Source organism: Chamaea fasciata, unplaced genomic scaffold (genome assembly GCF_029207755.1).
Source record: "Chamaea fasciata isolate MVZ Bird 193981 ecotype frontalis unplaced genomic scaffold, bChaFas1.0.hap1 SCAF_2, whole genome shotgun sequence".
NCBI classification, from domain to species: Eukaryota; Metazoa; Chordata; class Aves; order Passeriformes; family Sylviidae; genus Chamaea; species Chamaea fasciata.
Window position 1 is genome coordinate 5,055,206 of NW_027094087.1, and position 70,269 is coordinate 5,125,474.

The following is a 70,269-nucleotide window of genomic DNA, read 5'->3' on the forward strand; positions in this document are numbered from 1 at the left end:
AGACCCTGTAAGACATTTCCTCAGAACTATATGAAGCCTTCAGGCTAGGAGTTAGAAAAAAGGTGAACACTAAAAATGCAAGGTGCACTTAAACACATCAGTGTCCCTGTTCTAGATCCTACAGCTGTCCCCAAAATGGGATTGTAATGGCACATCTGGAATTCTCATTTTTCACCTCCCCTATTCATCTTCTCTTTGCCCCCTCAGACTTTCCGCAGAATCTTTTTGGGTCTCTCATTCTTTTCCTCCATAACAACAGCAGGCTTCTTCTTTTTTTTTTTTTTTTTTTTTTGAGTGGGGAATATTTCTGGGCTTACCCCAGTTCTCAGTCCCCAAGTATGAGTCTGTCACCTGTCACTGGCCAGTAAATAGCAATGCTCTGCATCAGGGGCATTCAAAGCAGGGGAGGCAAGTGCCACATGGGATCTGGATCTCTGTGGTGAGCGTGGGCAGAGTCCTGGCAGGGCAGTGGTGTGTGACCCTACCAGCCTGTGCAAGGGAGGCACTCCCTCTTTTTTGGTTTTAAATCTGTGTTAAAGATGCTTTCAGAAGCCATCTTTAACACAGACTTAAACAACATAAATGTAAAAAAATACAACAGAGTTTAACTGTTTCAAAAAACTATAATTCTTCAGGGCAGAAGATAAACAGGGTAATTGCCTTACCACAGAGAGAGGCACTGCAATGCCAGCTTGCGGCAACCAGAGAGGTCAGGGACACAGGGAGCATCTCCTGGACTGTGATCACCTTTCCTTTGTCCACATCTACAAAAGGGAACTGCAAACTCATCTTTACTGCCCCTTCATCAGGTTCATAACTGACATGTTGGTAAATGGGAGAGTGTGAGCAGGGCCCTCCTTAGTACACTCCAAATCCTGCTTTTGAGCCTGGGAACATCAGTGAAGCAATCCCAGACAGCTCTCGTGGAGCTGATACCTGGCTCCAGGGGTGGATGTGAAACTCCAGGGCTGACAGGCTGATTGCTCCTTGCTCTGAATCAGCTGACATTTTCATTTTGGATTGTGTGCTGGCACCGTGTTCCCCACTTGCCCGGTGGCAGTGTCTGAGGGCCTGTGTTGTTGTCCCTTCAGGTGCTTTGTTTGCCGGAGCTGCTGGCATTGAGTCCCTATCCTTTCAGAGAGCTTTCAGAGAGCGTCAGGGTGGAGGGGAGCCCATCAGAGGTGTGACAAGCCTGCAAGCAGAGAGGCCCATCAATCCTGCCTTACAACCACTCTCAACTCACCCTACAACACCAGCAGGCTAAACTTGGAGGTCCTTGGCACTTGCCAGTGAAAATTAACCCTAATGCAACGTGGTGCTTGGCGATGGGAGGGGAGGTGGTTTCATCATGCTGTAGGTTTTGAAACAGTCATGCTCTTCCTGCATTGTGCAAGCAGTGATGTTTGAAGTGTTAGATGTGCTTTCCTGCCTTGAGAGCAGGTTTCTCCTTTCTGTAGGAAAAGAGACAGTTTGAGGAAAATGAAGAACAGCTGCAGGAGAAGAAGCTCAGTCTTCTGGGACAGAAATCACAAGCCCTCCAATCCCAGCCAAAGCTCTGCTGAGGCTCCTGATTTTGCAAGGATAGAAGTAGTGTAAAAATAAGGATGAGAAAGGAACAAGGTTGGTGAGTAAGGGCTTCTCTTCCTTCTGCCAGCGAGTTGCAAGTGTGTTCAAGATGTCTGAGGAAATCATGAGCTGTGTACAGGCACAAGAGCTAAGCTTGAGGGAGGGAGAGTTGGAGGCAGTAGTTGAAGTTTAGGAAAGCAGGTGGATGGGAATGATACTCAGAAATTCTGATTAGCTTATTGGGGAGGGCTTATAGTACCAGGACCTGGCAGGCTGAAGGATGACTTTCCTCCACTTGAATGATTTAAACTGAGAGTAGGCAAAATTGCAGGTATGATAGGTTAGGAAAAGCCCTGTGGTTGCTTTGAGTTACTTGACTGGTTGGTTATATTGCACCACAGGGATTTCTTTAATGCTGGGTTGTGACCTGGGCCCTCTTTCTTGTCTTTCTCTTGTGGCTATTTCATCACCAGCTCCCTCTGTAATGCTCCTGTTCTTGGGAATGACTCCTGCTTTTGAACATATACCAAAAGAACAAAAGGGCATGAGAATTCATGAGAAAGGGCTTAGGAACAGCAGAAAGGACATTTGAAAAGTTACTTCTGCATTTAATTCTTCATGAATTGAACTTCAGAGAACTGGGAAGTGCTGGTTTGTGACGGAAGAGAAACATCTGAGCAACATCACTGAATGGTCTGTTTTGTCCACTGGTCTGACAAGGCTTAAAAATAACTGCCTATGTTTCCTTTCTCTATTTACGTGCTTTGTGTGATGCAATTCAGTGGTGACATTGTTTTGATGCATGGAAAAGTCCTCCTGGAAGGAGGAGCAAGGACACTGGCAGTGGCATCTGCTCTTCCAGCTTAACCCTCACCCTGTGCACATTCCCAAACCCGCAGGGCAATGAAGGCCTTAGAGGGGTCACCAAAGACACTGATGCTGTGACCAGTCCCCTGGTGTGTTCCCAGGATGAGCCTGGTCCAGCAGAAAGGACAGGCAAGCTCCTGACAGCAATCACTAGGCAAAGAAAGCTGCAAACTGTGAAACCTCTTGCTGTTAAAACTGAGACAGCACTTGAGGTCTAGGAGGATATGGCTGCTGATCTGCCAGGTATGTGCCTGCACAAAGCTGCAAGAGAGTGTAAGAAAATCTGGTCTGGGGAAAGAAAACTAAGCATATTTGATGTGGTGTCAGACCTCATGTTGTTGAAAGTTAAGAAAATAAGTCCAGGAGACAGAGAGAGGCACGGGAATAAGGATGCTGCCCTCCTTGTAGGTTTAGAATTGCTGTGATCTGTACCTCTCCGACGGCAGTGGCTCTGCACTGCCTCTGAGCAGTCACTTCTCCTTGGAGCAGAGGAGAAACTCACACTTGTGCTTTCATCCTGTATCAAAGACCCCATGCCTGTGCTCTACCCCAGCCCCACAGCAGCAGGAGCACAGGACAGCTCCTTGCTTGACATGGTTGTGACAAGAGCATAAGCCCAGGGCTCCGGCTTTGTGTCAGCCCAGACATTTGCTGGGTGTGGGGAATGTGTTGGTCTCCAGTCTGTCAGTCGCACTGGGGTAGCTGGGGAGCTGTAAGAGGCAGAGGAGTGTGAGATCTTTCTGCAGGCTGTTCATGCTGTTCAGTCACCCGCTTGCGCTGGGACCAGTGCTTGGGAAGTGAAATGTTGCTTATCCTGTCCTCAGTCCCCAGAGCCTTCTCGTTTTCTTCCACTGAGTATCCCTGACATGCCAGCGGCTTTGATGTAACCTGCTCATGCATGGCTCGAGTTGTTCTGGCTGTGATAGTGAAACCTGCGGGGCCACGCTTGGGCTGACATTGCTGTGTCCAGCCTTCAACGAGGCTGGGTGTGAGGAACCCCTCAGAGCCTTGGGCTGTGGCCAGGAGGAAGCAAACCAGAAGAGCTGCTTGCGCTCCTTGCTGAGAAGGGTGTGGGTGGTGGTAAGGGGAAATGAGGGGCAATATAACTGCCCCGTTCAGGAACTGGCATGGGAAAACACAGCCCAGCGGTGAGACTTTCTGCCAGTAGCAAAGGTCATTGCTATCATTAAGAAACTAAGGCTGGAGAGCTATGTAAGCTGGGATCCCCAAGCAGCCAACTAGCCTGACCTCAGTAAATGGGAAATGAGATCAAGTGCCAAATGAGTTTACCAAGGCTATCTCATGGCTGGCTATCTTAGTAGGTTTATTTTGATAAGATAATTGACTATGTAGACAGTGGACTTCAGTAAGGCAGCACTTACAGTGCTACAGGCAAAGCCATTAAGCTGGAGAACCAGGGGATTAATGTGAGCATTGTAAGGATTTACCTAAAGAAAGGATGTCAGGAGGTTGTGCCTCGAGGGAAGTGAGCTGGGTGGAAAGGGGTTATTAATGATGCTCCTCAAAGGGGTGATCTTGTTTATCCAGCAGGAAAACAAGCTGTAATCAGATTTGGTCAGATTTGAAGGGCTAAGTCACTGCAAAGATTTCTCAGGCTACAGGAAGAGAAGAGCGGATGGCACCAAGGACAGGAATAGGGGAAATAGGGTAAAAAGCAGCAGCTCAAAGTGCAAGCTTGCATATTTGCTCCCACCTTGTCCTCTGCCATTTGAAAAATACAGAGTAAGTGGAGGGTGAATTCTCACCATAGTGTAGCCAAGAAAAAGAGGAAGGTGAGCACATCTGCTGAAGGAGCCAAACATAGCACCTGTGCTGTGGCATTGCTTTGTCTCTCCTGGCAGATTTTCATTTGGATCTCGGGCCTCCCCTCAGTGTTTGCCCTAAGTGGAAGGCAAGATACATTGATGGAGGAGTTGTACTGTCCAGCCAGCATCACCTGAGACTCACAGATAGTGGACGTGGCCTCTGAAGAAAAGGAGATCCAAGTCAAAGGCACACATGCCCCAGCAGTCTGAGGGTTTCCATTTAAAAAATTGTTGTGCCCATTTAAAAGGGGAAACCCCATGGCTCAGACTTAGAGAAAATTACTCTCTTTATGTTCAGATGGAAAAGAAACAAAGCAAAGCTGGACACCGCATTTAGTTTTGAGATTCTGAATGTTTTCGGGCTTGGTTCTTGTTTTAGGTTTTGGGGGCTTTTGCTTTTGTTTGTTTTCTCCTGAACTCCCCCGCCCACCCTCAAATGTCAGGCTGGCAGGTTTCTGTAATTGAGTCCTCCTGAGCTTTGCTTCCTGAAAATCCTGAATTTGCACTTCCCATGTTGCTGTCCGATCTGTGTGTTCACTACAGTGAGCTATGTCTGCTGATGCTTCAGCAAGGGCAGATACATAACTGTCTCTAAGAAAACAAATCTGCCAAGAAATGCTGTGTTTGGCAGGAAAACTGCTCCAACACGAAGAGTGGCCAGTCTCTGGGCTGCCAGCACAACCTTGCTGCAGATGGAGGTTTTGGAGGTTTTCTGTACTGATCCCTCTCCTGAGCACATGCAAAATGAAACCAGATAATGTTTCCTAGCACACATATGGGCGTAATTTTTCAAAGGGTTGGAAAAAACAGGGGCCCTGACAATGCTCTTCTGACCATTGAATTTCTTCTTCCAAGACAGAAACAAACCAGAGCCCAATAAGGATATTACAATCCCAGCCTCAGCAAAAAGAAAAAAAAAATCCTTTATTTTCTTACTCTTTGTGATAGAAATACATGTTTCTTTTTTCTTTTTTTTTTTTTTTGGTGGATTTTTTAATAGATCTGTCTAAACCATATCTGATGTAAAAAAAAAAAAAATCACCCCAGCAGGTTAAATTTTTAAAATGAAGTCTAACCACAGCCAAAGCAGAGGACAACAATGCCTAGCAACACTGATTACATGTAGTGCTTTCAGCTCTGCTTTTAACAGAGTTTATAATTCTGCTTTTTGGGCATGATTTCCCTTGAAAACAGCATTGCATTTTATATACAAACCCGTGTCAGAATGGCATTCACACCTACAAATATGGTGCTTGTCCATATGGGAAAATTGCAGGTAGGAAGCTGAGCTGCAAGATAGCAGCATGCTCATTGGTTCTAATTAATTCCTTGATTACATGCTCCTGTGGGCACCAGGAGTGATTTACTTTACTTCACTCTTAAAGGCAGGAGAGGTTTGAACACAATGATTTGGGTAAAATTATATGTAACATTTGGAGCTGTTTTAATGCTAATTTTTTGTCAACAGCCCCTACTCTCTTTCTCAGTCCACCACGTTCTGTTGCTGATGCTGGTTCCAGTAAATCAATGCAACTCACAAATATGGCCAAGAAAAGCAAGTTTGTTTAATTTTTTTTTTTTTTTTCTTTGCAGGGTTAGCATGTTGAACCAGATTCCAGGGGGACACTGAGGGATAAATGTTCAGGGGTGAGATTTGTCTCTGCCTCTGATCAACCGTATGGAAGTAATTCTTGGGATTTTTGTAAACCAGCATCTTAGAAACCAAGCATCATGGGAATCAACTGTGGATTACTAAAATCAAAAACAACGTTCTGACAAGCAGACAAACTTAAGAGTTTGTCAGTCCTTAATCATATTAACAGATTCCTCAAGCTGGCAGGACAAATGCCCAGCAGACCTCATGGAGAAGGCAGATCCAAAGTGCTGCTTCTCCAACACGGTACTTCACACCTTGATTCTTTCCTTTTGCAGGTGCATTTTCATATCCACATGTCATCATCTTGGCACACAGGCTTGAGTATTTGCTTGCTTGTGTTTGCACTGTGTCAGTTTCTCATTGTCACTGTGGTCTCATGATTAGGACAGTGTGAATTTCCAGCGTGGATCCCTGCAAAACCTCTAGGACCTCAGGTCGTCAGATTTTGCCTCTCTGTGATCCACTCTGAAGCCAACTTGGCATGTTACTTTTTTCCTCAGTGAATGCAAGGGTAACACAGGGAAATACAGTCCTGGGTAGGAAACAGCCGGAAAATCACCTTCCCCTTGATGCAGTCACTTGTGCCAAAGAGCAAAATGCCTGATTAGGCAGGCTTTCCAGGGATCCGGCTGTCCTCAGCTGCACCCCGGCTCTGCTGGCGCCCGGAGCAGGGAGCGCAGGTGCCCTGCCTGCAGGGAGAGGCAGGGCTCCAGCAGCCCTCCGAGGTGGGGAACAGGGCAGGGAGTGTGCTCTGAATGTGCAATGCTTGTTTGCTCCTGGTTGCAGTTACATTTTTCCCATGTAATAGCACCAAAAAAAAAAAAAGGTAGTCAGGATAAAGCCATCTCAGCCACAGAGCTGCCATTCCGTGCCAGCCTAAACTGCTTGTGAAAACAGGACGAAGGCTCACAGCCCCTTGTGAGCCAGCAAAGCCTGCAATGCACCCAGCACAAACAGTAATTTAAGTCTCACCACAGCCAGACACAAAGTTTGAGCCGCCTGTGTGCTGAAATAGTTGGTGGGAATGTTAAAACCAATAAAAGTCAACCTGTGTCTTCTTCCCAGCCTCGTGCTGCCAAGGACTGTGACTCCCTGGCACAACCACTGCAGGCAGCCCATCCTGCTTTTGTGAGGGAAACCAATGTGTTTGCAGCTCTGTCATCACTCACAGGGGTGGAAACCTCAGGGGATTGCATCCTCATTTATGAATGCCTCTGCTACGAGGGAAGAGCTTGCGGGAGCTACCCTGGACGAAAGGTGTGGATGAGGGCAGCTGTGGGTGCCAGCCTGCTTGCACCGACCTGTCACTCTTTCCTGCATGGTGGTTGCATAAACAGGGATGCCTCACTACAGCAAAGGACAGCAATCCAGTGAGTTCCTTGCTGTGAAGTGATTGAGGAAGGTTAATCCAGATTATTAAGGAATTTCGTCAAGAAGCCCCGGTGCTTTGTGCAGTAAAAAACAAATATCCACCCATGCTGTAATTGAGTCAAAGTCACACTTGTCAAACAGTGTTGGTGCATTTTGCATTTGCATTGCTGGGATTAATTTCTCCCATTACCCTCCTCTCTGTTTCTGAATTCAGAAGATTTTTAAACTTTATTGGTCACTCCTGATTTACCATGACACACCACACGTTCCCTGTGCTTTCAAATTTACTATGTCACCAAAGCACACTATCTGTTCTTTCTTTCTTTCTTTCTTTCTTTCTTTCTTTCTTTCTTTCTTTCTTTCTTTCTTTCTTTCTTTCTTTCTTTCTTTCTTTCTTTCTTTCTTTCTTTCTTTCTTTCTTTCTTTCTTTCTTTCTTTCTTTCTTTCTTTCTTTCTTTCTTTCTTTCTTTCTTTCTTTCTTTCTTTCTTTCTTTCTTTCTTTCTTTCTTTCTTTCTTTCTTTCTTTCTTTCTTTCTTTCTTTCTTTCTTTCTTTTTCTTTTTCTTTCTTTTCTTTCTTTTCTTTCTTTTCTTTTTCTTTCTTTTCTTTCTTTTCTTTCTTTTCTTTCTTTCTTTCCTCCCTCCCTTTCCTCCTTTTCCTCCCTTTCTTTTTTTAATCTGTAAACAAGAGGATGCTTGTGCTCCAATCTGTGCCAAGACAAAGACTTCTTCAAATCTTGCCAGTTTTAGAGTCTGAAGGTTGGGGAGAACTAGGGGGGGAAACAAGAACAAGAAGTCTCTGGAGCTGTAGGAATTTTGGTATTGTTATTTTCCTTTGTAAGATGAAAGGGATTTACTGTAACCTGAAACCGCTGGATTTTCTTCTTACTTCACAAAGTTATTTTGTTATTGATATTGCATAGGAGACCATCAGTCTTTGTGAAAGGCCTAACTTCTGAGGATGCTGGGACCACTTTAGTAAGGTTGCTTTCTTTTCTTTTCTTGCAGGAAAAGAAAAAAAAAAGCTGTCATATAATTCCACTGAGAAACGGACGAGTATTACCAGCTGAATTCAGTTCATTGCTCCACATATCTTGTGTTCCATGTGCTGGTATTGGAACCAGCAAATGTTGACAGGACAAGAGGAAATGGCCTCAAGTGGTGCCAAGGGAGGTTTATTTTGAATATATGAAAAAAACCCCAAACTTCACCAAAAAGATTATCCAGCCCTGGAACAGGCTGCCCAGGGTATGAGTCTCCATCCCTGGAGGTATTTAAAAGACATGTAGACATGGTGCTTAAGGGCATAGTTTATTGGTGGACTAAACCCTGCAGTCCTGGTTTAACAGTTGGGCCACTTGATCTTAAAGGTCTTTTCCAACAAAAGTCTCTGATTTTATGAAAAAAATCCCTAAAAATGTTATTCTACTTTGCAATGGGATCATTTCTCTGACAAAGATGTTTTTGGGGCATTTGCACAACCATATTTTGGTGATGTACATCTCTGGAAACACATCTTGGGTACTTCCCATTCAACCTGGACGTTCTGGTATTTAAAAGCATGTGGATGTGCTTTTAGTTCAGATTAACACAGATTGGAATGGCAGGTCACCTTGAAAACAGTGAAAGGTATCCCAATGTGGTTATGAATCCTCAGTGGTGAGTAAGTGCTGTGTTTTGGTTTAGTGTTTACCCAGTTCTGACCTTTCTGATAGTTCTCTAAGGTGTCGATTGAGAAAGAGAGGGAGGCTGGGGTTCTTTTATGTGTTCTTGACAATCAATAAATGTTCAAAGTAGTGATGTTCAACTGCACTGGAAGTGCAGAGGTGGAAAAAGTTGGTGATGTCAGTGGGTTCTACAGGAGAACGCTAGCAGCAATGTATTTGAAAAGACTTCCCTTTGAGTGCAAAGGAATTCTACCACAAGTGCTGATTACTGAAATTAATTTCCCCTACACAGCACATATGCTGCAAAATTTCACTTGTCTTTTCTGCTTTTTCCCTAATGGTTTTCTGTGAAAGCAATGGAAAAATGTAGTTGTGTGATGTTCTCACATCTTCCTCTTTTCTGCAGTAAATATTTTTAGCAGAATTTAACCATCCATTCTTATTAAATCTTAGCTTCTCTTCTGCAGTACTTTTACCTATTTAAAGCTGTTTCTGGAGCACACAGGGATGAAATGCTGAAAGCCTAATCAAGTGCACAAGAAACCTTATTTCTGCGGGGATTTTGCTGTGAATTGGTGGGCTTATATTATTCTCTGCAGTGCTCAAAAAAGCTGTGTCTTCTGTACTGTGACTTCAGTATATAGGAGTCCTTCAACTTTGTTAACATCCTAAAGATGCATAACACCTCTTCCCTTGAACTGATGGATTTCATGAATCAAGGATATAACACGTGCTTAGGGAAGCTTTAAGTGATGGAAAAATTATGACTTCTGCCTCTGATCAAAGCAGAACAAAGCACTTGGCTGCTTCTCTCTCTCTGTTACTTCAGTCTCCTCGCAGTCAGGGAGATCTCTGGAGGAGAAGGTACCGAGAACTGTAATACCTAGGAAAAGAGAAGGAGCCCTGAGTGAGGATAATATCCTTGAGTTCACCTGTCTGCCTTAGCTGGTCCAGGTTCTTCTGTGTGTAATAAGGGGTTGTGTTACTCCCTTACTACAGTCTGGCAGCTGATGAGCTCGGTTACTTTCCCTGGGAATGCTCATCCAAGAGCAGGGTTAAGTCCTGAGGAAGAAATGCAGACACAAATGTAAAAGGCTGGAGTTTCCTTCTAGTTCTAACATGCTAATGGCAGAAATATCTATTTTTAAAAAAGCCTGAATTTGAAATGAAGGTGAGGTGATGAACTGTAGAGCTGTAAGAGGGTGGCCAGTAACTCTGTAATGATAAGGATTCATGATTAGACTAGCAGGAGAAAGTTTATTCCATCTGGCTCTCAGAGAGGCAGTCCCTGCCTGAGAGCTGGGGCTGTGACTTAGGGAAGCAGCGTATGGCTGGTTGTATTAATGATACTTTCTTCTTCTCTGAGCACCATGGAAACACTTCTACGTAAACACATGGTGCTACTGTCATCTGCATTTGCAAAACCATGCTGGTGGGAAATGCATGGATGGAGTACAAATGCAGAGGATTTAGATCGTAGCCCAAAACAGGAAACACAGGCACTCAAAACCCTGCAATGGAGAAAGTGCCAGTCTGAGTCAGTAACAGGCTCCTCTCAGCCATTTCATATACAATGATTTTCTCTCTACAGAAAGGTTATAACCTGTATTTGATTTCTCTACAGAATACCATCGTTTTAATTATGTCAAAATAAAATTCTGATTTGTAATTCAACCCAGTCCATCTAATCTATCTAATTCAAGGAGCCTGTACTGAAGAAAAACTGGAGCAATATAGCGGCAAATCGTTTCTGATAAAAAGGATGCATTTCATTTAAGTCAAAATAATTTAAACCAGCAAACCAGAAATCTGCATTTAAATAAATTATTTTACTTTTGATTTGTATTTGCACTTTTTTTCTCCTTGAAGAATACCAGGTTTTCGTTGCTGTGCAGCCCTCTTGCTGTGATTATTACAGTTAAATAAAATCTCTTACACTGTAACCCCTTACACTATACCAGGGTTTATTTTATTTTGCAGGAGGGTGTGTACAAATATTTTGCAGGAGATCTGTACAAGTCTATATAACTTAGCATGCATTTACTCCCTCAGGCTCTTATTTACTAAGTGATATGGGGGTTTTTGTCCAGGATTTGCTCCGGGCTGGCTGTGTTTGGCCCTGGCTTTGTTTGGCTGCTTGGGTTGGTGAGGGCTCTGTCCTTCCAGGCTTTAAAGCAGGGGTGGTCCATGCCTCCCCCCTGCCCCATCCAGAGCTTGGGCCTTGGGTGAGCAGTGGGTGCCTTCTGGGGAAGGCAGGACACAATGTTGGGGAGGCAAGTGCTCTCTCCACTTCCACAGGGCTGGTGGATGCTCTCTGGTGACACCATGACCATCCACATTTGGTCCTTCTGTCACATCCTACTCCCTGTCCCGGTGCTCAGCCATGCCACCCATCACGTGCAGCCTAAGCAATCCTTAAATTTTCTTTGGAAAATCCGTTTCTCGATGGATTGCATCCTGCTGGGCCTGAAACGGTGGTGCGGGCATTTTTTGTTTCGTTTCAAACATCGTTTTATCCAACCGTTCCCAAAGCAGCCATCAGGGCTTCACTTAGCTGCATGTCAACCTCCGAAGCCCCCAGCACTGCCTGACACACACATCCACGGGCAGGACACCCTCGTGGCTGAAGGAGCACCCGGAGCATCCCCGAGGGATGAAGGCAGCCCGGTGCCCGCGGGGGTGACGGGGGCGGCGGGCGCTGCGCCCTGACGCACGCCCTGCGAGGAAGCCGTGGGCGGTGTGAGGTGACTTATGAGGCTGAGCAGCCTCCCGGCACCGAGACTTCCCCCTGCACCCTGTCGGGGAGCGTTTCAGCAGCCTGTGGCAGCAGCCTGGCACCCATGGCCTGGCACTGAGCCCGCTGCCCCTTCCCTGCCTCAGGGGTGGCCTGGCTGCTGCTGGCCCAGGGAAGCGACAGGTACCAGGGGAGGGAAGCGGGGCAGGCTGGGCTTGTGCCCGGGGTTTTGGTGGTGGCAGCAGGGAGGAAGCAGAGAGACACGGTGGAGGGTGCTGTGAGTCCTCAGGCTCCGTTCCCCTAACCATATTCCCCTCTCCTCCCAGCCCAGGAGCGACAGGAAGATGATGTGCCTGCCTGCCTCCCCACCGGCGCTGCCCTTGAGGACGTGGCTGGGGCTCGGGCTCTTCGTGCTGCTCTGCCTCGGGATGGGTAAGCGGGAGCCAAAACGGGAGTGTGGGAAGGGGCTGGGCACCAACTGCAGCACCCATGTGATGGTCAGCAGGGGACGGTGGCCCTCAGGACACTGCTGGTGCCTTCTGCCAGGGCTGAGCCCAGGCCAGGGTTTGGGGTGGCACTTCGCTGAGGAGCCCGCAGCTCTCAGCTTCCCAGGCCCATTGCGCCAGGCTGCTGGCTCCCAGAGAGGCATGGTGATCTCCCATCCCAGCCAGGGTGAGAGAAATGAGGGTGTTTTTGGTCAGCTGATGTCTGTGGAGAGCACATGCCGCAGCCCCTCGCGCTTTGGCTTCGGTGGCGGGGTGGTTTCTGCAGCTTTTGGGTGGCTAAAAGTGGGTACATGGTAGAAAAGATAGGGAAAGGTGGCAGCTCAGAGTGCTCTGCAACTCCTGGGCAGCTCAGCACAGAGCAGAGTGAGCTCTTTCTCCAACAACACAAATCCTCGTCGAAATCGTGCTCGGGCTGTGCCCTGTCCTTTTCTGAGGACTCACCAGAAAGCTCACACAGATCTCTCCTCACCTCAACAGGTTTGGGATGAGTCTTCTCAGATGTGTGAAGTGTTAACCTGGAAACCACACAAAATTCTCTTCTGAGCTGGAGTTCATTGTGGCTGCAAAATAAGTTGTGCTTATTGTAAATTTTAGTGTTTCACTGCTGCTAACGATACTCTAGAGCAAACCTGGGCTGAACTGAGGCTTTAGTTAAAAATCAAGCGATGCTAAATTAGGAGCTTTTCATGCTGCTGTTGTGAAACTAGGAGATATTTGATGCTGGGTTTCATTTTGAGTTTCAGTCTCAGAATTTTAAGATAAAACTTGGAGAATTTAGCAGGGAATAAATCGCAGAGATCACTTGTAAAGAAAGCAACAACCTCAAATGTCGCTCTGAGATCTCTGCTCTTCCGTCTTCCGCTCACTCCTTCCCCTACATCTGTGCTCGCAAAGCATTTGTCAAGCACAAATATATTTTGCTTGTATTTTCATGAGGCAAACAATCTGCTGTGAGTGAAGCTGTTTCTCTCTCAGTACTTTTAGAGCTTGTGGTATGTTAATAATGTAATTATGACTGTATGGTAATTCGCCAGCCATGTAATTTTTCTGAAAATGGTTCTGGTGCCTTGGCTAAAGGATGTATAGTTGGATGCATAGTTTGATGCATGCTATTTTGCTCTACTAGAAATAGGAGTTTGATCATAGAAAACTAAGTGTTTGTTGTACTTTTGGAGCACAATTTTTAGATGCTTCTCAAGCAACAAGTCAGTGGAAGTCCTAGTGACTCAGGAGCAGGGGCTTGGCAGACCGATAAGAGCAGGACAGCTGATGGACTTATTTCTCTCTATATATACACTCACACACACTCTGGACCCTTTCTCTCCAAAGATCAGCATTCCTACATTAGTGCTCCTTGAAAATATGTGGTGCAGGACCCACAAAGGGCTGGGTTTTAAAAGCTTTACTGGTGCTTGTGGGTGATGCCTTCTCAGCACTGCCCACAGGGACCACAAGGACCGAGTTCTGACCTTGCTGTGGCGAAATAGTGGAGGCCTGGGTGTCTGCCATCACCCTGGCAGTGACTTCCCACGCAATATTGAGCAAGTCACCAGAGCCAGCACTTACAGGACTGACCCCACATTGCACTGCTCATGACCACAACAAGGCTAAGTCAGGCGTGGCTCCCAGAGCCCGTGTCCTTGGTTTGGCCCAGGTGCCCTGATGCTGGCACACCTCCCTGATGTAGCACTGCAAAAGGTCAGGTGGCATTCTAGGATGGAAACAGGTGCCCTCTGTAAAGCCCACCTGAGCAAAATAGTAACAGAGGGGATGCCAGGCTGAATTTTCACATTGTAGCAGTGGGAGGCATTAAGGGGGGGCTTAATTAAAAGGGGTTTGAAGGTTGTCTTTCATAGGAAAGGTTGAAGGTTGATTTGGAGGTTGTCTTTCATAGGAATTTCATGTGCAAGCTGTGTAGATCCATTTATTTTCCTTTGAATTGAATGTAGCTACTCTGACGTTCTCCTGAGGTGCCCCACTGAAATGCCAGAGTAATTTAGAGCTGATTCTGGAATGTCATCTGCTGCAGGAGACACTGATGTCCATGAACAACACCCCATTGCCTCGGCACAAAGTGGCAGAACAACCTTGGTTACAGCAGAATTTTTTTTATTTATGATCTGAATGCACTGCTGGTATCCCCACGGGCTTGATTTTGTCCTGCCATTGCACCTTCACACCTACCTACAAACTGTAGGATGTTCTCAGTCCCAGTTTGTTATCCTTGAAAAATATAGCTTGAAGTCCCTCAGTATGACCTTTCCCTGCTCTGTGTGCAAACAAAGCATAGGCACTGACTTCAGGGACCCAGCAAGTCCAGCTTTATGTCCACGGAGTATTTTTAAACTTCCCTGTAGTATTTTCTTCCAGCTGGGGACCATTTAGCTGTTGGTTTCTTCCCAGGGGTGAAATGTTTTGAGAATTTTTGAAGAAAATTCCCTACTGCTTTTCTAAGTTACGGGAGAGTTGGGAAGGGAGGGGGAATATCCACTTGTGTGAGCAAGCACTGGCTCATTCCGGGAATCCCCTTCCTTTGTGTTACTCCCAGTAAAGAGCTCAGAGTGGAGCTGGGTTTCAGAAAGGGACAATGAGGGCTGAGAAAGATTCCTTCTCTTGTGGCCACCCCTGAATATTGAAGTGTCTAGCAGTGAGCTTTAGGTGCTTGGTGTCTAATTTCTGTCCCAGCTCTGGTATGGGTTGTGCTGGGGCAGATTTCACGGTGGAGATGGCAGAAATTTTTCTTTACATACCGGATTTGCCCACTTGATCACTGGATGCAAATTGAGTTTCTGATTTATTCCTCTTCATGCCTTCAGCTGTTGTTTTAATTTCTTTTTTCGGATGAGTTTCTGTCTCCTGTTCCAGACATGCCAAAAAAAAAAAGTCTTTCAAAAACAAGGGCAGCGGATCTAAGGAACTCCTTTTTCTGTCTGTCAGTCTATCCAGAGCGAAACCTGCTGCAAGAGCTTGTCTGGAGAAACAGAAACCCAGCTCAGGCCTACTGCTTTTTGCTTATAGAGACTGTTTTCCTTCTTTTGTTGAGTGCTTGTTAAGGACTTCTTAAGAAAGAAGTCCTTAAAAAAAGAAATTCTTTAGAAAAAAAACCCACAGAAAATTAAACTTAGACAAGCTATGTTTTTACACACAAAATACAGTTAAAAACCTAAGTGCCAAGTTTGTAGGGCTATGGGTCAAATGTTCCTTTCACCCACATGATTGCCTTTTTCCAGTTAGATCGGAATGAACCCAGATAGCTCCAGTGACCTCATGTTGCTCTGACTGCAACAGTTTTTTTGCATTTCTTGGTTCACTGGGACATTTGTATCCTTTTTGGAGTGTGCATGTTGGACATTCCTGCATTTAAACATGCAAAGTTTGGAGTGGACACTTCTACCAATTGTGGTAAATTACCAGCAGAAGATGCCACCCGTACACCCTCACACCTTTCCTGCTCATCACTGCCTTGATTCTGAGTTCCAGGTGTGGTTTAATGGGGGTAATTAATCTGACATAAATGACTGATGTTATCCCTCTGCCTCTCTTGTGGTGAGTTAGTTTTTTCAGAGCCAGTTTGCTTTTACACCTATGCTGTGCACCCTGGAGGGGGATGGATGCAAACAGGAGTCACAGTTGAGTGGTACAAACAGGTCATTGCCACCAGAAGATGCAATCCTGCTCCTCTCTGGCTGTGTGATCCTCCTCTTCTTTGCATGTCTGATCCCTGGATGATCTACTTCACCTTCCAGCTTAGCAGAAAGTTTCCTTTTTTCTTTATATATATATATATTTCAAGACTAGTATACTGAACCAGACTCTGGAGAGCCCTGCAAGGATGAACACGTGGGATTGGAAGGGAAAGGGGAGCCAAATCCCCTCTGCTTGCATGGGGAAGGCATGACATCAGTGTGAGTTTGTTGTTTGGCTGCATCCCAAGGTCATGCCAGGCTGGGGGAGAATTTCCACACTCAGAAAAATTCACATAGAATTACAGAGTTTGTGTTGGAAGGGATCTTGAAGGTTAATTTGTTCTAATCTCCCTGCCACGGACACTTCCACTAGACCAGGTGCCTCAGAGTCCCACTCAAACTGGTCTTGAAGACTGTCAGAGCTGGGGCATCCACACCTTCCCTGGGCAACCTGAGCCAGCACCTCACCCCCCTCACAATAAATAATTTCTTCCTAATATCTGATCTAAACCTTCCCTCCTTCAGCTTCTCCCTTGTCCCATTGCCACATGCCCTTATGAAAAGTCCCTCTCCAGCCTTTTTTTAGGCTCCTTTTAAGCACTAAGGTCCCCCTGGAACCTTCTCTTCTTGAGGCTGAAGGCTTCTCCTTCCTTTTAAACATGTGTTTCCCAGTGTAAGTGCTGTGCACATGTGGATGTGGTATTTCCCATAGGGTGGCAAGGCAGGTGTGCTGGATGCAGTGAAGTCTGTTCACTTGGCAGAAGGAGGTCAGTTTTGTTTTTAAATGGATTAGCTTTATGTTTAATTGTAGCTGTTCTGTCCCCTTGGAGGGGCACCACCATTGGGAGTCTCAGGAGTTCATTTGAGAATATGTAAATCTTTCCCAACTCGGAAATGCCACAGGCTTTGCTTCTGCTTTTTCAGTGTTATTCTTTTAAAATATCATTGGTCCCTGGGGACTCCCTGGCTGAAAAGAAAGTGCTGACTGATGGCTAATGGTGGCATTTCTACCCTATCCTGAGCTCAAAGGACATCCACCTTTTGGCGAGCTCCATCTCCTCCCACATCACATAAAAAGTTGTTAGAGAAGACGATTTAAGGAAGTACCTTTGCTCACCGCTGCTCTCTCGCCTTAGCAGGCACCCTCTGGTGTCGTTTGCAATGCCCTGCAGGCAAGGATTTGATCCCTGTGCCGGGGGAAGTGATTCAGAGAGAACAGAGACAGACACCGGTCCCTAAAAGCCGAGAGAGCCCCTTCCCTGCCCTCTGTGCTCCCGGATGGTGCCTCCAGCAGCACCTGCCCAAACCTCTCATGCCACTCCCTCTGCAGGTTTTGCAGCTTACAGACCCCTCTGGGCTGCTCTGCTCTGGTTTCCTGAGTGTCCTCCAGTTAATTACCATTCTCCATGCCGAGCTCTTATCTAGGGCTGTGTAATCTCCCCTCGAGCTGCGGGGTGACTGTCGGGGCTGTCTGCAGAGCATCCGTGAGCTGGTGCCTGAGCACAGACCAGTTTTTCTAACAAGATAATGGCTGGCAGGCCTGCAGCGTTGTTAGCTGAAATGGTGAGTGTTGCTGTGGCTGTGGGCAAGTACTTTAGCGGGGGGGGAAAAAAAAAAAAAAAAAATATATATATATATATATATATATATATATATATATATATATATATATATATATATATATATATATATATATAAAAATTTGTAATTTTTCGACTTTGAAGTGGGCTTATGTGAGAGGTATCATACTTGATTTTCCTAGTTACTGGATACTTTCACCTTCTATCAGTTTCAAGAGAGGACTGGCTGCTTGGGGAGCATGTGAGACAGAGATTTAGTAAGCACTGAGGAAAACTATAGCCTTAAGCAGTGGGGAGGACCTCAATTTCAGAAACTGCTGTGAGGACAGCAGCATGCATGGCGGCGGTACTGGAGGAATTAGGAAAATTATCTGAGAACATCTTCAGCTGGGAGATAAATATAGAGGAAGTACAAAGTGATCCTGTCAGCAAGAGACAGAGACTGCAGGGGGAAAAATTAACAAATTTATTTTTGTCTGTCTTTGTGGCAAATCTCCCCCACCAGCCTGTCTTACACAAATGCCACATCTAGTTTCTGCTCCCAGTCTGGGAAATCGAAAGAGTGCTGAGCAAGATGTAGGAATTTGATCTCTAAAGGAACTAAAATATGCAAATCTTCTGAGGAACTCCAGATTCACGGGCCCTCCCTGCCCTTTTTTATTCTAGCAGGGTCACATTCCACGGGCTGGGAATGGAGAAAGGGAGAAGGTTCAGAAAGACTCTTCTTTTGCTCATTTCTCAAAGTCAAAGTCTTCTGTCCCCATGGCTGTGTGTCCCTGCTGGTTTGCAGGGGACAAAGCAAGGTCTCCATCCTCTCCTCCCTGAGCAGCACCCATGTGGTGCACTCGGCAGCACAGGAAAAGATCTAAGACATGATCTAGTCCCTTCTCCAAGTAATTCTGGTTCAATATCCATCTTCTTGCTTGGATCTGCCCTCCTGGCTGGTGCCAAGATGAGAAATCCGGTGATTTGCGCAGAGTTGCTGTTTTACTCATGTAACAAACACAGCAGGCTGGACATACCCGGGTAGCGGGCTTGTCCCAGGCTGACTCAGAAAGCAGGAGATTTTTATCTCCATAAGTACTGAAACCTGACCTGGAGCAAGAGGTGTCAGCTGGCTGGAGCTGCCCCAGCGCTGCAGCCAGCCCCCTCCACCAAAGTATTTCAGATTTCCTTTTGTCTTCCCAGATGCTAACTGCAGATCACCCTCTGGTTTTCACAGCCACTTCATGGCTTCAGGGATTTCCTCACTGAAGATGTGCAAACACACACAAAATAAAACATCATTACAACGGAATGAAGGCTGCTGATGGAGTGGGACACCTAAACACCCTGGGAGTGTTATAATAATTGCCAAATCAACAGTATAGAGCTGGGCAAACCAGGGTTACTTTTTTTGTTTAGGAGGAATGTAGCAGCATAAAGATGGGAAGTGCATAAAACCACGTATGGGGTACCCCGGGGTTCCAGCACAGAAGCAAGCAAGGATGAACTTTTAGAAAAACGTGTTCAGACCATTTCCCTACCTCAGACCTGCCATGCCATCATCATGCACTAGGATTAATCCTGTCACTTAACTGCTGCAGGCACCCTTGAGTAGTGTCAGCAGGTACAGGGAGCTGAGGGGATTCACTGCCAAACTAAGTCCATCGCTGGCTTTGTTTGGGACCAAATATTTGGGGTTTGTTCTTTTCTGCTCCCCTCTCTAACCACATTTGGGATGAGTAAGGGAACTTGACCTGAACAAAGCGTTTGGATTTGCAGCTGCTTTGCTTCACCAAAGCAGCCCAGAGCAGCGGCAGTCCCGTGGTTTGTGATGACAGGCTGGGCTCGGGGTTGCGCAAGGGGAAAGGGCCGCTCCTCCTTTTCATGTCTGCCAAGACCTCTCTTTGCATGCCTGAACTTGCTGGAGTGGAGTCTGTGAAGAAGGAGCCTCAGAGGCTTGTCAGGCACTCCTGCCTGGTTTAATCTGCAGTCACAGATTCCATACAGAGGACAGCCAGCAGGGCCTTATAGCACCCACTTTTCTCTGTTTCATCCTATCTTAGTGCACAGGGTCTTTACGGTGAAACACAGAGGAAGGCAATGTTTTTATGCACTTCTGAACCAGTGTCTCCACGTAGAGGTTATCTGGGCATCTAGCAGGGTCTTTCTGTCATCAGGGTGTTCACAGGAGTCACTGATTTAAACACAAAGCATTTCACATACTCCCATGTGGCACAGGACGTTTGCTGGCTTTTGGCTCCATGGAAAAGCCTGGGGAGAATCTCATTCCTCATTGGTGAAATCATCTGGGATAAAGGCAAGATCAAGGGGGAGTGTCTAGTCTTTCAAAGATTCAGCTTTTCAAAATGTCTTGATTTTTTTGACTCATTGTCTGTTTTGCTTGGAAATCCCTGCAAAATACTGCATTGCCCTCAAAGGATAAATCATGCAAGTTTGGGGTGAATGTGCTATCACAGAAAATGAGGGGTCTGAGCTGCAGAATTACCTGCAGAGTGGGAATCCCAGGTGCCTGGTCCTTGGCAAAGTCAGTGATGCCATTAATTTACGAGTAGAAATACCAACTGCTGTTGCAAAGATAGATAGGAAACCAGAAGGAAAAAAAAAAAGCAAAGCAAGGCTCAGAAGGGCAGAGGAATAGGGAATGCAGGGGAAGGAGAAAGGCTTGGGAGCTTCTGTTCACCAGGACTTATCTGGAGGTTTCCAACAGTTTAAGGAAACTGCTCTGCTTCTCCAGAGCATTGCTAAGTCTTTAGCTGCCTTTTACTGTCAAATGTCTCTGCAAGACTTCTGTGCCGGAGGAAATCTGCTCTCATGTGCTGTCTCACTGCTTGTGTGGTCAGGATAACAAAGCTTTCTGTGACTGGGAAATTTCTGAGTCACAGCTTGGGCAAAGTGTGCAGGAAGCAGGGATACTGGCTCAACAGCTCTCCTGACTCTCAGAACAAGAAGGAACAATTCTCCTCTATACTCCTTTCTGTTCCAGTTAGCCCTGCTGTATGGGGCATCTGCAGCACTGGCATAGTTTGAATGAAGCAAACTTTTCTGCCAGGGAAGAGAAAGTCAGCCCTTCCATCAGTTCAGCACTGCCACATGCCACGGGCTTCCAATGCTGGAGTGATGTGTGTGCACAGCAAGAGACTAGGTGGGCTTCAGAGGGGTGGGAAGAGGAGGGATCTTCTTCTAGAAAATCATTAAAAATCATTTCCATGGTGAATACCTTCCCCTCAGCCTGGCTGCAGAGAGCGTTCAGCACAGAAACGGCACAGAACTGGATTTTCATTTTTGCTTTGCAGTTCACCTCTAAAGTGAAAGGGGACTTTTGTAGGGCTGAATGACTCTTCATGGACTTTGGTTCCTTCAGGCTTGCAGCATTCAGGTTGCGGTTTCAAGGGTGCAGAGCCTTTTAAGGGTAGACATGACATCAGCAGGAGTTTCCAGCCCCTGCACATGTACTCCCGAGAAGGTTTTTGTTCTCCTTTTGGTTGCAAAGGAGACTCTGAGGGGCAAGGTTGGGAGAGCCTCATGCAACTCATGATGTGATATCACCCTGACATTTACTGTACACCTACTCTTCCCCTACTGCTGCAAAAGAAAACAGAAAATGGTCTTTATCAATCCCAAAGTTTCGCTGGATATTTGACTGGCCGCTCCTTCGAGTCTCTCCAATAATAGTAAGAGCTACACTGTGAAAACAAGCGAAGATGTGGTCAAAGAGGAAAACACACAAACACACACAGGTACAGGAGGAGGAACTGCAAAAATCACAGCCTGAAGTGGGCTGCTTTTAAGGTGAACAGAAGGAAATGCTTTCTCACACAGCATGTAATCAAACTGCAAAAGTCATTGCCAGAGGATGTTGTGAATGCCAAAAATGTATGTGCATTCCTGAAAGGGCATTCCTGAAAGGGCAAGAACTCTTCCTGCAGGGTAGGTCTAGCAGTAGCAATTTAAATGCTGATGTAAAGAAATCCTGAATTTCAGGCTGCAAAGGTTGGCAAGACAAGGCAGTTTTTCTCCTGTGTGGAAGAATTAGTTTTTCTCTCATTTTGCTACCAGTTGATGGCTGACAGAGGTCAGTGGGCTGAGCAGCTCCTGGTCTGCCCCAGCTTGGTTGCTCATCATCTGCAATGCATTAAAAGGGGAAGTACAGGAAGTAGGGGGGAAATATTGAAACTTCCCCTTTGGAAGACCAGTGGAGTGGCTGAGTAGAGGGAAACCATTTAAATAAGGAGTTGCTAATTTAATTACATATTCTATTTTATTTAACTAATATTAAAACATTCCATAGTGTCACCAGGACCTCCACAGTATTTTTTGGTGTGTTTCCTCCAGATTTAATGTCAAGGATGCAAGTAGGACAGGGGTGGGTGTGTGGCAGGGGAGGGGAGTGAAACTTATTTCACAGAATCACAGAATAATTTAGGTTGGAAAAGACCTTTAAGATCTTTGAGCCCAACCTTTAATTCAGCCCTGCCAAGTCCACCAACAAACCATGTCCCTTCGTGCCACATCTACATGCTGTTAAATGTTCTGTCCCAGGCTTTGTGTCTGGGCTTCATTCCAGCAAGCAGCCCCAAAATCCAGCTGTGCTAGGGCACTGGCTGAGCATCCGCTTGTCTCCCTCCAGCACTGGCAGCTGTAGGAATGTGAGGAAGTCACCGGGCTGTGCCACAGGGGGCTCTCGCTGTGACAGTGGTCCCAAGGTCTGTGAGTCACCCCAGGGTCTGTGAGTCAGTGCTAAGCAAATGAGGCCTGGCAGGCAACCAGCTCGTGGCAGCCTTGGACACCGGCTGAACGTGAACGCCGCAGCATCCCGGTCACAGCCTGAGTGCTGCACTCTGCCTCTGGACAGCGTGGCTGCAGTTAGGCTGGGACTATCAAGAGTGAGCCAGCATCAGCCAGACTTTGCTGGGGGGTGGCAGTTCTGAGGCTCAGTTTTGTGCATTGCTCATGTCATGGGTTTTGTAGCTCATGCGTCAGGCAGAGGCTTGGCACGTGGGCTCTTCCCCTCCACTGATGAGTGATGCTGCGTTGTCCCCATCAGCGACACATCGCCTGTCAGGACTTTTCCTGCTTCCTCTCTCAGGCATGTGTACTGAGATGTGTTCTGCAGGGAAGGAAGAGGGAATCTGAATCTTTTCTGTCCTGAAGACAGCTATGTCCTTATTTTTCTGCTCTCAGTCAGTGGAGTGTAACAGGTTGATATCCCACTTCCACCGCTGCAGATGAGTGCTAAGGCAGCGAGGCCGAGGCAAGCAGGAAAGAGACAAACCTGATCTTCTGGACTAACAAAGCCGGGTGCACATCATCCCCAGGCTTGCAGTAACTCAGGTGAAAGCCCAGCCATCTGCCCTGTGGTGCGGCACAGGGCTGTGTGTCCCTGCTGGGTCACCTTTCAGCAGCAGCAGGAACTCCCTGCTAGGCTGCTCCCTCGGAGGTCAGGCCCTGTGAACCTTTAACCTCTGGAAAGAGGAAGGAGAGGGAAAGCAAGGCGGAACATGGGAGCAGGGTGCTTAGGAGGGGAATTACTGCTCCCATGCTCAAAGTTGTACCTAATTTCACCCTGTAAGGGTCTCAACTTATTGTTGTCAGCCCATGGCTGTACTCCAGGGATGGCACTGGCAAAGTCACTGGCCGGGAGTTGGGGAACATCTGTGTTGGTTCCAAGTCATCCCATGAACTTTCACAAAGATAAATCTGCTCTAGCTGGACTAGGCAAAATTGTTCATTTGCTAATGCTGGAAGGCTGATGATAGTGTGGCTGCAGCCTTTGTGTATCGTAGGGTTGGTTCTTATTTCTGGGATCTTGAAAGTTTTGGGTTTTTTTTTTTCTTTTACAAAAAAATAACTACCAAAAATCCCCCAGCTCTCCTGAACAAATAGTCCACTGTGGCCCTGTTAGGCATGCAGAGGACCCAGTGGAGAGTGACACAGATTTTCCAGACACCAGACTCTGAAAAGGGAGAGCAGAGGAGATAGCACTTTGTTCATGTGTGTTTCTATCCCTGTTTCTAAAGGGGCCAGCAAAATTTCTGTTCAGGCAAGCAACTCTCCTTCCTTTGCCTGCAGCAATCCATGCAATCCTTGTGTGCCCACTGAGTCATGATCCTGAGTAGGAGTGGTGTCCAAGGCAATGCCCAAGGATGGCTCCCCTCAGTGCAGAGCTGAAGCTGTAAAACAGCTCGGTGGGTGACGAGGGATGTGAGCAGTCAGAGCCAAAAGGGCTGAGCTTTAGGCAACAGCTCCTGGCACAAGGCTGTACCACTGACTCACTTACTTTTCTTTGCCCCTCACATGCAGGCCAAGCACTGGAGAAGAAAGTAGTCAAGAGCAAAGTGGGGGAAAAGGTCAGCCTGCCTTGTTGTTATGAAATTCCCAGCTCGGAAAGCCTGCACAAGTACCGTGTCTACTGGCAGAAGAACATCACGGACGTGGTGCTGGCCTACTCGGAGGGGAATCTGATCCGCACGCACGAGCGGTACCGGAACCGGACGGAGATGGACCCCTGGAACCTCACCCTGTGGATCTCCCCCATGGAAATCCTGGACAATGACTCTTACCAGTGTGTGGTTCAGCGCAATTCCATCGTGGTGTGTGACGAGTCTGTCATCCTCTTTGTGACAGGTGGGTGGATTGCCTCCTGGCACCTGAGGCTCCCCAGTGCCAGGGGGGGAAGGATGTTCTCCCAAGCTTATTCATACTGTAGCAGCTAGACTTTCATCAGGAAGCCTGGGAGAGTGCTGGAAGGTGTGTTAACTTCTTCCATTCCAGCAGCCTCCCTTCTTACCTTTCTAAACTTACCTCCGGTACAGAAATTCTTTTCCCACCACCAACCCAACCTCCTCCCCTTGATGCCTTCCTCTTGTGAAAGGATCCTTCCCGGGGCCCTCCCCGGGTACCACTGGTGACAGGGGCCTGAGGCACCCCCTGCTGTCTTTGGGGCAAAGCAAGACCAGGCCCTTAGTGCCTGGCAAGCATTCAAGCTGAAAGAGAAATAGGGTGGCCAAGGCAGCATGCCAGCCCTGCATCCAAACCCCTGTGGAACTGGCTGCACTGCAGCTCCACGGCCGAAGGCTGAATTCATCATGGAGCTTTGAGGCTTTTTACATTAAAGAAACCGAGTTCCTTTGTTCAAAATGAATCTTAACTTCTCTTAGAGGCCACAAAAAGTTCCACTGACATTTTCCATTTCCACCAGCGTTTGTGTGGCAGTTGATCTCAACCAAAGACTGGTGATATATAAATACATACATGCCTTTTAATACCTTTAACAGCAGAGAGTTACATGAATCTCCCAGATAAGTCAGTGAAGGAGCATTCCTCATCTGGAAGGAGTTTTGGCAACAAAAAAAGACAAGCTCCCGAGGTTTGGCCATTTCCTGCTGGTCTGAGGGCATATGTGCAAGGGGACAAATTCAGTGATCTTTCTGGGAACTGGTATGAAAAAAGGGAAGTGTACTGCCAGCACCCTTTTTTTAACCATGAGGGTTGAGGAGTTAACTGCATAAAAAACGTAAAACTACGGATCTCTTTTCCTGTCCACAAATACTCCAGTTTCTTTCCAGCCAGAAATCCCCTTGCTGTCTTAACAAGCCAGCTGTAATAATTATGGTAGACTTCTGCTGCCTTTGGTGAAGTGAGATCAAATTATTGTGGGGATCAGGAAAGGGAAATGCTGGAATCAGGCTGGGGTGTCTGAGGGGATTTTGCAGGCTGGATGGCAGGGTCCCATTGCTCAACAGACAATGGGCCTGGAAGAAAAACTGTGTCTCCTTGCTTGCCACTGGTCAGCCACACAGTGCTGAGCAAGTTTCTTTCACTAGTGACTGGTTGCTTGGTATCCTAGACCATGGGCAGGAAAAACTCCCAATGGTGAATGCTCTGTGGGGGAGTGTTTGCTTTGACTGTGGGTTTTAGGGACTGCAAACCTCTCTGGCCTGACAGAATGGTAACCAAACCTCTCTCACTTCAGCTGACTTCAGCAAGCCCAACGTGACGGCAGAAGTGTCCGCTGACTCCTGCGAGTCGACTGAGATGGTGATTACATGTTCCTCTCACGGAGGTTTCCCCAAGCCCAAAATCTCTGGCGCCCTCAACAACGTGTCCGTGGAGTGGAATGCCAGCTGGGTGTCCGAGTCCCACCTCAGCCCGTACAATGTCACTGGAAAACTGGTGCTCAACGTGACCAAAGACGTCAACATCACTTGCTCCATTGAATACAGTGGCTTTGCCACATCTGCCAGTTTGCTTCTGAGTATGTTTTATTAATGTTTTCTGTCACAAAACCATTTTGTTGAATCTGCTGAGTTGCCTCTCTGAGAATGCAGTAGATTTTGTGTGAGTGTTCATGCAAAGATCACCCAGTGATCCTGTCTGTGAACTACACACCAAAATATTTTAAAGGCTGGAAGATAGCTGGGGTGGGAAGGGAGAGTCACAACACTGACTGACAAGCAGAGGCAGCTCTGCCTTCCTGCTGCTCTGCTGCAGCTGGGCTGAGAGCTGAACTGGATCCTGTTGTGAGCTGGTAATGTCACACTTGGTGGCTGCCACAGGCTGGGGCTGCCACCATCCTGTGCCCCATGGTCTGGCTGCCAGCTGTGTGACACAGACCTGGTATTTGAACAGGGGGACCAGAGACACATGTATGTTTTAAAAGCCACAGGCTGCACTTTAAAAGAATTTCCTCGTTTAATGAGCATGTTTGTCCCTGCTTCAGTGAATGAAACTGTCAGCTGGGGCCTAGACAAAATTCTGCTTTCAAATGTAACACAGGGTTAACTTGTACGAAAAGAATTCCATCACTGAGCACGGCTTAGAAGTGATGGCATAAAAGATAAGTCTGTGCTTTGAAAAGCTTGAGGCACAAGTGGAAACAGCATGAGGGAAGGCAGCACACTACATTCCAGATGTTTTGCAGTAGAAGGGGATTTGCAAGAAAATTCGTAAAACCAAAAGGATTTTTTTTAATGTTGTTACCAAAAGGTATTCTGAAATGTCTCTGGGTGTGATGTTTTTACTGTAGAGATAAGGGCACCTTCAAGGGAAGATAGAGAAACAGTATTTTTCCTAGGGAATTGTACCTTATTCATCAAGGTAGCTTATTCATCTATCTTACTAAAATCAAAGGGGCTTGTGGGGAGAGGTGCCATTCAGCTTCAGAACAAATACCAGGAACTAGTGCTTTATGAATATTGGCTATTGCTGGATGTAGAGCATAATGTCCCTAATGAAGGGAGAATAAGGTTATTAATAGCTCACTACACAGAAAAATAGAGCAACAACAACAAAAAAAGCAGTAATCAGAGGAGGGTGCAGTCAACAGTGACGCATCCACAAGTCACAAAGCCCCCAATTTTTGACTTTTAGGATGTGGAACAACTCCCATTTTGGTAAGGTGTAAATGGTCTTCCAACCAAACCTTTCAAGAACACGGAGTTACAGACAGAACAGAGCCTCTGGTAAATGTAGAAGGCAGTCCCTACAGCATGAGAGGGGGACTGAACAGCAGATCAGGCTAATTGATGTCTTAGGAGTGCAAGGATGCTTCCCTGTGTCAGATCATTCTTCTTCACCTGTGAATCCAAAGGGAAAAAAAAAATAAGGCATAAATCTGATGATAACAGTAAAGAAACCTGCAAAGGATCTTTGAAAACAGAAATTTTCTAGCTGTGAACTCAGACTTTTCCACCAAGCCTAGCTCATTTCCCTGAAACAGCTTATGTGTTTTTAAATATTTCCTGTCTCAGGACAAAGACCCAGCTTTTTACATTCTGTGGATGTGTTTCAGTCCATAGCAAATGTGGATAAATTGAAGAAATTTAGCTGCCAGCTTTGTTTGCTTGTTTATTGAGTAAGTCCATTTTCAGGCTGAATAGCTGACTTAGAATTTGGCCAGAACCCCTGAAATGCACATACTTGCTCTTAAATGAAAATGCCAATATCCTGTTGGGCCCTTTATTTATGTTTAATTTCTCCTGTCTCAGAAAAAACAAATGACTGTGTGGTTCCTCCTGTGCCTCCACCTTATAATGTCATTACTGCTTCAATTATCATCGTTATCACCTTCATTCTGGCTATCACCCTGGCAGCAAGATACCTCCCAAGGCATGGTAAGTGCAGCTTCTTTTTCAAGAAGGTGTCTCTTAGTGCTGATAGAATTTTTATGTAGGATACACATTTATAGAAACTTTAATGTCACACTAGGTATTTCTGTACCTTCTTCTAATTTTTCTCATTTCCTTTTTTTTTTTTTTTTCCCCTTCAGCATCCACTGTCACAAAATCTAAGTCTAGCTCATGATTTTGCTACATTTTGTGTGCAGGCAACACTTGAGTTCAGGTTTGAGAGTGAAGAGGTGACAGGGAGTTTTGACAGCAGATCAAAATATTTCCAAAATGAGGGATAATGAAGAGGTTCACAAAGGCTCATTTTTATGTATTAAGATGCTTTAAGATGCTTTAAAATGCCAAGAATCTTGGTGGTCATGATACGTAACAGCTGAGCACTGAGAGTTTCAAAACTGGATCTGTCTCCACACCCTATTTAATCCCTCAGGAAGTCACTAAGGGAAAGTAACAAAAATACCTAGTGTTAGGGCCACAGGAGAGACTTCAGCATAGCAATGTCCTACTTTTATGGGAACACCAACCAGGAGAGTTAGATTTGTATTCTTTGTATGGCAAAAAATGGCACAGGTAAAGTGTCTGGTCCCATCTTATGAAGTCTTCAGTAACTCCAAGGCAAGTCTCCAAGAGTTTTTCAATGGCAAAGGGGACATCAAATATCTCAGGGTTAGTGGACAGCGGAGTAATTTACTTTTTTCTCTTCAAAAAAATTTTTGCTGTTGCTCCTAATCATGTCTAAGCTGACCTTTCCAGAAAGTCCCTGAAGATATGGGCATTTAATAGATTTATAAAGGTAGGTAGAATTAAAAGTCAGCAGCAATAGGTGCCTTATCCACGCCCTGTGAGCAGCTTTGCAGAGCAGTCGTGGAGAATGACAGCAGGCCTTGCAACACACATATTAAGGATAAATAAACACCCAGCTGAGTTCTGTCAGGTCACTGGGGAAGCCACATCTGGGGACAAGAATCCCACACTGAGGGCTCTATGCTCAGGCCACTCACACCATCTGGCTGTGGTATTCCCCGCTGGAAAAGGCCATTTTCTGGGCAGCAAGGACTCAGTTTGCTTACAGGCACCTGTAAGTTTTCCGTGCTTGTGTCTTCTGATATCTCTACTTGAATTTCAGACAAGTCCACTCCCAAGTCACACACACAGAGTTCTCATTGTTATTTTTCTTTACCCCTCCTCTTCAGCCACATCCCTTCAAAAACCAAGGTGACCACTGAGTCAAGCTGAGCTAATTTCCTTTCAGAGTTTTATCACAAAAAAAAGGAAGCTTCTGGAAGGCAGTGACTCCTGGTCGCACCTGTGCACCTCCTCATTTTCCACCCCTGTGCCCTTATGACACCAGTGCCAGTTCTTCTTCCCTGCTGTTCCCTGGGGCTGTGTCAACAGGAAAGCAACAAGCAGGCTGAAACCAAGAAAATCACACTTGATCACAGCCTGCGCTGTTAGCTGCATGTGTAATGAACTTCTAATTATAGGAGAAAATGAACTGGAATCGGAAGATTTGGCTCTCAACAAATATAGGCTGGAAATTAAAAGGTTCCTTACCATTAAATTAGCAAGATCCTGGAGCACTCTGAGATAGCCTTTTATATAGGAACGGAATTGCTTTTAAAGCAGATGTAAAAAGCATACCCATGTGGTAGAATGCAATCACCTGCAAACAGCATGGCACATGGCTGCGTTAACAGGAATTTCCCTTTTAGTCCCACTTCCATAATGTGCACAGGGAGTAGATTTGCTGAGTCAGGTGGTGCTGATTTGGTTCAGCCACTTTCCAGACCAGGCACAGAAGAAACTGTAGGAAGGGTAAGAAACTGAAGCCAGTGCTTCCATCCAGCTTTCCAGTTTGTGTAGCTGTCCCATTTCAGTGCTGCTGTGCATGGCCATCTGTCTGGGAAGGGAAATATCTGCCCTGAGAGTTCTTCCTGTGGGTGCTGCTGCAGGTCACCTTTCAAGAGCTCTCCTGGGAGCCCAGAATAGGTCTGAGAGTACTTTCTGTTGTGCTGGGCTATGGAAAGCTGAGTCAGGAGTTGCTAAGAGTGGTTTCTGAGCTCCAAAAGCCAGGCTTCAAAGAGCTGAAGTGTGGGAGGGAAGAATAGAAAGGCAGAGCAAAACAAAACGGAAGTAAGAGTTCTCAGATGCGTGATTGTTGTGGTGGACAAAACAATCAGGTGCTTTGTTGAGGTTCACAACCGCCTACTCTGAGGAGCTCACAGCCTCGTTTGAAGTAATTTAAGAATGAAAACAGAAAGAACCAAGATTAGAGGGCACCTAAAGGATAGCTTAATACCCACAATTTGTACGAGCACAATTGCACAAGATTCAACTTGAACTACTAAAATTCAGTCATAGGTGGTGAAATATTAAGGGGATCTGCTTAATCGGGTATCCTCTTAAAGCTCTGGAATAGTTTGTTGGTTTTAACACCGGCATTCTTTCACTCGATAGGTAAACTGCAATTAGTGACATGTAACTTCCATTGTAATTTCCCTTCTGACCTTATCTCAGCATGGAGCAACCTGTTTTTGTGCCAGGCTGAGGTTCCAGCCCTGTGCTAACAAGAGCAGTTTTATCCATGTGACATATTTATTTATTTGTAACAGAGCTTTCTATCAGATCAAACTATGACCATATTCATCTACTAACAAGGCATCTTCTTTTTCAGTTTGTTCTCACTGTTGTAAGCGCCAGGATTCGGTGGAAGAGGGTGTGAAAGAATATACAAAGGCACCCATGAGCTCTAAAGGGACAGCTGAAACATCATCTGTATGACCAGATTGCATTTGCAGGTAGTTTTCTTCACTCTTCTCTTGCCAAAACAGTTTAAATTATTAAAACTATTGAATGCTTGTGCAATGTTAGCTCAAAACACCACGTGTCATCCAGCTGTCAGGATCTGCAGTGACATCCCCTTCCATTGCCCCTGTGCTCATTTATGGGTTTTCCAACTAAACACTGGGCAGTCTTTTAGTGCCTGTCTTGCTGGGATCATTTGTGAGTTCCTCATCCCTGCCTCAGGTGCCACATGTGGCTTCACCCCCTAGAGGTTCTGGCTGATTCCCTGTGAGCCATGTGCCTGATTTGATGCCTTAACATGGGAACATCACTGATGATAGAAACTGAGGATTGAGCAAATGGTGATGAGGAAAAGGGTACAAAAGAAAAATTCCAGCTTTCCTAGCGTGATCAGACATGCCAGTCCACTTCTGAGATATGTCCATTTCCTTCAGCAGCTGGAGGAATGGAGAAGGAAAAGTTTCATCCCTCAAACTTGCCCAGAAAACACTCATATTTTAAAAGGAGTTACTTTTGATAATGGCGTGTTACAAAAGATGGGCTGGGGAAGTCTGGCTTGCCAAGGCTTTATGATTACAAAGGATTGTATTTGTTTTGGCTTGAAAGCTCAGCAGTTTTCAGGGCTGTGTCCTCCAAAAAGACACTTAAGTGAAGAGACTTCAGGGAAGATTAGCAGCTAACTGTTCTTATTCACATCATTATCCAAGTGACTGCATTTCCTGCTCTCAGCGCAGCATGCGGAATTGCCAGGGTAATGCCTGTGGAATTGCCAGGGTAATGCCGTACAGCAACAGCCCTGGGGCCCTGGAAATCACGACTTTGTCAAACTGTGCACTGCAGAATCTAAAAGTTTAATACTTTTGAGATGGAAAGGAGGGGAAACTCTCATTCAGGCCACTTGTCTCATTTCCAAACCTGACCACCCACTCATGTTTTCCTCTGGGGAAGGCCCTGTCTGGAACAGATACTAGAGCCTTGGTTAGAATGAATTTTGGGGAGTTTTGTGATGGGAGTGGCAGGAGTTCACCTACAGAATAAACCCATTCTCTTTTGTTATAAAAGTTTGCCAAGATTTTCCTGTAGAGGGCTGGTGCTTCCCGACTCCTGGGACAGCGGCCGCCTGCGGACTGGGATGGAAGCTGTGCATCCTTAGAGGCTGACTGCCATCTCGTGATGCACTGAGCCATGTCCTACTGCTGCTCAAATAGGGAAGCACGTTCACTAGTCATCCTCCCTCCGTTCCCAAGGATTTTGCAGGAAGCGCCGGGCCAGGCTACAGCTCTACCCGCTCAGAACAGCGCCGAGTTTAGGGACCAGGAGCCCTCTTGTGGAGGGCTCTCGCAGGCGATAGAACCTGTTTATCGGCTCTGCAGCATTACTGGGCTACATTTAAGGTGTGAAGAACCAAAAAATCAGCGAAATCTTTTCCTCAGGTTCTTCACGCTGTGCATCCCACACTGCCGACTCCACTGTTCGTTGTACAGCATGGACCCTTTGGCTCTCGGCAAGGGGGAGGCAGCAGGAGAAAACTTTGCTCACCACGGCCGCCAACACAACCTCCTGTGAAGGAATGCCGTCCCCGCCGCAGCAGCTCCTTACAGCCATGTCGCCGGGATTCCAGCCGAGAGGACCCTCCGTGTTCCTGCAGCGGGGCAGAAGGATGTCATCAGTGGCACATCAGGTCAAGACTTCAGGAGCCTCTGGCTCGCTGCTGTCTCTGTGAGAATCAGCAGCCTGCAGAGCCCCAGCAGGGAGCCCATGCCCACCTGCCCCTTCAGTAACACGGAGCTGCCCTTTGGGAGACGCCAAATCGTGACTGCAATCTCGTCAGTTTATGCGTCCACGTTGCGAGTGGGAGCAGCTAAAACTTCTTTCATGTTCAGCCTCACACATCTATCTGTTCTTCCTGCTGGAGGACTTTGGATTTGGAACTCAACCATTACAGATACACATCCCTTCTCCCCTAAAGAGGCAATAGTGGACACATTTTTCATGAAAAAAAAAGACACCTTGGAAATGTCTGTGTGCCTCATGCTTATTTGCAGCGCTACGAGACTTTTTAGGGAATGATACACACTGACAGCACTCCTAAGAGCGAAATAATATTGCTTATTTACTGCAGTGGCACAAGTTCTCACAGCCTTTCTCTCCTGAAAGGACAGCCTTGCCAACCCGAGCACTGAGGTGCAGCTCCTCCATCCAGTTGCTGTGTGAGGGCACACAACCTGTGCACACACACAGCCAAGATTTCATGTGCATTCCTTCCCACCCACACCGGTAAAGCCCCACTGGAACTTGTGTGACAGCCCAGTGGTGATCTCGTGTGTAGCTACTGTAATCAAATGTAACTCGGGGCTTTGCTTCATAAACCTGGGTCTGCTTCTGTGTGTACATCTGCCATGGGATAATCGTTAGGGAAAGCTCTGCAGATTTTTTGGGAGTTTCTCACAGCAACATGAGGATATTGACTTTGCACTGAACGTTGCTGCTTTCTGCCAGTGTTCTCTCTACCCAGCCAGGACTAGAAGGAATTTCCCTGCAGGATGCCAACAATGGACAGGACTCATCTGATCCAGGTGACATTCTTGCCTACTGTGTAGGAAAAAATGGTTTCTCATTTTGAGGGGAAAGGAGGAAAATGCCCCAACCCCAATAAGCTTCCTAAGCAATTCTGCCTACTAACCTAACTCAACCCCGCCCTGAGTTTGACTAGAATGTTTTTCCCTTTTGCTCTGCAAGCTGTACCCATTCCCTCACTGTTCTATCCACGTTATCAGGGCAAACCAAAGTCTGAAAGCACAATGCCATCCTCTTTGTGGGATGTGTTATCACTTGAGCTGCTTATCTTCCTAGGACACAGCAAAAACGTAGTCCGTCCATTTCACTTTTTTTCTAGTTGGTACATATTGAGAAACTGCTGGAGAAAATAGGGGGATTAAATGTGGTTGATAGGATACTGAGCTCTGAGATTAGGTAAGAAATAAGACAATGCTCCCTTTGTACTCCTGCAGAGTCACGCTGTGCCATCACCTTTTTACTGCTTTCCCACTGTCCCAAGTGTAATGGGAACTTCAGAACATTCTTACAGAGTTTTTGACAGAGAAAAAGCAGTAAGCTGGGGGATAAGGAAGCAATTGCACTGGTGTGTTCTGGTTGCAAACAGAACACAAGTGACAGAAATCAGGCTGTTTCTAAAAGGCAGCCTGACTATTGCAGGACTCGGTGCATGAGTGACGTGTCTCACACTTTTCAGGTTTCCTGTTCTTTCAGCCTATGTTTGTTCCAGCACAAACCACCAGCTTCTTGAAGGCTGACCACCCTCTCTTGGCATTCCCTTCCATCTCTGCTGATTTCCAACACTGTCCTTCCCTATAACCACACTGCAATTGCACCTTGCCAGCCACACCACAGCTCTGCCAGTTGTACCAGCGTGTTTTCCCTCTCACTATCCCATGCTCTCTCTACTTCTGCTCCTGACCAGTGATTGCACAGCTCACCAGAAAAGGGTTTGTCCTTTGCACTGTACCAAACCTTTCTACATCACCAGACTCCAGTTACACTTTCAGTAACTCCTGAAAGAAACCAAAAATTTCACTGACAAATATGTCTAGCATCTGGTTATTTTTATATGCTTGATGGGCAGGTTATTTGGTTCATTCTTCATTAAGCACTAATGCTCTGGATCAGGTTTTCTATTGTTTTATGCTGTATTCAGTGAACTGCACACAAATTGTTTCTGTGAGACTTTCTCAGCTTCATATCTGTGTCATTGTAGCAAGTGAACTGCTCTGTCTACCATGGGTGTTTTGTACATAATGTTGTTTCCTGGGGTTCCTCCTTTAATTGTATTTAAAAAAAAAAAAAAAAGGTAAACTCAGTTTCCTTTCCTTAGTAATAAAAGATGTCTGTTTATGCACTGGGTAGAACCTCTGTTATTCATGTTAGCCACCATTTCACAGCATCCAGGTAGGTGATGCAGGTGTTGACAAAGCTGCACCAGGTACAGCTGGGATTAAGCCACAGCTCTGTCCAGTGTGCTGACAGCAGTGGCAAAATGGACACTCAGGTAACCCAACCTGTGACTTCCACACCCCTCACATCCGTCAGTTTGCCAGGGGTCAGCTGAGCAGTGTAGCTACAAAGCATCCTCCTCCCTCCAAACAGGAGGTTCTCTGCGAAAGCAAAACCCAGTGTAAGGTGTTCTCACTGTACCCCTGCTACTTGGGCTACCTACTCTGAAAGAGGAGGGTCAATGATTTCAGTGCTGTGCTTTTGCTGGGGGTGGAGGGAGTGGGGATGTGAAGAATCCCTTACAGGTAAAAAACAAACTCTGAACCAATTCTTCACTCCCCATTCGGCAGTCTACGAAATAAGGAAGCGTAGGGAACTAAATTCAGCTGGAAACTGAGAAACAAATGGCTGCTAATCTTGAGTGTAGCTGGAAGTCTCTGCCTCCCCTGGCTAACAAGCAGCATAAGAACATGTAGCAGCCCTCCCTTGCACAGAGAGAAAATCCACACAACTGCTACACCTTGGCTCTGCCTTCCCTCTTGAGGAAGAACATCCCTGCATCAATGGTCAGGCACAGGAAAATTAGTATTCTTTAGGCATTCCACCCAACAGGAATAGAGACAGAGCAATGACACAGCTAAATGTCATCAGAGCTGCTGTACAGATAAGAGTGTGGGATATTGGGTGGGGATGTAATAGCAAGAAGAAAGAAGATAAAAAAGAAGAAGATAAGATATCGCTGTGTAAGCACAACGGCAAAAATGTGACTTAGAAAGGCCTATTTTCTTTTTTGAGGGGGGCAAAGGACAACACCATTACTGTCACCAACACATGCAGAGCTTAAAACAGGAAGAGGGAAAGATAAATCCATACCTTTGCTTATGCAGATCCTTCACTTACACACAGAAAAGGAAAATCAGAGCTGGTTGATGACAACCCTGAAATACACCTGTTTCTTCAATGGAAAAATGAGCTACATTGGGGTGTTTAAAAAATTAAATGCTCACTTCAGGAGTCAGAAAACACAACACCTTCTTGAAAGCAAACTGTGCCAAAAATCTGCTTTGGGTGGGTGGAACACACTCTGTGGGACCGACTGTTCATATTTCAATCAACAGTAATTATCTGGAAAAGCACTCAACCAGAACAGATTCTTTTCTAATGAGAAGAGAAAATCCTGCCTGGATGTAACTCCTTTTAGTAGGAGAAACATTTCCAACAAAGAAAGGGGACAGGAATTCTGACCTCCTGCTTTGGGGGAACAGTGATGGGCCACCTCACCCTTCTGAGTACAGATCATTTTACAGTAACTCCAGCACCACCCACAGGTAACAGCTCATCTCTGGAACAAAATAATAGAGCTGGCACTCTCGTGGCTCTTGCCTCTGTTACTGCCTGGGTAGGGGAACGTCTGGTGGGATCTCAGAGCTCTTCTCAAGGAGTATCACTCAAGGATGCTTCTCCAGTACCAAAATTGTACTAGCATAAAGTACCCGCTGTACTGACATAAAGAACTTATGGACACGGTCTCCACTGCTGGATGGTTTTATTGAGTGTCCTGAACCACATTTCCCCCAAAGGTCATCCCCTAATTTCCAACTTGCAAAAGAAATTAGAGGCCTTCATATTGTTAAAAGTGTCCACAGTGCCAAGTCTTCCACCATCACCACCAGAAATAAGTCATGTTTCCTGTGGCCCCCTCAGGCTTCTATGGAGGAACCCAAAACATGCCTTTTTCAGGGCATTTCCATACAATTCCCAGCTCCTCCACCCTTCCTCCACACTGACTGCAAAATACCCCAAGTACTGTAGGAAACAAGCAAGAAACCACCCATCAGCAAGGTCTTCAGGCACTGTTTGAAGAGCAGCTTTCACCAGGGCATAATAAACTTTTGGAATCAGGGCACCTTTAAGCACACGAACCATCAATAGGCTCCTTTACACCTTGAGCATTTCTACATCACTGGTGGTCTGCACATTTTCAGCAGTGAAATGGGTTCCAGATGAGGCTCTGGAGTCTTCACTTCCTGCCAAAGCTAGATGACACTTCTTGGTCTGTAAAGTCTGTATTTCCACCTTCTCAGGTGAAACAGGTTTGACCCTTCCAAGCTCTTTGTGCAGTGATATCCATCCCCAAAAATGTTTTCAGCAAAACACTTTTTCACAGGATACAACTGCATTCACAGACAACTTCTATGATCTCTTGACTGAAGGCTTTTACAGGCAGGATCAAAATCCTATGTAGCTTCTTACAACAGAGATCTGACTGTTGTTGAAGGCTCAGAAGCTCTTCATTTCTCTTGCTGTCTCCATCTCTGGTCTTCCCTGGGCATTGTTTTCTGTTTGGCCTAAGATTTCAATCATATTGAGCCTGGATTGCCTAAGGAGAGAAGAGAGTGCAAAGCAATTTTATGCCTGTATCCTCCTGACAGTGACATGACTGCAGAATCCAAGCTCTTGAAAATTTCTTCTAGAACTAGTAAGTTTCAGTAATTCACATGACCAGCGTCATGACCTTTTTTCCCCCCAAGCCTCCAGCTATCCTCTTTCCTTCCTCTCTTTAATAGGGATGGGAAAAAAGCAGAAATGAAGGAGAGACTGGAACAGGCAGAAGTATTCCTCACCACTCTGACAGCTTCTGTTCGTACAGCTCCCTGCGCTCACGACTCCTCTTCTCCTGCAAGGTCTCACCAGCCAAGCCATACATTGCCATGAGGAGGCCTCCTGCAGGAACCCTGAAGGAGGAAGCAGAGAAGTCACCAGTCACCCAGGGGACACACAACAGCAATAAATTACTGCCATCAGCACAAGGAGCATGCAGGGGCCAGATGCTGCATGAGGGGAGAGTCACCTTCCCCAAAACTCACATCACACCACAGACTAAGGTACTCCTGTTCTACTGTCACCCACCAACCACAGCCTCTCTTCAGCTGTGAGCCCCTGGAGCCCCTGTGATAACATATTTTGAATTTACGCATTGACAGCCACATACAGGACAAAAGGGTGGAAGGATTTATGGTGCCCAATGAAGACCCCATGGAACACCTAAACTATCTTTCAGGCAGTGACACCCCTGCTCAGCTTCCATCCAGCTCTGGAACCACTTGTGTTTTCACTGGTAAAGCTCCCTAGGCTGCTTCCAGGCATCCTGATGGTGCCAAGCAGCACAAATAAAGCTCATCCTCTTCTTCAGGTAGGATCCCCAGATTCACTTGACAGGATATTTACAGGATTTGAGAAGAAATCCCAGTCCTGCTTGGAAAGTGAGAATTCTCCTGAGTTGGAGGTCATTGCCCAGAAGCACAGAGCCTCTGAGAGAGAACCATGGGTTCCTCCATGCCCCAGGGAACTTCAGGAGATTCATGACTGCAAGACACACACGAGGACAGGTGTCACTTTACAGTCCAGCCATGCAGCTGCTCCCTCAGTGTTTCCTAATGGCTGCTGCTTCACATTTTAGCTTTGGTGCAGCCAATGCTGTTCCCTCTAATAAGCAAATAGCAGCAAATAAGATGCTCTACTGAGAGCACTGAGCTCTCACTACTGAGAGAGCAGCAAAACACAAAACAAAAAACAAAGAAGAAAAGAAAAACAGTTTAAAGGTTGGAAGAAAAGTGATCATCATGAGGGCCCAAGACAGAGATACAGAAAATCCCTCAAGGCAAGAGAGGAAGGGAGGGAAGCTCCTTAGCCCCACCTGTGATTCCAGGCTCGGTGTGTGCAGCAGTCACAACTCACCCAAATGCTGTCCCAAACACGATGCCGCCCACCAGGCCCTGCAGGCCCAAGTGCATTCTGAACAGGGCTCCTGTGAAGGCTAAAAACAGAACAAACCCACTGAAACTAGAAACAGCCCCACCACAGACATCTCACACCAACATAGGGAGCTGCTTTGCTGCATTTCTCTTCTCCATGAGCTGAAATCTGCTTATAGCAGAACAGAAACCAAGTGCCATGGCCACTGGGACAGACCCTGACCACACAGTCACCATGGTCTCTGCACTTGAAACATTGTACAAAGTTCCTTCTGCTTCAGAAAAACTGCCAAAGTTTTTCCTGTATCACAGAAGTATCTATGACAGTAAAACTAAGCTCTCTCTAGGCTGGAGCATGATCTCCCTCACCCTTCTTTTTGTTCAACAACAGCGAATAATAGCAGCTGCCATGTAAGGCAGAAAGGATCAGTAATAAGTATAACCAACTGTAAGGGCAATAAAGCCTGTAAAACTGAACAAGCAGATCACTTACCCAGAGCCATGTTGCCAAAAGTGGGCATGCAAAACTTAGCATGAAAAAGGCAGCCTATAAAACAGTGTGCTGAATTGTTACCAAGAGTGAAAATAAAAAATGCTTTCCCTGTTAAATAGGTGCTTATGAGAACAGGTTATGCACCTTTACCCCACACAAGCATTTTTCACCCAAAATACTCCAGCAAGTATCTTGAAGATGAACAGATAACCACAAAACTCCCCAATGGTTTCAGCAGTGCATCAGTATCTCTGTTACAAATACAGGCACGCAGCAGGCAAACAACAGGGCAAAGTCAGTGGAACAAGAAGCAAAACCCAAGAGCACAGAGGCTGCTCAAGCCCAAGGCATGTGGATACTTGCTTATGCTTTTCTGCTAGGACCCTTGCTCACAAACAGAAGCACACAAGGTCAGAGCACTCTTACCTCCTGCTGCAGCAAAGTTACTGATGGTGGTTTTATCGCGGTACGCAGACAGGCCCGTGCTCACCACGCTGCAAAGGTAAGGCACAGAAGTCAGCAGCTGCACAAGGAATGAGAGAGGTAGCAAAACACAGCCTGAAATAAAGCTGGATTTCATTAAGGCAGCCCTCAGGTTGCCTCTAACTGCCTGGTTGCCCATCTGTTCAGAGCGCACACATGCCAGCCATGCTCCTCTGCCTTTACTGCAGGCAGCTGCACAGACACAGGCCAGGGAGTATCAGAGATCCTGAACTGGATCTGAGACACTCTTTCTTTTTTTCAATCAAAGATTTTTCTTTCCCATCAGATAGAATCATAGAATCAGAATGGTTTGGGTTGCAAGTGATGTTAAAGATCATCCAGTTCCAAGCCCTTACTGTGGGCAGGGGCACCTTCCACTGGACCAGGCTGCTCAGAGCTCCATTCAGCCTGGCCTTGAACATTTCCACGACTTCTCTGAACTACCTGTTCTAGGAACATATAATATAGTCAAGGATAAAAGAATTTGAGCAATGAAAAGGTCCTCTCAGTCAGTCAGTCCTGATGTAGGACATGTACCCCAGAAGCTGATCCACGTGTCAGTAAGATCCCGCCTTGTGAACAGTCCCCAGTACAACAGCCTAAGTCACACTCATGACATCAGCAGGGTCACCGACTCTTGTGGCGTCAGATTTCCCTCTGGGGTAGGTAAACCAACTCTTCCTAAAACATCAGCTAAGCTCCAAACCCTCTGTTCTCCGTTCAGCAGCCACATACTCCCCAGCCTCCTGCATGGCATTGACAAGCCAACAGCAATCCTCCTCTCCTTTCCAACACGAATAAACCCAAACAACTTGGTTTTTAATAGTGAAACTTTAAAGTTTTCACAACTGCAGGACGAAATTTTCAACTTGGGCTTCACAGACACAATGCTGAGCAGCAAACAGCGTAGCTCAGAACCTTTTCCAAAGGGCTGGTGAAAAAGGGGCTGATCTGAATGCAGGGGAGACACCTGGTGGAGGATGACGAGGTTACAATGTCAAATCCAAAGAAATCCAGGAAAACCCAAAGAAATCAAAAGCTCCAGGAGAGAAAGCCTACAAACAGATACTAAAGTAAAAGGAGCCACAGAAACCCAGAGACGGTGAGGAAGAAATTCAGAAAGGAACAAAAAAATAAGAGAGAAGAAAGAGAGACACAGAAATATAATGCCAGTCAATACTGTGGGATCTTAAAAGCAGAAGGTGAACTTAAAGAGAACATCCCTGCAGAGTCAATGCAGGTTTAAATTTACAAATTTACTAGGTTGAACAACAGGGAAGGAGATATTTCTAGTTTAAAAGGGCTTTGCTCAGAAGTCCATGCTTTGTTTGATGTTCTATTTCCAGAAATGCCCTGAAAACACCCAAGGAAAAACAATCAGGGAAGCAGAACACTCTCTGCATTGGTTTTGTGAGTGCAGGAAAAACGTGAAGGCCTAAACAGGTGCATAGAACTGGCAGGTCTGATACTCAGCAACTGCTCAAGAACAAGACAATCCCCTGCAAGTGTCTGAGGACAAGAACAAAGAATTGTGAGTAACACCAGTGTACGCAAAGTAGGAGTAGTGACAACTGTGAGTACCACCAGTGTATACAAACTAATCTAATGAGAGTAATGAGACATAGCAGAAAGGACAAAAATCAGTGTGGGTTAGAAAGCACTTCCAGAAACTGCCAACACACTTTAACACTCCCTCAGAGAAAAAGCACAAAAAGACATGAAGCAAAAGCAGAAAGCAGCTGTCAAGAAAGGGAAGAACAGCATTCAAGTCAGCAACAGGGGGATTAGATGTACAAACAGGGCTTTTCCACATTCAGGGTTTGTGTTGATTCAATGGAAGATGAGAATTCTGGGGCAACTCTAAAAGGTTAAGCCCTCTTCAGGCTCCTGCCTGATCAGCCAGGCTCATGTTAAGGCAACACCAGGAGCCTCAATCAATCACCAGGGCTGTGGGCACTGCAGGCAGGAGAGCTCCTGGCCACTGGTGCTGCAGGACAAGCACAGGGCAGCTCTGCTCCCTGTGCCACCAGGAAACACTCACTTGAATACGGTGGCGAAAGCCGTGACCCTCCAGCTCCAGCGCCAGCCGTAGCGGATGAAACTCCGGAGACCAGCACGGTGTGCAGAGTGCTGAGGGGACAGAGAGGACATGTCACAGGTCACAGGTCACAGCCACCTCCTCCTGCCAGCACCGCCAGCCCGCTGCAAGCCAGGGCGTGGGACTGATGTCCCTTGGCACTGCTAGCCCAACTCTGATCAAGTCAGCAACCTCGGGAGGAAAAGCTGCTCCCAGCCACCAACAGGAAAACCAAGAATCTATTCCAGTTTTTAATTCCAAACATTAAAAATGTTGCAGCTAACACCATGAAAGTAATTAAATTTCCTCTTCCAGTGCCTGTGGCGTAGGTGCTTAGCCTGGGTTCAGATATACCGGAGAGTTGCCAGAGTGAAGCCCAGCGGTGGTAATTTGCAGGTCACCACATCAGAGGCCAAATCTAATTCTGAGTGATGCAAAATTTACATCAAGCAGATTTTTAGGGCGTTTTCTTCCTCATAATCCAGGTAACCAACAGTTTAATTGAACAACAAACACCTAGAAGTTCAATACATCTGTAAAATGTCACAAATGTTCTTTGTTGTGCTGTTGTTCTAAAAGAATTTTAAATGGTCTGAAATGACTAATAAGACAAGAGTACAATCCCAGTTTGATACTGCTAAGTCTCCTGTCAGCACACTAAAATTTAAAAGCGGAAAGCCTTTTCGAGACGTATTAATCAGACAGCTAACAGAGCGGTACACCTTGCTACCAACTTTCTCTGTGAGGAAGGACACTTTTCTAAAGCTGACCGCCTGCAGTTTGGGTAACGGGGAACCGCCAATTCCCGCAGCAGCGGACCGGGCCGGCTGCTTAGTGCACTTTACGCACTCTCAGCGAACTCTCTGTACCAGAACCGGGCAAACACACGCGTCCCACAAACGCGAGGCCAGCCGGCCTCCTGCGGGCTCCGGTGTCACCCCAAACGGCGCCTCCAAGGGCACCTTCCGCGGCCGGCGCCTTCCCAAGGCCGAGGCCTCCCGGGGCGGTGCCCGGCGCTCCCCGCGCGTCCCCCGGGCCCGTACCACGGCCTCGGCGCGGTTCTGGAAGATGTCGCCGTGGCTGCTCTCGATGAAGGCCTTGCGGGCGCTGACGAAGGCAGGCAGCCCCCCGTAGAGCCAGCCCACCACGCCCGCCGTGAAGGCCGACTTGATGATGTTCACCGTCTCCTCCGGGTACTGCCGCTGCTCGCTGCAAAAGGGAAGGGGCAGCGATGGGCGCGGGCTCGGCACGGCGGGACCGCAGCGACCCAGCCCCGCAGAGCCCCAGCCGGCCCATCCCGTCCCACCCGAGCCCGGCCCGGCGCTCACTCTCGCCGCCAGAGCTCGCTGAGGCGCTCCCAGCCCGTCTGCGGCAGCGGCGCGGGGCGCTGGGAGCCGGCCGGGGCGCCGGCGAGCTCCGCCATGGCCGAGGCGGCGGCGGGCGGGAGCGGCAGCGCCCCCTGCGCCCCGGCGGGGCACGGCACGGAGCCCGTGTGAGGGACAGCGCTTTTACCGATTAATGACTCCAAACATTTCCCCTTTTGTGCAGGGCCAGGTTTGTTTCCCCCCCACCCCGAGAGAGGAGCTGAGTTTTGGGGGCTGCGATGCCCGGCTCGCATTAGACAGAGGGGTGCAGCCCCCGGCTTTGAGGCCGCTACCAGGCAAGTCCTGCGCGGCGAGATGGTGCCTCTCAGGGTGCTCATTGCCTTCCCTGGAACAACTCCCTGTCGTGAATTCCCCCTTCCCTCGGGCTCGACTGTGCTGACACGGATGCAGCGGTGTTATAAACCATCAAAGACCCCCGAAGTGCCCCCAGACTCGTTTGTGAGGCCTTTCACCAAAGGAGGGAAAGCTCCCCACCAGAGGCGGTGCCTGGGCTTTCCCACCGAGCCTGTATTTTAACGCACGGGACATGAATTCCCGGGATTCTTCCCCCACTCCTGACGAACCAACACTTCAGCCAAGGGCCACCTGAGGTGCAACAATCAAATTTCACCGCAAGATCTACAGGTGGAACAGCTGGGGCTCTGCAGACCTTTTATTACTCTTCTGATGAAGCAACATGCATCCAGCAAAACTTCATTTTTGTTTGTTTTATTCCAAAAAAGCACTTCATTACAAATAGTTTTAAAATATCATACAAAGCTGTTCAGTTTCTTGGAGTGCTCTCTCTCCATTGGCTAAAAATAGAAAACCAGAAAACCCTTTCCACTCTGGCACAGTCGTCCTGGGAAACCAGGTTCTTTTAATGCCCAGTTCTGTTTCCTTTGCTGGGTGGGATAATCCCAGCACTGGTCCCAAAACCAACACGCTGCCCCCAGCAACCAGCACTTGATCAATAGGGCCAGCTGCTGTGTCCCTGTACCAGGGCTGCAAGGCCTCTGTGAGGGCACACATGCACCTAAACGTTATTGTTCCATGCATTTTCCTTCTTCCCTGATCCACACTCACTGCAGACAGGTCTGAGAGCTGTTGCTATCATCCTCTTCTTTTATAATGTGCTGCTCTCTCAGCCATGAGGCTGCTTTACCATCAAGGGTGCTCCTCTAGGAGGCTCCTGTGTCCTTCCTGCCACCCCACACTCTCCTGTCTGGCTGCCAGAGAAGATGCTGCTCCCTCCCAGCTTCTCACTTTAGGGGGCACAGAGCATTTCAGGAGCTGCAGTCCTGGGCTGCGAGGCTGTGGTGGGCATAAACGCAGCAAAAACAAGCAGCCTGTGACTGAACTCAAAATGGGTAATGCGAGCAGTAGCAGCTACTGTGTGACTGAAGCCACTCCCTCAACCAAGCTGAAGGAGATGAGAAAAGAAGTGGCACAGCTGTGGGGAAAAAAAAGCAAGTACTGAAGTGAGCAGATGTAGTACCAATCCCAAAAATAAAACCCACAGAACCCCAAACAAAACAAAACAACAACAACAAAATCCCTAGAATAATCCTAGAAAAATTACAGAAGGGGAGAGCAGACTCTGCACTTTTGGAAAAAAGAAGAGCTACATCTACCTCTATGAATACTTCCTCTGGGTTCCTAAGGGTTCCAGGATGTCTGGCCAGGCAGCTGGTGAGAGATAATTAACAGGGGCTCATTTGTGCAGGGCTGTGCAGGCACCCAGCTCATCTGTTGGAGGATGAACCATCTCTGTCTCAGTTGCCAAGCACATCACTGATGATGGCCATCATCACCACCACCTCCCCTGTGAGGCAGGAAGGGTAACTCTGCAAGGATCAGTAATCCTTTCAAGGGCATGTCAAAACCCTACCATCAATCTATAAAACCCAACATAAACATAGTCTAAGCTATCCAGAAATGTTACCCCCAAATCCTAGTACCTGCTTCTGTGAGAGAACACCTAATACCCCAAGTGCTATCACCCAGCTGAGAAAACATTTGCCAAACAAAGGGGCAAGTATTTGCCAGCTGAGTGCAGCTCATAGTCTGTCCCCCCTGCCATGACTTTTGGTAAAAAGTCCAGTAAGGCTTCGCATCGACTGAATGGGATTTAGGTTCATTCTGAGACAGGTAGTTACTAAGTCCTAAATGCTAGCACCCCTCCTCTAGGTATGACTGACCACACCATTAAATAGCCATAATCCAACATGCTGCATAACATTCTTGTGGTGGCAATATAACCAGGTCCCACTGCCGGGAAGAATGTCCAAGTCAGCCTACTGCTGTTCTCTGTAGTTCTAGTGTGAAAGGTAAGCCTGAGAGAGCAAGAAATAAGTTAATACTGATCTTCAGATGTCCACAGTGATCAGTTTGAGCTGAAGAGAAGAACAGAGAAGTCTACAGTTCTGTTTTCAGTTGTCCAGAAGTGATCTCACTGTAGCTCTTCCTCCTTTTCACTTTGTAAGTCAAGGTTTGGGAATATTCAGACAGCAGATTCTCCCAGTAGCAGGAGATGTCCTCCATGTCCAAGTGCTCAGTGATGAACTGACGTCCCCTAGAGACACACAAGGCACAGTCAGGACTGTTTTCCAGTTCCTACAAGAGTCATTAGTTTTGGTTTGGATGTGTATCAACATTCACTCTTCCTTGTTTCAAATGAGAAACAACACACACTGCTCTGTACTGTCTATTTTAATTTTACGATTTCCATTCATGCTCACAGCTCTGACAGTTGCAGTGCTTTTGCTATCCTCAAGACAGTATTTGCTATCTGGGATAATAAATACCAGATTTCACTTATCACATACAGCTAGAGCAGCACTGATGCATGCTGCTTCAGACCAGCCTGGATAGATAATGTTTGCAGTGCAGACACAGCTCCCAGGAGCCAGCTCGCCTCATCCTGAGAGAAAAACTCCCAACCTCTGCCAGCTTTCCGTGGGGATCTTGACACGGGTCACATGTGAACCAAAGAGCTGAGCACAGCATCCTGTTCTCTGCTTCCCTCTGCTTGTTATGAGTGCTCCAGCCCTCCTGCTGTTATTGCAGAAGATCAGTTGTACTGCACCCTACTAATACTTGGCGGTCTTTGATAGGCAACCCCTTCAAAAGCAGTGTAAGAAAATGTTTTGGAAGAAGACTGCCTAATAGCCAGGAAGGACACACTGCTTACCTCTCTGAAATTTCTTGTGCTATGGCATCATTTTCCTTTACAAATTGCAAGAGCTCCCTAAAATGAAGACACACAGACAAAAAAAAGCTATGAAACAACTGGCTCAGTGGAGAACATCATCCCGTAGCTAAGTTGTTGGGGAGGGTGACATTAAGAGTCTACAAGTGAGTGAAGGTGCTGCTCACCTCAGAGCACAGAAGAAACTTCTCTTCTTGATTGTTTCACATCAGTTCTGGACAACATCCTGAAATCTGGGAGCTAACACATTTTTGGCCCACTGATAAGTTCTTCTTCCCCCTTATCTCTGCTGCCCACTTGCAAATTTAAGTGTCTAGTGCCTGCTGATTTCAGTGAGACGAAAGACTTACTCCAGTGAAACCGCACTCCCCAAACAACATCAGCAAAGGATTCTTTGGGGCAGTGATGAAAAGACCACGACCTCCAAGACTCTTTGCCTGATGCCTCCATGGAGTGGAGGTTCTTCCACGGCCCAACACAAACCATCCCGCCTTCCCAAAGGCTTCCCCAAGGTAGGGAATGCTCCTCAGGCCTCTCACCTGACATCAGAGAGGTCTGACCGCACCGGGATGTAGTGGACCCAGGGCTTCAGCTGGGGGTAGAAGAACTCCAGCCACTCTTCTCCCACGTGAAAGACGAGTGAGCCACACAGGAAAAGGTGTTTCAAGCGGAAACTGGCCGCCACTCCCCGGAAATTAAACAGGTACCTTTAAAAGGATGAGCAAAGAGAGGGACCTGATTACACATTTGGAGTGAGGAAATGCACTGAAGTGTGCTGGTCTCCAAGTGGCAGTGAACCTTTCCTGACAGGCAGCAGCTGAGCAGCACACCAGTCACTACAACAGAGGAAAGGCATTTGTTTGAAGCTGCTCAAAGGAAAGGCGAGCTGAAGTTAAGGGTGTGCTGGGTCAGTTTCTGCTCTCTGTCAAAACTCAGTGAGAAATCCAAGATGTGAGGCTTTACCTCCGATAAAGGCACCTGCCTGTGACAAACCGACGAGGCCTTGTGGACAATTGCCAACCAGGCATGGAAGGTCACAACATGGATTCCATGACCCTGTAGGGTCACCCAGAGGCTTTGTCAACCACGAGGAAAGTTTTCCCAATTCTCTCTTGCCTTGCAGTGAAGCTTTTCTGTTCATTGTTGTGCTTTGCCACATCTATCTCAGGTTATTTTTTCCTGTGGGATTCTGCTTTAATCTGAATGTAATTGTTTCATATTAACTTGGGAATGCAACTCTAAGAGGTTAAATGGGCCAGCACACAACAGATGGACTTTGCAGATAACAAAGAATCCACAATTTTGTTTTCAGTATTTTCTGCCAAGTTAGTAAAGTGAGCTTGACTGTGGCAAAGGGGGTATTTCTTTTAGCAAACTGTATCTCATAGGGATGTTTGTTTACTTACTTATTTTCTTTATCAAACCCACATTTCTCCTATTATATGGAAAGCTGTTTGTCCTACGGGTAAACCTCCCCAGAACATATAACTGATCTTTGAAGTCAAACATTTTTGGGCTGGGGGAAGAGAGTTCTTCCTTTAACTAAGCTATTTTGGGTGAGATAGAGCTCATATATTATATATATTTTGGGCAAGATGGGAATTACAGCTAAATTTAGTTCAACAGTAAATATCAAGGAGTAAATCTGAAATTACTTTGCCTCCTTTCTATTACCTAGGATCTCAAGGCAGGGACGAGGAGCTCACTGTATTAGGAATTCAACAAATACATGTAGAGATGTAACAAGAATGATGGTCTGGAAGCAAGGAAATGCCTCTGTCCAATTCCAGACACAGCTCCCACCATCCATGACCTCAGCCAAGCCAGCCTGCTGTAACACCTACACTGAAGGGAGCAGAAAAAAGTTCACGTTGACCCTCCCATCCCGGGCTACAACAAAAGTTTGTGAGAAGGTCTCAGCCTAAACCATATGATGGGCTGGGGAGCATCAGAGCTGGGCAGTGTATGTGTAACAGAAGGGAGAAACCTGAGCTACAGTCTAGTGAAATACAAAATGAGACAAGTCAATCACATTTGCACAAAAACACAGATTCAGCCAAATGACTGAGCTCTTATATCAGCAGATTCTGGCTGGCAGAATCACAACTAGCAGAAGAAAAAGCAAAACATTTGACACACAAGTGCATACACACTAAGAGTTTATATTGTACATAGAAACCCGTGAGAGTATTACAGCAAAAAACCCTCACTAGAGTAGTTAGTTAAAGAATAAAAACCTTTGCAAATCAAAACCACATTCTCCCAAACAACACAAAAAGTATGAATTAATGCTATGTCTGTTAATCATATTTCAGGTTCTCTTTTTTACTGCATACACCTAGTGGCAGCACTTGATATGCTAAGCTCCCAAATTTTCACCTGTATTTTATCTGCTCACAATCTTTCATATCTACATGAAGCTGGTCATTGAATTAGACCTTGAAATAAAAAGAGACCCTACACCATGCAAGGAAAGACTAACCCACAGCCCTTGAACAGCTTTACTAATCAAAATTCTTACTTGTATTTGCAGTGATCAACCAGTGGAATTTCCTTTGCAGGAGGCTTTCCTAAGGTGTCCTTAAAATAAAGAGATTTAAAAAGAAAAACAAAAAAAACCAAAACAGTAAGCTTCAAATGGTGTTTTAATTTGTTTTCCTTCTCACTTAGAAACAAAAGTGATGTGTGAAAACCTTCTATTCCCACTTCTGAGAAAACCTTCTCTGGTGGGCTGTTAGAAGGATTATAAAGAATTCCTGCCCCTTCAAACATGAAAAAAAGCTCAGTAAATTACACACTGCCTGTAAGGGAATGCCAGCACAAACACATTAAATGATAATGTTATGTTGGCAGCTACAGAGTGGAAAACAGCTTGGGACAATGGACTGTGTGAAGCCAAGTGTAACTGGATTAGCCAAGACTGTCTGGAGAGAGCTGGACTGCAGACTAAGAAACTAAAAAGTTATCAGCAACAGTTTATCAGCGAGTTATCCACATTAGGATCAAGAAATAGAGAAAACAGAAAAAGGTTTGAAGACTGACAACACCAGAGAGGCAGCTCAGAGACAGAAGGAATAGGGCTGGCCAATTTTGTTGTTGTGGGAGAGGTGGAGATTGGCAGAGATTCATTTTCTTATGTGTTCTTCTTTCCTTGAACAACAAGCATAGAAGGAAGAGAAGTGTTTGGCCTGCCAGGCTCCAGAGACTCCTTCCTTTCATCTGCCAGAGAGGTGCGGCCATCAAGGGAACTGCAAACCTCCCCCACTCCAAAGGATCACCCACAACTCTCCAACACGATGTTTCTCTCTCATCAAAGCCATCTTGCAGTGCCACCCTTTCTGGCCTTCACACTCAGAAGACAGACAAACACCCACACACCTTTTCAGATTTCCAAGCCTGGTTTTTAGTGTACTCAGCGTCAACAAGTTCTGGGTTTTCTCGGGACAGCAGGATGAGGGGATCTCTCTCAGGGCTTGTTCTGAAAAAGAAATGCTCTCACTAATTGCCAGTCCCCCTGACTCAACACAGCTAACAGACTGCAGGACTCAAGACACTGCTTCTTTCTCAGGCTGACCTCCCTGTGAGCCCCCAAAACATTATAAAGTGTGCACCACAGTGTATTTCTGTCCAAAGGTATATTAACAGAAGAGACTGAGTTATAAGTACCAAAATTATTTGACTGACTATATATTTAACAGTATTATTTAAACAATTTGCAGGACAAATCCTGCTTCCTTTATCCTGATGTCTGAGTTAGGAGATGCTCAGCATCTTCAGCAGTGACCTCTCTGAAAGGACTTTAAAACACTGCTGACAAACAAGGTTATGACATTCCTGAGACATATCCCTCATCACCTCCTGAGCCCACCTGGTAAGCCATCAAATCCTTCCCTCTTGGGGAAGGGGAAGAAACAAAGTATGGGGCTTAACATGGTTTGAAACTGTCACTGGAGAGAGGCCAAAAATAATCTTATCTCCCACCACTCAGGTAACCTAAGGCCAGAATACTTTTCATTCAGTGTGGAGCACTTGCACAGCAAATAAAGCATTCACATTGGCAGGAAGCATGAACAGCAATATTAAGTCTTTAAATTTGTATCAAGCACCTGCAGCTCCCTTCACAGAACAAAACAAGCGGGTTCCTGAGGTGACAGTTTTAGTCATTAAGAAATAATGTGGCAAATCCATCACGACTTCTGTTTCCTGTATTAGATGATTATAATAAACTAGTTGCAAATGGCAGCTCTTGTGGAGAATAACTAATAGTGCAATGCTGTACAACATGTCTCGCTTTCCTTACTTCTGCAAAACACACTCTGAGTTACACTTAATTAGGGATTAGGTCTTAGAGACATGGAAATTTCTACATACAGAGAGCTGTCACAGCCTCTGTTGGTAGAATCTTCTGCTGCAGGAAAAAATGCTCACCTGGATCCTCGGAAATATCCCTTTGAGATTTTTTTCTTCCATGGCCATTTTTCTGCAGATCTGAAAATATTTTTTAAACATGGCAATAAATGATTTAATATAACCACGAAACAACACTCTCATCAGCTTTCACAGCATGATGTCTTTTGCTATTCTTCATTTTTGATGGAAATCACTTTTTTCATTAGAGCACAAAAAACCTCTCAGCCAGGTCCAGTGAAACAGGTTTTTCTGTAAATATTGTGTTTAAGACAACACAATATAGGCCACTTTCCAGAACACCTTTCAGGCAAAACAATGTATTACACGCAGCCCCCCACCAAACCTTGAAGGGTATTAAAAGTCTACCTAAGATTTGAATCCACTTTTTCTACTGTGGCTTTATTTTGCTGTACTTCACTGAATATGGATAGTGAAAAACGACTAGAGAGTTTCTAATCAGTCATTTCCCACTACAAAACAAAACCACCAATCAAGAAACAAAAACCCCACCTAGTGTTTTGCACTTAAAACACAAGAGTTCATTGTTTTTCCTAATCACTTTCATTGTAAACCTAATCAAGTCCTTCAAAATAGCTGCTCACCTGGGGTCTTTTTTTCTGCCAGTGCAGTCACCTGCCTCACCACCTCTCAGGGGAACTCTGCCACACTTTTCTACTGCACCTGGTGGAACATGCAGGTCCTGACCCCCAAGGTGATCTACCTGTGCAGGTCAAGCTTTGCCTCTCCTTACAACCCAGTGACACAAGTGAAGACACAAGGATGAGTAAATGCTTTGACCTCCATTACACTACAACACATTAAGCTTTAGCTATGAACAATGACGTTGATTTTCAGATTTTAAAGAGCAAAAGATTCAACCTTGCATTGGGATGTCAAGTCAATTACATAGAAGTGGTTTTTGCTGTTTTGTTTCTGTGTCCACTGTTGCACACTTGGTTTGACACTCTCCATGGAAAGACACAAACCCCTTACTCTGCTAATAAGTCAAAAGATCCAGCCAGGAGGAAGACTCCTAGCCAGAAATGTCTTCTGTTTAGCCCAGTAGTGACTCTTAACTCTTAGGAATGATTCCAGGTTTTTCTATTGCACAATGGCACTCAAGTAAAAGCAGATCTAAAGAAGGCTTTCCTTTAGCCTTACAGAAGCTTATACAAACATCCTGGATCATCCCTGCAGTGAAAAAACCACAGCTCCTAGGGAAGTAGTTGAAAAGAAAGAAAAATATTTCTGTATATCAGGGGAGATTTCTGCAGGCAAAAGATAACTGCTGCCTTATTGACAAACCTGCTGTCCCCAAACCCGATAGTAATCTGGCCCTGACAGCATGAAGGATGTGCATAGTTTGTCCTCTGCATTCCTTACTAAAGGGTTGCAAACAGAGGAGCTAATTATAACTGCCAGTGATATCATCCAAGGTTTCCATGGAGAATTCCCACACAGCAGTTGAGAATGTGAGGCAGCAGGACAGATCATAGGCCAACAGACCTATGGTCTCAGACATCAACACTGGCCCAGTGCTGCCCAGTGCAAGATGGACTTTTGTCTTCCATGAAACCTCCCCCCACACATAACCATTTCCAAAACATACCTTCTGAGGTCCTCTCTCATGAGGTCCCAGCGCCCCAAACCTGTCGGGTAAATTGGCCAAACAGCTGGTCCTCCTTCCCAAAATGTCCAGGCAGGATACATGATATCATTGTATTCAGATGTCTTGAGAAAAAGGAGAGTAATGCAAGAATGAGAGTAATAACTACTTTGCTTTACTGACTGAGCCCACCAGTAAGAAATGTTCCCTCTGGGAGCTCTGTTGGCTTTCTCCATTTTGTGTCCAAAAGACACCACAAGAGCTTTTGCAGTCACCATTTACTGGGCTTACAGAATGACAGAATTATTAGGGCTGGAAGGGACCTCTGGAGATGATCCAGTCTAATCCCCCAGCCATGGCAGGGTCACCCAGAGCAGGTTACACTGAAACATGTCCAGGTGGGTTTGGAATGTCTCCAGAGAGGGAGACTCCACAATCTCCCTGGGCAGGGTTCATATGAAGACAGCTCAGTACTGCAGTGCTTCAATGACTTTTAAAAGGCCTTGTCTGGCTGTGTGATGACATAGGACTTTCATGTAGAAAATAGCAAAAGAATCTATGATGCAGTTGATTAGTAAATAGCAAAAGACCTGAGTTCAACTCAGCTTCCAAAAGGCTTGTAGCTATGTGTAGCTACAAATGTTTTCTTCTGATGACAAGTCAAGAGGCATTATTACCTCCTCAGAGACAGAGGCACTTAGAGACACTTTGACATTAAGGCTTCCAACACTCCAGTTCATTCCAGACTTCCTAGAGATCACTTAACAATTCACTGTAACAAGTATCCAGGTCATGTAAGAATTCCAGTTCCTCACTCCTGTTTGATTGCTTAAATCCCCATACATAATCAGAGGGAAGACCAGCACTTAAGATTAAACCCTTCCATGATCCAGACTATAGGCAACTTACTTGCACTAGTAGTAAACTTCCTACACAATTATCCATCTGTCACCTGGAGATTCTGGTGAGTCCAAGGCCCAAGGCAGTTAGTGCACATGACTTAGTAACAGGGGAGGAGGAATGGATTTGTCTGAGCACAAGGAGAAGAGGCTTGGGGGAATGTAAATGCCATCTCCTAGTGCCTAATGAGAGAGTTCAGGAGGAGGCACACACTTTTCTGAAGTGCAGAGCCAGTGAGTGGCAGCAGGCTTTGATTAAAAGAGGAGAAATTCCAGTTAGATAGTGGGAAATATGTTTTCATTCTGACAACACATCAGACTGTCTGTGGATGCTCTGTCCCCAGGGATGCTCAGATCTGAGCAGGATGCAGCCCAGAGCTGTTCCTACTCTGAGCCAAGATGCTGGACTGGGTGACCTTCTGAAGTCCCTTCCAACTTGAATAAGTGTGTGCTTCTCTATCCTCTCAGTCCTGCTACAACCAGCACAACAGCTCCATGATCAACTTTCTGAGATGCAGAACAGGACTATACTTCAATGCCTTACACTTTCAGCTTTAGAAAGCACATAGGACCAGCACCCTGAAGTCTTCCTAACACTGGCTGCTGACATGTGAGCTGTGCCTAGGTCACTGGGTTTCAATTAAGATAGGGTTGAGGTTACAGTTCAGATACTGGACAACAGTGAGCACAGAGCTCAGTTTCTTGCAGGGCCTTGCAGGGCATGGCTTCTGCTGGCTAGAGTTAAGGCTGTTCAGTGGTCCAGGGGCAAGACAGCTTGGCTTTACTGCTGCATCCAGCAGCAAACATGGTTATTGCCTGTACTGAAAATCTAGAGAGAATTTTAGGATTGCTGAGGAGTCGGCAATAGTTATGGATAACACGGTTCAGATTTCAGGAGCTGAAGCCTTAGGTTCAGAGTAAGATGCAGCAAGTTAGCAGAAACAGAGCTGGGTTTGAATCAGCAAGACCAAATAATTCATTGCTTCTCCGTGCATCTTACTGTCTGCTGGACTTCAGCCAAGAACAGCATTTGTTGTGAAACTGCAGGATTTGGGCATACAGGGCATACGCTAAGGCAAAGCAAGATTAGCCAAAGCTCGAGGTGTAAGAACATTTTGTTGGAAAGGAGGAGACACTATGCTACAGTCAGGTTTAACAGTGGGGGTGGTAGGAAAACATGCAGGAGAGTTCTTGAGTCTGGGAACAGAGAAGCAAAGAGCGATTGTCTCCATGCACATGTGCACCTCTGTGTGTGTGTGCACATTTGCAGGAGGAAAAGGGAATCCAAGAGAAAAGGGTTCACAGAAGATGACAAGATTACAGAAACACCCATCTGTGGTACCACAAAAAAAAAGACTAAAATATCCACATTAAATGAGATTACTGTATGACAACCGACATGATCAAAAATCCTTAATATTGCTGATAAACTGTGGCTACAATTTTAACGGTGGTATTGTAGCAAATGGGAGGAATACTGGCACGTATCCCACCCGGCTGTGTATCATTCCACTGCAGCACAGGTACTCTTTTTGACCTGGAAGAGAAGCTAATGAGGGGAAAAGCTGATCTATCAAATTGATCTGCAGGTCTGTCTGCCAGAAAACTGGAAGCAAAAGGAAACAAAGGGTAAGACGGAGCAAGCAATTTCGATGCACAGAAAACCTGCAGAGAACCATCCTCAAAAATCTGTTCCCAAAAGAAAGGACATGCACATCTTGGAAATGCCCAGCTTTTAAAGGTGTGTGTACCTTGCTGAAGGAGAAGACTGGGATAATGGGTTTCATCCACTTGGGAACCTGCGGGTAGTCTCGCACATTGATCACCATTTCCATGTCAGGGAGGCGGTGGATGATCTCCAGAATGAAGTGCTCGACTCCACTGCATCTGTGGAGAAATGACACATGGCAAAAGAGCTATAAGGAGGCAGACTCCTGCAGTCTCTTGCAGGTCTTGCTCTGCACAGAGGCAGAAGAGATGGCAAGCCTAAGCCATACCATGATGCCAACTGGGAACTGCCTACAGCAGCCTCCAAGTCCCACTGCTGTATGGACACCAATGAGGCAACACATCCTATTAAATCTGGCCTGATCTGAGCTTTCTCTGGGATCCCATAACCAAACAACCCTTTGCACACTGAAGTGCAACAGTGACACTTCCCTACTGATGCATATAAGCCTAATAGTTTATTTTCTGGGCTCCTGCTCTGATGACGAATTCAGACCTCTGAAACACCACAGTACTCATTCACATCCAGCTTGGCAGTGTTGGAAGTACTCTTCTGTCCCACCCAGGGAGAGCAGATCCTCTGTACAGCTCTTACCTTGCAGGGAACATGCAGTCCTGCTCACGATACAGTTTGTTTTTAATGATTTGGTAGTGGGTCCCGAGCTTCCGGCTCACCACGTCTGACATCATCTCCTTGGAAATGCCACCTCGAAAAGGAGCCAGGTCCTCCTTCCAGACACTGGAACAAAACCATCAGCCATTATTATGTACCACAGGGAGGATACTGTGCATGAAATTACTGCAGTGTGCAGAACAGGCTTCTAGCTAAAAAAAGCTCCACGTAGCTTCTAGGAGCTTTGGTGTGAGAATTTAAGTCACTTGGAAGTTCCTCAGAGACTCTTAGGTCCAAGCTTCACACTTTTACCTATGTGCTGTTCGCCTGAACACAAAACCCAGCACAGGACAACTCTAGTCACTCGCTCACAAAAGTACCTGACATACCCTGGTATGCTTTGGGTAAAACCCTTCAGCTCACTTCAGCCTTGTGCTCTGGCTCTCCACAAATGATGGAGCACACCGAGACCAAATTCCTCACAAAATGTCATGCTATGTAGACATTAAAAATGTAGGTAACAGTCTAGTAGCATGAAATACCATCACCCAGAAACACTGGGTGAGTGAAAGCTGGCCCAGGACGACAGGCCTATGCAGCACATGTCCTGTGACTTCTGCACATCACCAGTGAGCTCCAGGAACACAGTATGGAAGTATAAACCTAATGAATATAAGAAAACACGGAATGAGGCTGCAACTTACATAAATTTATTCTAAAAGTCCTGTGATCTAACTGCTCGGACCATATAATAAACACTGTCAGATTCTAACAGCCAAGGAAACATTCTTTGCTTTTAGGTAGACATTGCATCAATGTTTCAGTTTAAGAAAACACTAGCAGGACCACACCAGTGGGATCACACTGTGTGGGTGATCGAACACTGGTACAGGTCGCCCAGAGGGCCTGTGGAGTTTCTTTGACATATTAATGTTGAGATATTTAAAACCTGACTGGTCACAGTCCTGACAACCCTACTCGAGCAGAGGGGCTGGACTTGATGATCTCAAGTGGTCCCCTCCAACCTCCAGAATTCTGCTATTTCCTAATCAGGTAGAGAGCAAGAAAACTGTCAGGAATTGTCATTGTGCAGATAGCCTGACCATAACAGCATGAGCAGTCTGGCAGGGATGCCAACGGGATGAGCTGAGAACAGGAGGAGAGTTGCAGTGACATGGCAAATCCACAGCCACCCTCACTTCATGGTATGATTGACTGTCATGTTTTGGAACAGATTTGGAGGTTGGTACGACTTGGGAAGGTGTTTTGCCCAGAGGTGGGCAGGAGCTGGGGGGGTGTATGTTTAAAGATTAGGACATGTCTTTAGGCTGTATCTGGGCTGGAACTTGGGAAAAAGACTGGAAAGCTCAGCTAGAAGAGACTTTCCCTCATCAATATTTCAAGAGCAAAGAAGATCAAAAACTCCAAACAGAGTGTACAAACAGTTGCTCAATATGACTCATCTGATTTTAAAAGCCAATGTAGCACTCAAACCCCAAAATGAGTGAGCACATCTGATACTTTTAAATAGGAGGCTTGAAGTTGGGCATCTGTGTTTCTGCATCTGAAATCCTCATCCTAAAGGCAGAAGTATATGATAACTCCTGAATTCCTTTTCCTCCTTTAAATAAAAATGCTGTTTAAAGGTATCAAAGCCCCCCAGTCCTACTGAGCGAGAAGGCAGAAGTGGGTTGTTAAGAGAAATGTCACCAGCTATGTGTATGGTTTATTGTGTGGTCATATATGAAATGCCAACACACTGTATATTCAGTTGCAGAGAGGGTAAGAAGGTGTGTGACCAGCGCCGGTCCCATAGCTGCAGATGTGACACCTTTGGGCCAAAATATTCCCTAGCTAATCCCCAATCCACCAGCGGTGCCGAAAGGATTCCCTCCTGTGTCCGGGGACCTGCGCACTCGAAAGGAAACCAGTCTCTCACCTTTGGTGGCAGCTGCAATTTTCCTTTACACACGGCTCATAGGCTTCCACAGCTTTCTTAATTTGGCCAGTTATCGCTTTCCACTTGGCATCTAAAACACACAGGAAGGAAAAGCCAAAGGATTCGATCCATCCGCCGGCAGAACGAGCGGCGGCGTGGGGAGGCGGGGAACGGGCAGCGCGTCGGGCGCGCCTTCCACCCGCGGTCCGCCGCGGGGCGCTGCGGGAGCCGCCCGCCCGGCCCCCCGGCCCCGGTCCGCACTCCCGTCCCGCCGTCCCGCCGCTCACCTGCGGCCAGGGCGGGCTCCAGGCGGCACAGCGCGGCCGCCACGGCCCACAGCGCCAGCGCCGCCCGCCCCGCGGCCATGGCCGCCCCGCCGCCCGGCCCAAGATGGCGGCGGCGCCCGCCCCGCGCGGCCATGGGAGCTGTAGTTCCCGCCCGAGCGCGGAGGGGGCGGGCCGACATTGCCCTGTCGCGACAGAGCCCCGGCGGGTTGCGATAGATGGGGCCGTGCTGCGCAAGCAGCCGCTGCCCAGAGGAGCTCAGAGTGTGCAGCTGGGAAAGCTCCTCCGAGTATCCGCCAAGCTCCGCCCGCAGGAATCCCGCCAGCCCCACACAGGTCTGGGCGCCCGCCTGCTGCCCCTCGCTGCCTTCGGGCGTTTTTGGGGGAGAACTTCCATGGACGCCTGGATTCATCAAGCATTTGGTCCAGCCTGTCCTTTCTTTCTCCTGGCCCGACCATTCGCTGTTGCCGAGGCTTGATTCACTTTGGACATCTAGGGTAAAGTCACGAATCTCGTTGTTACAGTATTAAGGTTCAGACTGATTTTTATACATTTCTTTGCAGCTTCAGGGCTGTGGACTGCAAGGAATCATAGAATCGTCAAAGGGTTTGGGTTGAAAGGGACTTCAAACATTATTTAGTTCCAACCCCCCTGCCATGGGCTGGGATGTTTTTCACTAGACCAGGTTGCTCAGAGCTCCATCCAACCTGACCGTGAACACTTCTAGATATGGCACATCCACAACTTTAGACAACCTATTCCAGTGCCTCACCACCCTGACAGTAAAGCATTTTTTACCTAACATCTAACCTAAACCCATGCTCTTTTGGTTTTAATCCATTCCCCCTTGTCCTGTCACTACATGCTCCCGTAAAAAGTCCCTCTCCGTCTTCAGGTACTGGAAGGGTGCAAATAGGTCACCCCTAGGCTTTCTCTTTACCAGGCTGAACAAACCAAATTCTCTCAGCCTTTCCTTATAGGAGAGCTCCTCCATCCTCACAGTCATCTTGGTGGCCCTCCTTTGGCCTCATTCCAACAGGTTGATGTCCTTCAAGGATTAGATGATCTTTAAAGATCCCTTCCAACTCAAGCCATTCGATGGCTCTGTGAAAGAAGAGAACTGAGAATCAGTCACAGATATGCCATCCAAACATGAATCCAGACCAGCCAATGAATGTTTCTTCCCGAGGCTGAATGTGGGAAGGCCTGTCCCATCCTCACAGGGTCTGTATATTCAAATGTGAATGCTAAACATTCATTATTCCTAGCTTGGTGGCTTTGGATTTCAGGAAGAGGAGCTGTGGTTGCTCATTAATGGGAAGGAGCCGCATTTACACTAAGTTTCTATAGAGTGAACTCTGATTAGCCACAACAGCCTCCAACTCCACTAGTCATAAAGACCTCTTTTGTGTGAAACTGAATTGGTCCTGTAGATATTTGTAGATTTGGGTGCAGAAATGGTTACCAGAAAACAGGCCAAAGAGGAAAATCATGTGCTGACAAGGAGCGTGAAGGTTTCCCAAGTACTGCTAAATTCCAGAGACCAGTAGTTCTACTGAATTTGCAAGAGCTGATAAAATCCAGGCACTGAGTCTGCTCACTCTGGGCAAGGCCACAAGGGAATATTGGGATCAACCCCTGGCTGTGTGACTGGAGGGCAGCAGCTGCTACAGGCAAAGTCTGCAGGATTGTGTGTGCACCCATTGAAATAGGTCACTTTGAGGGACTTTCTGAACACCTGCTTGGAAGGTGCTAGTGCCAGCACAGCCCTCTGCAGGGGTTGTCCCTATGAGGGAACAAGTGAATCTTTGTGTATTATCTGCTATTAATAGTAACAGCTTCTTACAGTGAAAACCTTGAGTACTTCTGGCTGTCTCATTCTAAACTCTTGTTGCACGGCCACACATTTTTTAAGCAAATTAGGAAAAATAATCCCTTCTTTTCATCTTCTCCTCGAGATCCTCTGCCTTCCTTTTGATTGCTGCATAGAGGTCTGCTTTCTTTCTTTTACTCTACAGTCCTTGGAGCTGAAGTAGTTACAGATCCAACTAGAGGCTGGTCTGGAGACTCCCCCAAAAGTGTGAACCTTAGTAAGATAGAAACAAAAAATTGTCAGTACTCTTAAATATCTATATTTGCCTCCACTGGCAACTCCTCAGTCTTAGCCATCTCTACATCACTAATCCACCCATTAGTTCTAGCAAAGTTTTCTGTCTTCCCTCTCAGGTTCCAGACCAGATTTTCCTGCTTCTTTCCTGGCTGACTGAATAGAGACATCAGTGTGCTCTTCCAACACCACTTCTGTTTGTTTCTCACAGCTCTCTGCTAGTCTCCTACACAGCCAGTAGAGCTGTAGTAGTTCACTGTGTAGCAAAGGTTATTTCGGGTACTTTCTCTGAAGCAAATAGTAGGAGTGGCAGTCAGCATAAATGTTTAATAGGCCCTGAGAGCTAAGACTTTAAGATGAAGCTCCTTTTGAAGCTACATTTACAGCCTCTGCTCTCCCAGGCTTTGTATAATGAAAGCACCCCAGGCCACTGTGGTGTGGTTTGGCATGTGCTGTAGTTCCCCCCAAGCACCTTGGATGGTTGTAAGCCTCAGAACCCCTTGACTCTCACTTCAAACACAGCCTTTGCCTCACCTTCTCTACCTTCTTAATTTCCTGTAAATCCAGAGCTCCGTGCAGGAGCATCTGGCTCTGATCTTTGATACCCTCCCTCAAACACAGCCCCTCCCTCATTTTTTTTCTCTGCCAAATCAAGCATAAACACCCACAAATTTACTTTCATCCCGTTCCATGTGCCCGGAGTGGAAAATCACTTGGCTGTAAATCTGGTGTCCTTGCTTTACATATTCAACATAGGTTAGAAGAAGGGTGCTCAGGAAAGGGCTTGGTTCTCCAAGCTGCTTATAAGATTGAGTTGAAGAAGAAAACATCCTTCCTACATGTTGAGTTTCTCTCAGAGCTGTGGTCTGGCTTTTCTTTGCTGCTATCTGCTTGAGCAGGGGTGGCAGTGGGGGTTGTTCTCCTTTAATTCATCCTTTGGTGCCAAATGGACATCCTAGGCTTCCTGAATTCCTCCAATAATAATGGGGAATATTTCCTGTGGAGAATGGCCATCTCAGCAGAGGGAAGAAGGAAGCTGTACAGGCTGCTGAGCCTTGAAATCTGTGATTGGTATTACCAAGGCTTCTGGGGATGGGTCCAGTCTTTCTCATAAGAAGCTAGAAAGCTACTGGAGAGCCAAGATTGTTTCCTGTTGGTGAGATCCTTGTGGAGCGTCTTTTCCCCTTGGCTCTGAGCAGTGTCTCCTAACAGGCAGCCCTGTGGAGGAGTTGGACTGTGGCTGTCAGGATTCAGGGCTGGCCATAGCTGAAGTATATGGCTTGGGGATGTTTGGTATTGAATATTCAATTATTTTATGCAAAGAAGGGGAATTATAAAAGTGTTACAGCAACTGGAGCACTGCAGAGAAGTGCAGTGCCAGAAGAGGACACTCAGTAAGGGTTGGGGTCGTGAATGAAGGCCCAGGCTAAGACTCTGCAGGGTCTGCACAACCTCGGGGTTGGACTGAGCAAAACAATGCTGGAGACCCCAGAGTTCAGTTTTAGTAAAACCCCATCAGAGTGTGCCAGTGAAGGAAGTCAGTAACCCAGCCTGAGGATTTATCAAGGCAAAGGAAACAATGGAGCTTCCAAGAAACAGTGGAAAAGGCATCTGTAGCTCAAGCCCAAGGTCAAAGTTTAAGTAGTTGTGCATGCTGTGTGAGCAACACAAACCGACTACATCTGGTGCTTGGGAGAAGATGCAAGAACTGCAGTGGTTTCCTCCCTTGAGGGATTTGTATATGCCAGAGGATTCCTGTGCTCATGACAGTGATGACAGTGCCATAAAATCTTTTTTCATATTGGCAGCAGAGTGTAGCAGACCCAAAGAGGAAGAAGGGCACCTATTTAGTGGGAATTGAGTATGTAAATACAATTATAAACACTGGGCCAAGAACATATCTAAGGCTTTTTATTTGTACCCCTTAAAAACAGTACAGATAAATTCAACTTTCTTGGAGGAGTTAAGAAAACCTAGGACTCCTGCACATAAGTATGAACTGAGTTCTGGTTCCTCCTCAAGACACAGCACATATCACTATCAGTGGCATTGCTGCAGTCATATTTTTCCTGAAGGCCACCATCACTGGAGAATTCCGAGATGTCTGTGACTCCCTAGACATCGAGTCACTGGAGTTGTTAAATTGTCAAAGTATGGAACTGTAATTGTGAGCATCTTGTGAACTGAGGGACTGAAGTCACCAACACCCCTGTACAAACCAAAAACTGGAAAAGGCAAATTTGTAGCAGTGGAGCATGGAAGGAGGGGATGTTTGGAAAGTAAAAAGCCCTTTGTCTCGTCAAGAGGATGCATTCAATATTTGTACCCGTTTGCTTTTGCATTTGAGTCACAGGACATCACCACAAGCTGAAATTGAGCACATTCCTATAGAAAAAGCCTTGGCATTAGGCCATGGCTGTAAAGACTTTTAAAAATCTGTTTGAGAGGCCATGTTAACTAAAACTGATCATAAATCACTTTTTGCCATTGCCAGTGGGGATCTGGCAAACACCTTCCTGCAAACAGAACGTCTCTTTCTTTAGCTACAGTTGTATAACTTGCAAATTGAATGCGAACCTGAGAAAGATTTAGTAGTTGCAGGCACACTCTCTAGAGCCTTTGACAAGAATTCTGTGGAACAAAGTCCCAGGCTAGATTATGGATATGTCAGTTGGGGAAAACAAAACAGAAAAACCCAGCCTTGTCGGTTTTAAAACAAAATGCAGAATTTTATTGCTGGTGGTTTGCTGAGGACGAGACACTGCAGGATGTAATTAAGGTTCTACTAGAAAATGATTTGCACAGCTTATTCTGTCCCTGTTTCAGTTTAAAACGATTTAGATACCACTTCTCTGAGGCATGAAGAAAACTGATCCTTGAAGTGTTGCAGGAAAATAAAGACACAGAAAGCCATTTAGAGCCTGAAGGCAGCGTGAGACATCTCTGCCTCCCTCAATAGTCAGAAATACAAGTGATGTGAAATGGAGGAGTGTGTGCTGGTGGAAAACACTCACCCTCTGGAAGGAAGTTAGGGAAGCAGGCTGGCATCAGCTTGAAGTGGGAATCCTGAGCAGCCATTTTCATACTGCAAGGTTGTCTCTGAGGGGAAACACTACAGCTTTGTAAGGGAGCAGGTCGCTGGTATCTCTTAATAGTGAATTTCATATTCAGAACAACATGTCTGCCAATGGACTGCAGGTCAGTGCAACCTTATGAGTACCCCAGCTAATCCCCGGTGCCTAAATTTAGCACAACAGTGGAAAGCAATGCCAAAACTCTGCCAGGAAGGGGGCAGTGTCAATCTGTTGCACTCCTGGCACTACTCAGTTGCAGTGGATTGTCACATCTGTGCTAGCAGAAACTGATATCGTAGTGAGGGTGGGTTTGTTGAGATAAGCAAATGGGGAAAGTGGAACAAAAACATGGTGTGATTTTGTAGCCTGGGATTGGCAGTGTTTCACAAGTGATAGAGATGCACAGTTAACAGAGAGACTCAACAACTGAAGACGGGGTTGTGCTTCTGTGGAGACCTCGTGATCATGTGAAGGGGTTTGCTGTAGGCAGTGCATGCTGTGAAGGGCTAGATTCATGTTTTCCAGATTTCACAGGCCAGTGGGAGAGTGTAAATTGCTGCCTTCCACGCTGGTGGTGGCAGCTTAGAGTGGCTGTAGGCTAGAAAAGTAAGCAGCTTCTTAGTGGGCTTTTTGCTAACCGTGGGATGGGTTATCCAGAGGACATGGGTTAGAACATGGGACATCTGTGGCAACAGGACATTTCCTAGGGGAACAGACACCTTGTACGTACTTGTGGTGTCTATTAACTGGGTGTAGTTGATCCTATGTCCCTAGGGAAGCTTTGGGGATCCCTACCTTTCAGAAACTCTTGGAAGTGGTGCCATTGTGCAGAGGCTTGTGTGAACAGCACCGACCAGAGCTCAGACAATGATCCATCCAGAGCTCTTTGGGGTTCCTGGTTAGGAGGCATTGTGGACAGCACGGGGAATTCTTCCATGCTGTTTCAGCCAGCAACAAAAGGTGTGGTCAGGTACAACGTGCTGAGAATTGAGAGGGCTTTGTTTCCTCCTAAAGTCCCAGTGCTTGTCACTGCCACTGTCATTGCTGCACTGCTTTGCTTCCTGAAGACCATCATTGCTGGAGAATTCCTAGATGTTTGTGACTCCACAGACGCAAAGTCACTGAAGTTGTTAAATCATTGGAGCATGGAACTGTAATTGTGAGCATCTTTGTTACAACTTTTCTTTTTTTGCAGAGTTGCACAAAATTTGTGCTTTTCTCTGTCCTAGCATCGCTTGAATCTAATAGAATTTCCTTCTGCTAATAAACTGAGGCATTAAGTTTCTAATTTAGGGATGGGATAAAATGAGTTGTGCTGTGATTTCTAATCACGGGAGAACTCTTCTAATGTGCACACATTCAGTGTTTGTCATATAAAAATGGTTCCTTAACAATGCCCATTGCAGCTAATTTGTAACTACACAGTGTAAACATTGATTTCTAAAGTTTTTTAATAGATCCCCAAGCTACTTAATTATCACTTACTGACCCTTGTTTTCTAATGGTGATTAGTTTAGTTTCCTCAAACTTTATAAGAGCTGGATCTCAAGTGGCAGTAATATGGACAATTTCCTACTCCATATTTAATAGGATAGAGGGTCTCCAAAGCATTACTAGATCATGTCTTCCCAGAATTAGGCTTTACCTTCACAGTGATAGTCCTCTGAGCTGGACATTTTGAATGTTCTATCTGGTTCAGCCAAAGCTTGTATTAAAGTCAGGAAGAAGCAAATTCAAAACTGGGATTTTAAAAAAAAGTGGTTTAAAAAAAATCACGGGGTCTCACTTATAGTAGGTTTCTTTCAGGTCTGGCACAGTTTTTAGTCTATGAACCTGTTGGATTCTTCAGCACTCATGTCTATATGAGTTGAGGGAAGAGACCAACCTGGTTTCTGAGAACAATTTACCATGAAGAAAGTATGTAGGCTAACTTAATCCTTATGGCAGTTTCATTGACTCAAACAGTTAGCAGGGTTGAACTTCTCTTTTACACTTAGTTTTCCACTGCATTCTGCATCCCACAATACTCTTTAAATGACATTGGCTGTAAAGTCTAGAGAAAAGCTGCTTTTGACTCCCTTGAGGTAGAAAATTGGAGCAAGGCTTTTGCTGATCAGAGAGCAGAGCTTCTGGAAGAGAGTCCCAAAAACAGAAGTTGGTTTTCTTGTCACCTCCTATCATCAGAGAACTAGGTCTGTTTTTAAAGGGATACGGGTTCAAAGACCCACCAGTCTGAAACAAGCAGTGAAACTTTTCTTCTTATCACATGTGATACCACTGAAAAGTCAGAAAATAGGACTGAAGGGTGCATTGGGATGTCCTCTAGTCCATTCCTCTATCCAATAGCATGGGTAGCTCTGTCTGCCATTCTTGACAAACTTTTGCCCTTTTTTGAAAGACATGCAGTAATGGAGCCTGCTCAGACTTGTAGCAGTTTTGGGCTAATTTTGGGCTTGCTTTCCTTGTGAGTTCAAGTCCTGCCTTCCAGTGCTGACACTGTAACTCCCGTGTAGCCAGCCCTACCCCTGTCTACTACATTTGAATAGCTGATTTTTCCTAAGCAACTGGAGAATTTTACATGTCTTTTTTGAATTCCATCCTTTTTTTCCTCCCAGACTTTCTCAGATAATCAAAGATGTTTTGAATACTAAGTCTGTTTTCCAGCATACTTGCAGCCTCTCCCAACAAGGTGCCATCTAAAAGTTTAATAACCTCAGCCTCTGTTTCTTCATTCTTGTCATTAATGAAAATATTGAATAATACAAGTTCTGGGAGAGTTCTCTACAAAACTCTTGCTTGTTGCATCTTTCCTGTTTGATGGAGAAGGAGCAGTAACTTCCCTGGATGTGAAATTTCCCTCTCCTCCAACTGACAGTCAAGAACAATAATTTTTGCATATTGTGAAACATTCCAAGTTTCAAATGTTTTACTAAGAAAAGTCTCCAAAGGCTGGGCAAGCACAGAATGCCTAACAGCAGAATTTATTCATAGACTGTAGAGGATTTGTGCTCTAGCCATAAAGTCCATAAACATTTAAAGGGAGATGATCTGCTCAAGGAAATCCTTTAAGTATTTATGGTACCCTGCTAGACACCAAGCAGGACAAGACACCTCCTGGCCTTAAAGCTGGAGTGTTACAGAAACAGTCTCAGCAGATTGTTGAAGAGAAGGACAAAAAAAACCCCAAAACAAACCAACAACCCACAAAACTGTGGATTTAAGCCTTTTGGAACGAGCAGGACCTCTATAGAATGCTTGGAAATTCCTTAAAGGTTTTATTACTTTGAAAAAACCTCAGGTTTGGTGCTTTTGATTTTTGGGTTGCACAGTGATCTCATACTGGTGGCACAGTGATCTGCACGTTGTTAAGTCCTTCTCAGACATATTTCTAAGGGTGCTTAGACATGTAAATGGCCAACAGGAGGGCTTGAATTTTTCAAGATAGTGATGCCTTGCACCTTCCAGATTTAAACCAACCTCCAACTGTTTGGTATCAGGAAGACACTCTGTAGAAGGCAGATTATCCCAAATGGTTCTGCTGCAGTTCAAAGGGACCTAAACAGCTTGGAGAAATGGGCCAGTGGGAGTCCCATGAAGTTCTACAAAGTGAAAGGCCAAGCTCTATCCCCGGGCAGGAATAACTCCAGGCCACCAGAACAGGCCAGGGAGTAAGAGGTTGGAGAGCAGCTTTGCAGAGAAGGACCCGTGGGTCCTGGTGGACACCAAGCTGACCACAAGCCAGCAGTGTGCCCTTGTGGCAAAGAAAACCAACATCCTGGGAAAAACATTGTCAGCAGGTCAAGGGAGGTGGCCCTTCCCCTCTGCTCAGCACTGACGAGGCACATCTGGAGTGATGCCCAGTCCTGAGCTCCTCAGTACAAATCATACGTGGGCTACTGGAACAGTTCCAGCAGAGGACTAGGAAAATAGTTATGGGCTTGGAGCACTTCTTGTGTGGGGCAAGGCTGAGAGGGCTGGGACTGTCCAGACTGGAAATGGGTGTGATCTTATCCATGTGCATGAATGCCTGATGGAAAGAAGACAGAGACAGACTCTTCTCCATGGTATATAGTGAAAGGACAAGAGGTGACAGGCACAAGGTGAAACTCAAGAAGTTTTATCTGAAAAACACCTTTTTCTTGTTTTTTTGGGGTTTTTTGTTTTTTTTTCACTGTGATGATGAGTTGAATACTGGAACAGGTTGGCCAGAGAGGTTACCAAGTCTCTGCACATGAAGATATTAAAGATCTGACTGGACACAGGCCTAAGCAAGCCGCTTTAATTGAAGCATCTTTGATCAGGGTTGAACCAGGCAATTTTCAGAGGTCCCTTCCCATCTCAATGATTTTGGGTGTCTTGGGGACACTCTTACATACTCCTCTTGAGCATCCATGTGTGGCATCATCAAAAACAGGGCATTAACTTGAGCCCCAGTTTGCACAGAAGCCCAAAAAAGGGAATTCACATTTTGATGTTGGGGAATGAGAGAAAGGTGTCTGTTCTTTATGTCTCTCACACTTAGCAGAGACACCTCTGCGTGTGCCAACTGGTGCCAAATTTGCATTTTACACATAACTGACTCTGGGAAGGCAAAAGGAAGCAGTGAAGAAAGCCCTGTGTGATGTAAGTGAACATCTTTCCATGTGTACATGTCCGGATCCATGCTCAAGAAACCTCTCACTCCCTTAGACACTTCATCCTCTATTATCATAGTTAGTGTTTTCCTATCGTTATGCTTTTAATTACAGGCATAGATGGATATGTAAATCATCCTCCATCTGAACTAATGAGGAAGCAATTTCATTTTCTTTCCCATAGTGGGAGAGGACACTGCTGAAGCCACAGCCCTGACACAAGGTACCATTCGTTCAAATGACCTGTTGGAAAAATATGTGATAGGGATCTGTGGAGCTGCCACCTGGAAGATCCATGGGAAGAGCTGGGAGCATTGCCTAGTGAGGAACAAGAGCTTGTTCCAGAGGCAGACTCCAATTTCTGTACAGGGAAACCACATTCTTTGTGCATTTCTACAGGGTATAGGGAAATGGGACTGGAACAGAGGACAGAGGCTGTGTATCAAGAAAAGATTTGCTGCTGCAACTGATGTCTTCTCACATAGAAACAAGCCAGCAGAGCCTGGAAAGCCGGGCAGTGAGCAAACAGCATGCAGGATTTTATGGAAGGTGCATTAACCGTGTGTGTTTTTCTCATCTTCTCAGGTAGAATATTTCATGTTCTGTCTGTATCTTATTTCACCATTCTTTTTCCCCAAGTTGTACAGTCTTGATGTGCACCGCAGTGACACTTCTGTGGATATAGACTGTCCAATAGGCCTTGATGTGCAGGTAATGCTGCTTTCTAAAGGCATCTATAGGATCCTGAGAAAGAAATAATTCTTCAGTGCACAAGTAGGTCAGAGGGCGTTATCTATTGCTCCAGTATAAGATTCCTCTCCCACTGTGGGGTGTAGAACCCAGTGCTCCTACTTCAGGTTGTTTTTAATGAAGAGCTGCTTGGGTTACCCTGTAACAAAAGAAGGGAAACACTGCAAAAGGGCCATTTTAATGTGTGCCTAAAGTCTGATTGGTATTTCCATATGGCTTCTCTGTATCACAGAGCAGCAGTGGTCCAACCTTTCTACACTGACACACAAAAATTCTGCACTGAATTTGAGGGCTGGCCTGTTACTGGAATACAACTGGTGCTGTGTGGGGGAGAGCAGCAGAAGGGGCCATTGCACCACTGCATCTGGATGCCATAGAAAGTTCCTGCTGTCAACAGCTGCCCTCTGTAAGCAGGTGGTTTGGACTGGAGCTGCACATGATGTTGGTATCAGCATGTTCTGGCTGCAGAGGCAGCAGCCCCCGAGTGCCACCTTCTGTGGAGCCGAACTGGCTTCCTCTTGAGGGCATTCCCAACAGAATCCGAGATGCAGTGAACATCAGCTGGCTGCCACTGTGACACACAGGCAGCTCTCTGTCACATACTCTCTCTCTGGCACACCTGGCTGCTGAGCTCTCCAAATCCCAGCCCTGCCATCCCCATAGGACCTCTGCAGTAAAATAAAATGGCCTGCAGGTCTGGGGTGAGGCTGCTGGAGCTTCTATTATCCCAGATCTGAGACTCCAGGAAGAAGGAAGAATTTCTCCTTCCCAGAACAGTGTTTCTAATTGGTTTTAGTTTCAGGCAAATAATTTTTGGATGAACTGGCATCCTTCAGCAGGACGATAATACTTAAAGGTGCTCCTTTTGGGGCCCTGTGCGTTGTGCATTAGTTTCTGCTGCCTTGAAAGAAGAGACTTCTGTATTTACAGGTTTATCTAGACAACGTATCCACATGGAGTAGCAAACACTGAAACTTTAAAATGTGCCAGACTCCCTGTTTGGTTTTTTTTTTTTTTTTAACCTTTAAGCCATAGGGTGTTTCTGATTTGTTCATTACTGTGCCCTCTTTGAAAGGGGGAAATGTTGTCTTGCAGCCTTGGGCAAGACACGGTGTGTTATTCCTCTCACCAGCTCTGAGGTTCAGTGCCAGCACCAATATACTTCACCTTGCTCTCCCTTCCTGTCCTTTCTCTTCCCTCCCGAGGAGCAGGGAGAAAATGCTGCCCCTGTCATTAACCTGGTTCCATTCAGGGGCTCCTGCCTCGGTCTCCAGCAGAAGTGGAAGCAGCCCCTACTGCTGGAGCATCTTCAGCTGCAGCCCCGCTGAGGCGCCCCTCCTGCTGCTGGAGTTTAAATCCCCAGCAGCTCTTTTAACCACCCTTCTCATGCTACTTGAAAAATAACTTTCTCTTGTCATTAACACTGATCTATAGCCGCATTAATGTGTGAAATCACTGGGTGTGAAAATAGTGTACTAACCACTACTTAATGTAATATTACCACAGTAATGTCTCTAAAAATATCTTGTCCACTTGATTGCTTTCATTGTGAACTAGAGATAATGTACCACTTACAGCTGATGATTAAAATTCATAAAGCTTTGGTTCTTAATTACAGCAACTTGCAATCAAAGTGAAATGTCAGATCCTGAATGTTGTTTATCTGTATACAAATTCTCAAAACCAAGAAAATATAAGGATCGTCTACACAACAAAGCTGAGCTGCTTTGCTTTAAGGTTAAGTAAAATAAATACACATGTGAGTATATATTTGAGGCAGGCTGGAATCAGTGAGCCCGAGATCTTTGACAAGGAAGAACTCACCTCATATGAAATGCACATCTTTGGAAAATATGTTGATGAAGATGGAAATGTAAACTTCATAGAAAACTGTTGTGGATGGATGGAAGTAACTGTTTGATGTGCTGTGAATAGAAATGTTGCAAGTCAGGCTCAAGGTTAAACCAAAGATGCAGATATCTGGAAATGCAGAAATGGATTCCCACTGCCACTGGGAATTACCATGGCGGCTGGCAGGAGAGGGCAGTGTCCTTGGTTTCCAATGTCAAAATGACCTAACTATAATCATGCTCTTGGTCAGCAGTGGCAGTGCATGACAAAAATCACTTTCTTTTGGGTGCCTTTAGCACTGCATTTCCAGAGATATGGTAATTTTTTTTCAAGTTAATGCTAAGCCCTGAGGGTTTGCAGTGCTGTGAGATGTATCTTACCCTAAATTTACTAACACAAGCCCTAACTCCATGTCAGCATAGCTCTCTCCCTTTGCCTTTTTTTTTTTTCCCCTTTGGTTCTGGTATGTGAGATACAGGCATAGCTGAGTGTAGGAACTACAATTCTATTCCATTTATAGTCTTACTGGCGTTCTTCATTTGTTGCATCTGTATTGTGCCAGTCTGGAAAAATCCAAACCAGAG

At 46.1% G+C, this 70,269-nt stretch overlaps 3 protein-coding genes across 4 annotated transcripts; 1 reads left to right on the top strand and 2 right to left on the bottom strand.

Moving 5' to 3' along the window:
• The first annotated feature begins 11,703 nt into the window (after window positions 1–11,703).
• LOC136304746 (T-lymphocyte activation antigen CD80-like) lies at window positions 11,704–34,546 on the top strand. The gene is given in 8 exon segments (XM_066208213.1): window positions 11,704–11,809; window positions 11,812–11,869; window positions 12,018–12,118; window positions 23,765–24,088; window positions 25,437–25,718; window positions 27,451–27,576; window positions 30,266–30,389; window positions 31,830–34,546. Coding segments are annotated over 7 exon segments (1,104 nt in total). The 3' UTR covers window positions 30,373–30,389; window positions 31,830–34,546.
• Window positions 34,547–35,936: 1,390 nt separating this feature from the next.
• TIMMDC1 (translocase of inner mitochondrial membrane domain containing 1) lies at window positions 35,937–42,641 on the bottom strand. The gene is made up of 7 exons (XM_066208214.1): window positions 42,544–42,641; window positions 42,259–42,424; window positions 41,180–41,268; window positions 39,082–39,149; window positions 38,146–38,224; window positions 37,032–37,142; window positions 35,937–36,787 (listed from the first exon to the last, which is right to left on the bottom strand). Exons 1-7 carry the CDS (start codon window positions 42,636–42,638, stop codon window positions 36,688–36,690), a joined length of 708 nt encoding a protein of 235 aa, XP_066064311.1. The 5' UTR covers window positions 42,639–42,641; the 3' UTR covers window positions 35,937–36,687.
• A 640-nt stretch (window positions 42,642–43,281) lies between these two features.
• Window positions 43,282–57,405, bottom strand: POGLUT1 (protein O-glucosyltransferase 1). Of its 2 annotated transcripts, XR_010724809.1 has the most exons (12): window positions 57,273–57,405; window positions 56,986–57,076; window positions 55,029–55,172; window positions 54,457–54,592; window positions 51,810–51,931; window positions 50,219–50,278; window positions 49,169–49,268; window positions 48,312–48,370; window positions 46,330–46,497; window positions 45,773–45,829; window positions 44,214–45,154; window positions 43,282–44,032 (listed from the first exon to the last, which is right to left on the bottom strand). XR_010724809.1 is itself a non-coding variant. In XM_066208218.1 (11 exons), exons 1-11 carry the CDS (start codon window positions 57,403–57,405, stop codon window positions 44,998–45,000), a joined length of 1,227 nt encoding a protein of 408 aa, XP_066064315.1. In that variant the 3' UTR covers window positions 43,282–44,997. The 2 variants fall into 2 exon arrangements, 1 of the variants encoding a protein (XP_066064315.1); XM_066208218.1 differs by having other exon boundaries at window positions 43,282–45,154.
• Window positions 57,406–70,269: the final 12,864 nt, after the last annotated feature.

Coding starts and splice junctions, on each gene's coding strand:
- TIMMDC1 (XM_066208214.1), bottom strand. CDS start 42,638: ATGGCGGAGCTCGCCGGCGCCCCGGCCGGCTCCCAGCGCCCCGCGCCG. Junction 39,150..41,179: donor GCTTTCGCCACCGTATTCAA/GTGAGTGTTTCC, acceptor TTACCTTTGCAG/CGTGGTGAGCACGGGCCTGT. Junction 37,143..38,145: donor GTGTTTGGGACAGCATTTGG/GTGAGTTGTGAC, acceptor TTCCTCCTTCAG/GGTTCCTGCAGGAGGCCTCC.
- POGLUT1 (XM_066208218.1), bottom strand. CDS start 57,405: ATGGCCGCGCGGGGCGGGCGCCGCCGCCATCTTGGGCCGGGCGGCGGG. Junction 57,077..57,272: donor GGAGCCCGCCCTGGCCGCAG/GTGAGCGGCGGG, acceptor TGTGTGTTTTAG/ATGCCAAGTGGAAAGCGATA. Junction 55,173..56,985: donor AATTGCAGCTGCCACCAAAG/GTGAGAGACTGG, acceptor GTTTTGTTCCAG/TGTCTGGAAGGAGGACCTGG.